Source organism: Cavia porcellus, unplaced genomic scaffold (genome assembly GCF_034190915.1).
Source record: "Cavia porcellus strain 051 isolate PalLab524CR breed Dunkin Hartley unplaced genomic scaffold, mCavPor4.1 scaffold_33, whole genome shotgun sequence".
In the NCBI taxonomy this organism is placed as follows: domain Eukaryota; kingdom Metazoa; phylum Chordata; class Mammalia; order Rodentia; family Caviidae; genus Cavia; species Cavia porcellus.
In genome coordinates, this window is record NW_026947516.1 from 115,647 (window position 1) to 180,006 (window position 64,360).

Consider the following 64,360-nt stretch of genomic DNA (forward strand, 5'->3'; position numbering starts at 1 on the left):
CATGATGTCCAAAGGGACAGGCTATCAATGCTTGTTGCCATTGATGTGACTGTGAGGGAGGCAGACAGGCACCTCTTGCTCTTAATTCCTTTCCTGTGTCTGTGAATCCTGAGTGAAAAGAAAGCCATAATGCTGCCTTTGCTCACTCCAATTGAAGGCCCATTTACTGGTGCCAGATGTGGCTGCTATCGACCTGGAACACAATGGACTCTACTGAAAACTGGCATAACAGCTTGAAACAAACTAAGAATAGATTATCTGAACTGAAGGACAGATTTTTAAGGTGGGAGCATGAAATGAAAAACTTCTTAACAATAACAAAGAAACAAACAGCAATAATACAAAGGCTAGAAGATGATAATAGGATCTACAACAGGAATTAAGAACATAAAAGAAGAGGTAGGGACAAAAACAAATGACTTACAAAAGCTATTCACAGAAATAATCCAAGAGAATTTCTCTAATTTAGCAAAAGGTAAAGATATTCAGATGTATGAGGCATACAGGACCCCAGCCACCTACAACCCAAACAGAGCTACACCCAGGCACATAATAATCAAAATTCCACAAATCCAATATAAGAACAAAATATTAAAAGCCACCAGAGACAAGAAACAGATGACTTACAAGGGAACACCCATCAGAATTACAGCAGACTTCTCAGAACAAGCTATCAAATCATGAAGAGCATGGGGGGAAATAATTCAAGCTTTGAAAGATAATAACCTCCAGCCAAGATTGATATATCCTACACAACTATCCCTAGAAATTGATGGAAATACAAGGTGCTTCCAGGATAAAGAGGAACTAGGGGAATTTGCAACCATCAGTTCAACTCTACAGAGAATACTACAGGATATTCTAAAACAGAAAAATACCAAGATTCCAGAAATAGTGGCAGAGAGGCCACAATGAATGAAGCAGAAAGTGAAATGAAGAAGACAAACTTACAACCAGTGACAGAAAAAGAGCTCACCAGAAATGAGGCAGAGAAGGGTGGATGGTAGGAATAGCTATTTTGGAGAAAACAAGACATCATAATAGTTAGTGCTGATTTAATATCATCTTGTTTTGAAGTCCCATCAAACTTTTGTTCTTCTGTCTCCATAGGTCTTAACATGTTGTATCTTACTGGATGTTATTATATGTGTAATATAAACAAAAACTTTTATAGGCAAGGAGATTATACAGAAGCCATTGTTCATTTTCTGTTAGTTGATTCTAAATACTCTGTAATACTGTCATTCTCCTGAACAGTTTTACATTGTTTTGATATGTTTGATGCTACAGTATATTAAGTTATACTCAAAGATTTCAAGGAAAGAGACACTATGGTAATTACTTTTATGTCCAGATTATCTTGTGGTGAAACACTATTTTGCTTAAATGGTTATGTTTTGACCTGCACTGTTTTGATGTTATGCCCTCTTTTATCTCAATCTCCATTTTATTATTTACTTTTTTATTTTTATCCTCTTAATTAAAGGAAAAATAAAAATAGCAGAATATATTATAGTAACCCACTTTAGTTTCCTATTAACTTGATTTGAAATCCTATATTGCTCTCACCATCTTGTTTTGACTGATTTGCCTCTATTCTGTTTTGCTTGATAGTGCCACGTTCAAAAGTATGGGCAATAACTGTGAAGACAATAAGATTCATTATGACGCCCATTCTGGTTGACTATTATCTTGCTTTGAAGGCCTGTAATGTCTGCAGTGCTTTGTTTTTCTTGGTTTTGTTCTTTATTGTTTTGTTCAATTTTATTATAACCGATGATATAGGCAATTCTTTTTAAGATAGCAAGAGGCATCATGGCAACCATTGTTGATCACCTTGTATTATGTTTTTACATTATATATTATGTCCATCCTTTTGATTTGACTGACTCTATTCTGTTATGTCACATTTGGTTTTACTCTCTTCAAAAAAAAGTAATAAGAACCATGGGAATAATAAAACCCAAAATGTGTTATTGTCATTGTATAAAAGGGAGGAAAACAAAGTGTTCTAAACAGTATAACTGCATGTATATTTAAGTGTATAAGATACATAACCATATTACTAAGTTTTGTTGGATCATTGAACAGAAATTTTTATAGTCTCCCTATTTGAATGTCCACTTTATATGCTTTAATTTTGTAACTTGAACAAATATTTCTAAGGTGATAATATGGAATCTATTAACTAGTGATTTCCTACTGTTTATTTTTTTCTGAAATTCTGTATAACTTTACCCTTTTTCTGCTTTTTTTCTTGTTCTCCTTAAATAAAATTTTAAAAAAAGAAAAAAAAATAGAACTACACCCAGACATATAATAATCACCATCCCAGAAATTCAACAAAGAATAGAATATTAAACCTGTCAGAGAGAAAAGACAGATTACCTATAAAGGAAAACCTATCAGAATCACAACAGACTTCTCAGCACAAACAATAAAGTCAAGGAGAGCATGGAGTGAAGTATTTCAGACCCTAAAGGAAAATGATTTCCAACCTAGACTGATGTACCCTGAAAAACTGTCCTTGAAAATGAATGGAGAAATAAATACTTCCATAACAAAGAACAGGTGAAGAACTTCATGACCGCCAAGCCAAGCCTGCAAAGAATACTGAAAGACAGTTTAGATACACTTAGGAAAAAACCACTAAACAAAGCAGACAATTAAGCAAAACAGAAAGATAAAGATGCAACAGCAGAAAAATAACATGTCAACAATAAACCAATATATAACAGTTATAACCATTAATGTAATGGTCTCAGTGCACCAATTAAAAGAAACAGACTGGCAGAATGGATCAAGAAACAGCATCCAACCATATGCTGTCTACAAGAAACCCATCTAACACTAAAGGCTACAGACAGAGTGAAAATCAAAGGATGGAAAACAATACTTCATGCAACAGGAGCCCAAAAAAAAAAAAAAAGCAAGTTAGCTATTCGCAGACAGCATCCAACCATATGCTGTCTACAAGAAACCCATCTAACACTAAAGGCTACAGACAGAGTGAAAATCAAAGGATGGAAAACAATACTTCATGCAACAGGAGCCCAAAAAAAAAAAAAAAAAAGCAAGATAGCTATTGGTAGACAATGTGAACTTAAAACCAATAATGATCAGAAGAGATAAAGAAGGTCACTACATACTGGTTAGGGGAATACTTCAAGAGGAAAAGATAACTATCTTAAATATATATGCACCAAATTCTAGAGCACCCAGTTATATAAAACAAGTATTAACAGAAATGAAAAACCAAATTAGCAGCAATACAATTATAACAGGAGATCTTAATGCACCGTTGACACCAATGGACAGATCAACCAGACAGAAAATTAGCAAAGAAATAAAGGAACTGAATCACACCTGTGAACAAATGGATTTGATAGACATATACAGAGTATTCCACCCAACAACAACAGAATACACATTCTTCTCAGCAGTACATGGGTCATTCTTGAAAATAGACCATAAATTAACTCACAGAACATCTTTAAATAAATGCAAAAGAGTTGAAATTATCCGTTGTATGTTATCAGATCATAGCGCTATGAAATTAGAAATTAATGATAAAAGATAAAATATAAGTGTTAAAAGATAAAATACTGCAAAAAAATCTCACAAACATATGGAAACTGAGTAAAACACTCTTGAGTAATCAGTGGGTCACAGAGGAAATTAAAGAAGAAATTAAACAATACCTACAAGGAAATGAAAATACAACTTACCAGAATCTGTGGGATGCAATGAAAGCTGTCCTCAGAGGAAAATTTATTGCACTGAGTTCCCAAATCAGGAAAACAGAATGAATACAAATAAATAACCTGATGTTACACCTCAAACATCTAGAAAAAGAAGAGCAAGTCAAGCCCAAAGCCAAAAGGAGAGAGCAAATTATAAAAGTCCGAGCAGAAATCAATGCAATAGAGACTAAGAAAACACTCCAAAAAAATTAATGAATCAAAGACTTGGTACTTTGAAAGAATAAATAAAATCAATAAGCCCCTAGCCAGCCTCCTTTAAAAAAGGGACAAAAAAGCTCAAGTTCATGCAATAAGGAATGAAAAAGGTGAAATCACTATAGACCCTGTAGAAATACAGATCATCAACACCTATTTCAAAAACCTCTACTCTCACAAGTTTGATAACACAGAAGAAATAGATTCCTAGAAGCATATGAAGTACCAAAGCTAGGCCAGGAAGATGTAAAACTGCTGAATAACCCAATTTCTATTAATGAAATTGAAAACGTAATTGAGTCCTTACCTACAAAGGAGAGCCCTGGCCCAGAAGGATTCACTGCAGAATTCTACAAGAAATACAAAGAAGACCTAATACCAAACACTCCTCAAACTCCTCAATGAAACTGAAAGGAAAGCAATCCTTGCTAACTTGTTTCTAGAAGCAAATATTACTCTAGTACCAAAACCTGAGAAGGACCCAACTGAAAAAGAGAACTACAGACCAATCTCCCTAGTGAACACAGATGCAAAAATCCTCAATAAAATATTGGCAAATAGGATGCAGCAAATCATCAAGATCATACACCATGACCAAGTGGGATTCATCCCAGGCATGCAGGGATGGTTCAATATATGTAAATCAGTAAATGAAATCCACCATATCAACAGAGCCAAAATGAAGAATCACATGATCATTTCTATAGATGCAGAAAAAGGTTTTTTTTTTTTTTAATTATTTTTTTTTTTAAAAAAGCCTACAGCACCCGGTATTCCCAGGCGGTCTCCCATCCAAGTACTAACCAGGCCCGACCCTGCTTAGCTTCCGAGATCAGACAAGATCGGGCGCGTTCAGTGTGGTATGGCCGTAGACTAGAAAAAGGTTTTGTTAAGGTCCAACATTCATTTATGATAAGAATCTTGCAGAAAATTGGAATAGATAGTCTTTACCTCAATATAATAAAGGCCGTCTATGACAAATGAACAGCCAGTATCACAGTAAATGGCCAAAAATTGAAGGCCTTTAACTTTAAAATCAGGCGCAAGACAAGGATGTCCCTTATCACTGCTCCTATTTAATATACTACTGGAAATACTAGCCAGAGTAATTAGACAAGAGAGAGAAATAAAAGGCATAAAGATAGGAAAAAAAGAAGTTAAATTATCATTATTTGCAGATGACATGATACTCTATATAGAAGAACCCCTAAACTCCATTGAAAGACTCCTAGATATAATAAATAAATTCAGCAGTGTGGCAGGATACAAATTCAATACTCAAAAATTAATAGCATTCGTATACACTAACAACAAAATCACAGCGAAATAAGACAAGCCACGCCCTTCACACTAGCAACCAAAAAAATGAAATATTTAGGAATTACTCTCAAGAAAGAAGTGAAAGACCTATACAGGGAAAAGTATAATACACAGAAAAATTAAATTTAAGATGATCTCAGAAAATGGAAAGACACCCCTTGCTCATGAATAGGAAGAGTAAATATTGTGAAAATGGCCATTCTCCCAAAACTCTTATACATATTCAATGCAATCCCAATAAAAATATCATCAACATACCTCATATCTCGAGAAATCACTCCTAAAATTATCTGGAGTGATAAGAGACCTAGAATAGCAAGGACAGTTCTAAGCAGCAAAGGCAAGGCAGCAGGCATCACAATCCCTGACTTGAAGTTATACTACAAAGCAACTGCAGTAAAACCAACATGGTACTGGAACCAAAACAGAGCCGAAGATCAGTGAAATAGATTAGAAGATACAACCACAGCTACAAACACACTCAACCACCTTCTCTTTGATAAAGGGACCAAACATGTTCACTGGAAGAACGACAGTCTCATTAATACATTGTGTTGGAAAAACTGGCTCTCCTTATGCCAAAAACTAAAACTAGACCCATGCCAATCACCATGTACTAAAATAAAATCTAAATGGATCAAAGATCTAAATACTAAAACAGAAACACTAAATCTATTGGAAGACAAATTGGGTAAAAGCCTTGAACACATAGGAGTAGGTACAAAATTTATGAACAGGACTCAAACCACACAAGAAATACTTCCCAGAGTAAATAACTGGCATCAGTTTCTGCACGTTAAAAGAAGTCTCCAGCATACTGAAAAGAAACCCACAAACTGGGAAAAAATCTTAGTGAACTGCCCCTCAGAGAAAGGACTTCCTTCAAAAACATATAAAGAATTAAAAAAAACCAGACTCCCAAAATTCAAAGACCCAATCCAAAAGTGGGCATCTGAGATGAATACACAATTCTCAGATGAAGAAATACAAACAGCAAATAAATACATGAAAAAATGTTCATCATCATTAATCATTAGAGAAATGCAAATTAAAATCACATGGAGATTTCATCTCCCTCCTGAAGGAATGGTGAGGATCAAGAAAACCAACAACAACAAATGCTGGAGAGGCTGTGGGGAAAAAGGAACTCTTCTGCACTGTTGGTGGGAGTGTAGACTAATACACCCATTGTGGAGGTCAGTCTGGAGTTTTCTCAGAAAGCTGGGATTGGAAGCCCCATTAACCCAACTATTTGACTAGGCATATTCCCAGAAGAACTGAAAGCATCATACCAGAGTGACATATATGCACCCATGTTGATAGCAGCACAATTTGTAATAGCCCGATCTTGGAAACAACCTAAGTGTCCATCAACTGAGGAACAGATAAAAAAAGTTGTATTTTTATACACTGGAGTACTACTCAGCTATAAAGAATGATCAATTGAGATATTTATAAATAAATGGATGCAGCTTGAGATCATACTCATAAGTGAAATAAATCAAACTCACATGTATAAATACTGAATAGTTTCCTGAGTGTAAAAATGATAAGAATACATAAAAGTATGTGGTAATCATGATTCCCAATCATATTGGTTTGAAGTCATATAATGTTTTCACTCATGAATTGAATGGTTTTAATTTGGGTTGTTCAATTTTATTGTCTGTGATAGTACGAATAGCTATTTTGAAGAAAACAAAACATCATAATAGCTAGTGCTGATTTAATATCATCTTGTTTTGAAGTCCCATCAAGCTGTTGTTCATCTGTTTCCATTGGTTTTAACATATTGTATCTTCTGATATTTTACTACATGCGATAGTATAAACAAAAATTTTTATTAGGAAAGAGATAATATAGAAACTGTTGTTCATTTTCTGTTAGATGGTTCTAAATAGCCTGTAATACTTTCATTCTCTTGAATGGCTTCACAATGTCTTGATATGTTTGATGCTATATTACACGAAGTTATACTCAAATATTTTAAGGAAAGAGACTGTGGTGACTACTATTATGTCAGGTTATCTGGTGGTGAAACACAAAGATGCTTAAATTGTTCAGTTCTGAGCTGTGTTGTTCTGTTGCTATATCCTCTTTTATCTCAATCTCCCCCCTTTTTCTCCTTTTTAAAAATTTTTTTTTCTTATTTTTTAAGGGAAAACTAAATTTTAAAAAGTGGGATATATTATAGTAATTTTTTGGTTTTCCTTTTAACCTGATTTGAACCCCTGTAATGCTCTCCCCATCTTGTTCTGACTGATTTTACTATATTCTGTTTAGTTTGATAGTATCAAGTTTGAGAGTATAGGCAACCACTTTGAAGGCAATAAGATTTACTATGATGCCTATTATGGTTTGACTATTATGTTCTTTTGAAATCCTGTAGGTCTCTAATGTAGGTTTTATTGGTCTTGTTCTATACTGTTTTGTTCAATTCTACTATACCTTATGATATAGGCAACTCTTTTTAAGATAGCAAGAGACATAATGGTAACAATTGTTGATCACCTGGTATTCTATTTTGCATCATGTACTATGTCCATCCTTCTGTTCTAACTGACTCTGTTTTACTTTGTCACATTTGGTATTTTTTCTCTTCAAAAAAAAAAGTTATAAGAATTGTGAGAGTAATAAAACTCAAAAAGTGTAATTGTTATTGTAAAAAAGAGAGGAAAGAAAGTGATCTAAAGGATATAACTGGATGTATATTTAAGTGTGTAGGATAGAAAACCATATTACTGAGTTTTTGTTGGATAATTGAACAGAACTGTCTGCAATCTCACTGTATGAATGTCCACTTTGTATGCTTTAATTTTGTAATTTGGACAGCTGTTTCTCAGAGGACAATATGTAATCTATTAACTAGTGATTTATTACTGTATAGTTTTTTCTTGAAATTCTGTAATTCTTGTACCCTTTTACTGCTTTGTTTTGTTTTGTTTTTTCTCTCTTTAAATTAAAAAAAAAGAAATTACCAGTTGTAGTCTTACTACACAGAGCTCAGGTAGTGTGCATGCCTGTAATCCCAGCACTTGGGAGACTGAGGCAAAAGGATCAGAAGAAGGTTGAGGCCAGCCTGGATTAAGCAAGACCATATCTCAAAAAAACAAATCCTACCACACAATTTACTGCTATTAACATTCCATCTGTTATTTGTATCAATTACACATTTAAATGAAAATGCGTCCTGCTGTCTATACTGTTTTATAACCTGCATTTTTCATATCATACAAAAACATATTTCTCAGTGTCATTAAATATTCTTTGACAACACGACTCTTGTGTGTAGTGGGGGTGGATCCCAGGCCACTCATACTGAGCTACATTGCCAGTGATTTATTTGTTTACATCTAAGTTTTGAGATAGGGTCTTGTAAGTTTCCCACTCTGGGTTTGAACTTGCTAACTCCTGATTTTGCCTCCTAGAGTGCTGGAAATACAGATGCGAGGTATGTGCCCTGGTGAAAATACCATTTTAAAGACTCCATAAGTTCCACTAATGAATGAGCCATTGTTTCTACATCCAATCTTTTGCTGTGTTTTTCTGCTTTTGAGATACTGGAGATTGAGACCAGCACTTTTATGTTTCCTTTGAGACAGGGTCTTGCTAAATTGCCATATTCAGCTTTCACTTGCATTCCTCCTGCCTCAGCCTCTCAAATAGCTTGCATTCAGGGGAGTGCCACCATGCCCCCCTTATTGGATATCCACATTGTTTACCTTTTTCCCTTACTATAAATACAGTTTCATATGAACAACCTTTGTACATATGTGATTATAGAAACAACTAGATCAGACATGTGTTTATTAAAAATGTATGATGAGAAGCTGGAGGTCTAGCTCAGTTGTAAAGCACTCATTTAGTATTTGTGAGGCCTTGAATTTGATCTCCAGCAGTTAAAAAAAATGTGACAAAATATTCAAACATGCAAAAAAATGCAGTAATACCTTGTTCACAAACTTAATTCTTTGTACAATTCTGTTCACAAACTGAATCCCACAAGGTCAACATTGAACCTAACTGTTGAATTTGACTCAGTTCTCATGCAATTCGCTTTGTGACAGGACTAGTAGAATTAAATCTGTGAACCACGGCCTCACTGTAGTTAAGTCAAGTCCAGTCACATTTCATCTATGCTCTCTCTCACCCACTTCTCCTGACAATGGATTTTTTATGTTGGGGAATGAGCCTGGGCTACATAGCGAGTTCAAGGCCAGCCTGCACTACTCAGCAAGACCATGTCTCAAAAAGTAAAAGCAAACAAGCAAACAAAGAATCTGTGATCTGTTTCTTGCTGGAGGAGCTCCTGTCCAGCAGTCTGTAGCATAAATGAGCCAACAGTGATATTCCACCTGTTTGTGGGACGAGGGCCTGTGGGAAGGCGCAGGTGAGTCATGGTCACAGTGAGGTTGGTTACCACAATAGCAATGCCTTGTGTGCACAAGGTTTTGTAAGTGGCTGCCCTCTTAACCAGAAGTTTGCAAAGGGTGATCTTAGGCCAAAAGCTTCCTTGGACTTTGGCCCCATTGTCCTCAGCAAACCAGCCAGCCACTTTACAAATGGTAATCCTACCCGGGGACTAGTTCTGGGCCACTGAAGGGTTGTAGTGGCCATGTCCTTTCTCCCTTTAAAATATCCCTAGCTCACTGTTTGTCCTTTGGTGGGTCAAATTTTAGCTTCACACATATGTGGCAGGGAATTTAATATTAGGGAGGATGCTGGGTTACCAGGCCCTTTGAAGCCTCTTGGGAGTAATGAGTATTTAGCCAGCACAATAGATGACAGATAAAGGAATTCACATGAATAAGATGCCATTAAGAAAGGGCCAGAAGATGCCATTAAGAAAGGCCTGGTCTGCTCACAGAGACTTAGAATTCAGATTTTATAGACCCTGCTCTTGCTGTTAACCCCCAAAAGCAGTCCAGTGGCACACTCTAGCTCTAGCTGTTCAACCACAGTGACTCCCATGGTGATGAAGAGAGAGAGAGAGAGAGTTGGTTTACATTGTGTGTCTTCCAAAATCTGCAGTTTAGAATGTGTCCAAGGCTGGATATATCCTTGCTTGTGCTGACACTTAAAGAAGGGTGTCAGCACCCACATCTGTGCTGGATGTCAGCACCACCAGACTTAGGGCATGCACACACCATTGCCATGACGTTCAAAGCCAGAGTAAGTCAGGCTCCACCTGGGATATTGTCATGGGAGTGTGGCTAACAGAAACTTGCCAGTATTTTGCAAAATAAAAAGAATATTTACCAGGTGAAATTATAGCCCATTTCATTGTTCCAGGGGTGGGGAAGCCTCAAATGCAGTTGCGTACATAGTGAGAGACCAAGTAATCTTGCTCCTTCTAGCATATGGGGCCTCTTGACCCCATACACTGGGTCACTAGGCCCCTCAAGTGACACCAGAGAGTTAAAGCTGGAAAAGAGAAAAGACAGGAAGGGCCAGGACCACACTCCCCGCCTCCCCGGCCCCTCCTTTCTCTCATGGTCCATGCCAGCTTCTCTGTTGTGCTCCTTAGTCTCTCTCTATGCTTTTTTTGTTTTTCTTTTTCTCTCTTTTTCAAGACACAGTATCACTATGAGGTTCAGGCTGGACTTGAGCTCACTTTGTAGCTCAGGCTGGTCTCAAACTTGTAATGATCCTCCTGCCTCAGCTTCCCAAGTGTTGGGATTACAGGCACAGGCCACCATGCCTGGCTTGTCTTTAGGCTTTTTATCACCTTGGCTTTTCAGCTCTCTCTCTCTCTCTCTCTCTCTCTCTCTCTCTCTCTCTCTCTCTCTCTCTCCCTCTGTTCCCCTTGCTCTCCTTGGCTATCTCTCTCTTATTACTTTAAGCAGGAAGTACAAAAACACTGAGAGCAGTTTATTTTATAGTTGGTTACCCAAGTTTTGTCACACATTGTTAGGGAGCTTCATTTCTGGTAGGCTTTTATCATACAGAAAGAAAATCAAGGGCTTGGGTAAGAGAGAGGCTGTATTGATATATGCAGTCTTATCTAGGGGAAAGCCAGTCATTGTCTTAGTTGAGCCAGTCTGTCCTTGGAAAAAGCCCTTGATCCAACTAACAGGAAGGACATACGTATGGTCTGGTGAGCACAAGCCATGCACTGAGGCCAGTCAGGCTGAGCTGTGTCAGGCTAGCTCTAGTTGCAGCTGGGTGGAGTCAGTCAAGGCTGGCTGAGTCTGTCTGTTTGGCTATGTGGCAGACAGGGGAACATACTATGCTTTCATGTAACATTTGATAGAACTGCGGGGGACCGGTGGCAGCTGAAAATATAAGTATGAAATATAAATGACTTTTATTTTGAGAATGCGGGGAGAGACACCCCCGACCCCCTGGGGTGTGGCACCCCCCCCCCCCGGGGTCTGGGATCTCTCCGTGGAACACGTGGAGTGAGGCACATAAGTAGCCTAGGTTTGGGGTGGAACCTAAGGAGGCATTAGGGGTGCACAGGTAGCCCACTGGTCTTTGTTTGGCACCATAGGTAAATTCCTAAGGGTGGGGGAGATGGAGCTCCTTGGTTCCTGCTATAGTGACCTGTCTGGGCCAAAATTCTTTCAACATTTAATCATTAGCTGTAGGGGCTGGGGATTTAGCTCAGTGGCATAAGCGCCTGGCTTGCAAGCAGGCAGTGGTGAGTTCGATCCCCGGTACTGATAAAAAGGAAAAAGACAAAAAAAAAAAAAAAATCATTAGCTGTTGATTTTTAAAATATTTTAGGAATGGAGATTTAGCCCAGTGGCGTAAATCCGGGCCTTGCAAGCACACAGTCGCCAGTTCAGTCCCTAGTATTGATAAAAAAAAAATTCATTACAATAAAATTTAAATATTACATTAATATTTAAAATATTACATTATATTGAGAGCAGAGCCACCTGCTCTCAATGGTTCCAATCATGCCTTCTTGAGGCAGCAGCTTTCAGTCAGTAACAGGAGACAGTCCGGTGTTGGGGGTAGCACGTGCTTCCTCCCTCCACCTAAGGAAGAGATTTGGCCTTCCTGGGAAAGTTCTCTAGTCTGAGAAGGTGGCAGAGTCTTCAAATTCAGGGTGCCGTGACTCTGATGAGAGACACTCGGCCTCTCTCCACTTTGTAGGTAAACTCAGTAAGTAAGGACTAATCCAAAGGCACAGGGAGCACTAAAAGCTCCCTGTGAAAATGGAGCTGGAACCACACGTTCCTCATCTCCTGGCAGGACTGAACTGTGTCTCCCTGTCATCTTGACCAGCATCCTACTGATACAGGGAACAAAACTCTCAACCTACGAGATCTCTGGTATGAATCTGTGTTCTCTAAAATTGAAGAATGAATTTTAGGAACAAGGGAGGTTATTGAGAGAAAGAAAGCTTTTGTCTGAAAGAGACACAAGAGGACCTGAGTGGGTTGCCAAAGATCCTGTCTTTTCTAGGGACTTTTAAAGTGTAAAACCACAAAGTTAGACAGGTCTAAGGTGGGGGTAAACATGGGAACTCACAAGGCAGGTGGGCATAAAGTGGGACAGAATTAATATCAAGCAGTAAGATTAATTGTTCAGGTAAAATTGAGGGAACAAATGGGGAAGTGAGTCATGTAGCAATCAGGCATGCATAATATGCAGTGACTTTTCCAATATACGGTTGGGTGTTGACTCCTGGCTTCCTTAGTGTGATAGAGAGATATTTATAATATCAATCCTTAGGATGTGGGTGTTTTTGCTTGATCTTTTGTCTTGAGATCTGGCACACAGTGGAGGTGTCTGTCTCCCCTACAGATGCAAAGGCCTTGTACTCTGGCTCCTTTAGGGCCGAGCCCTGTCTCACTGTGTATTGTAACTCAGTTGCCTGTAGCATGACCAAGCCCACCCTCATCCTACCAAGTCCATTCTCACACTACCATGTGCTCATGTGCCCCAGCAAAATTTGGAATTAAAAGTAAAATTCTCATTCCCTATTATCATAACTTTTTGAAGATCTATTGACTCAGATGTCTTGCAGATCAGCATTATCAAGTGAATCAGATAAAACATTTCAAAAGCTGTATTGATATATGCAGTCTTATCTAGGGGAAAGCCAGAGTACTAACCTGGACTGGACACCACAATTTATGGAGGGACTCTTGCCCTAGGCTCCCAGCTGAGCACATCAAACCAGTTTGGTCAATGAAGCTAAGTCTGCTAGGTGACGTTGTCTTTAGTCCTCGCCACACTTGCCACACCTTAAGCAGAACTCTGGCAAATCCCAAAATAAATAAGCCACATGTTAGGAGGGAAGGAGTGTCAGAAGGGATTCCATCTCTTCAGGACCTTGGGGAAGGACTCAAGCTGAGAAATGACTCAGGTCTGACAAATACCAGGCAGAACACTACTTGTTTGCAGTAAAACTGCAAAGAATGGTTCCCACAACTACTACTTCTGGAGAGATTCCAACATAACAGTACGTGGCACATATAGGTATACTTATTAATGCCCATTTAACAGATCAGGAAACTATGACTCAAAGAAAGTAATCAAGGATGTCACACACTTTGCTAATGGCAGAGCTGGGTTTAGAATCCAGATCTGGCTAATGCCCAAATTCAGATTTTTAACCAGTACACTACTCCACCTTTTTCTTATATGCAGTGGCCCAAAACTCCTCCAGAAAGGACAGAGACAAGGAAGGGTCAGCTGAAATCTTGATGGAAATATGGAAAGGTCAACAGCTCCCTAGTGAAAGTAAAGACTCCCAGATTCCTAACCTAGGAATCAAAGGACATGTCCAATAATAGCTCAGCCCAATAGAAGTCATCCCACTTCAGGTTTGTGCCTTTTCTGGGTATCAGAGGGGCTTGTAGGAGTCCAGGCCTGGGATGAGCTTCTTGGATGCAGTTTTTGTGCATGGTGTTTTGGTGGTAAGTTTGTGAACAGATCCTCCAGTATTCTACCCCAGTCCTCTCTGGAGGGAGTACAAACAGGTCCATTGATTCAGATGTCTTGCAGAGGGCCTCAGATGCTTACATCCCCTTTCTCCTCCTGAATGACCCCTTTCCTAGGAGGTTCCAAATGCCATAAATCTCTGTTCCTTGTAGGCTATGTGGTTTGTGCCTGTTTGAGGTTTCGGGGGAAGGGAAAAATAAGGAACATGGGGGACATTACTTCTCACTGTTTTGAGGTTCCCTGTAAGAGCACTTTTAAAATGTTCATATTTAGCAAACTTGTAGCCTGACTTTATATTAACCCAACATATGCTTATCCAGCCCAGTACATAGTTAAACTCCTAGACTCAGCTAGCGTTGACTGCATCCAGCTATTTTTTTAAAAAGTTTGTTCCAGGTTGACTTGGCAACATTTGGTGTGTTGTCTGTGTTCCTACCAAGATGCGTCCTGTTATTTGAGTCTGTCCAAGGACATTCCACCCAAGATAGACTGGTCCAGTCAAGAACATGCACAGAGATCCCCTGTTCATCCATCTACACTGTAGGAGTACTGAAGCTTGAGACTGATCACATGTGTGGGACTAAAGCAAGGCCAGTCCTAAAAACACAGAGAGCCCAAAACGAGCCACCTAAACAAGCTGTTCCTGCTTCAAGAAGGCAAGGGGCTCAGGCCAGCCAGGAAAACAATTTGCTAGGCAGTGGGGTTGAATAATATGAATATGATACAGTGGAGTTGTATAAATAAACATGATACAGTGGTGGGGCAGCTGTTTCCCTCTCATCAGGAGAGTAAGGCCTCCACCTGGCCCCAGCTTTCTCTCTTCTTTATTTTCTCATCCTTTCACAGTCTTCCACCCTAAGAACCTCAAGAGTCACCAGACCCCCTCCCTGAATTCCCTTGCCTTATGATAAAAAACCCCTTTAGCCCAGAGCAAGTCTGTCTGACAACACAGGACACTGCCCATGTAACTAATTTTGAATTAATCTTGCTACCTGCATCTGTACTTCCTCTTATTGGCTTGAATCACCTGAGTCCAAAGCTGACTCTGTGATGATGATTTGAAACTGATTTCCAATCAGCCCATTGGTGTGAACAGAGTTGCCTCCCAACTCCTCAGTACAAAATGTCTTCCTTATGGTTCAGCCAAGAGGGTCAGCAAGGGATGGGCAGGGCCCCTTCCACACCCTGCCAAAACAGTGCAACTATTTATATAAGCTCCATCATTCATTGTTTAAAGCATCAGATCTCTTGGCTAATTTCCATAAGTTTACCCATCCAGGTCCATTTTGGATTGGAAGAAGGGCACCAAGGCACAGGAGAGACATGACAGATTTGTAACTGTGCTTCTTGGTCCTGCCCTTGGTAAGGTGAACTAACCAGCCAGCCATACATGGTGCCTCAGCCTCTGTGTATGTTTGAATGTTCCTTGAAGTGCAAAGTCTAGAACCAGGGCTACGAAGTATTAGAAAGATCTTATCCCTAAGGTAGTACTTCCAAGCCAGATGTGTAGGTAGATGAGTAGATAAGGCAGTGTTTTGACTTGAAAAGGCCTGGTAGTCCACTTATAATTTTAATTGTTTAATTCATTGCATGGAATCTCTTCTATGTATCAGGCATTTTACTAGGCTCTGATCTAATCCTTCAAGTTTGCAGTGTACCCCATGTCTATAACTTAGGTACTCAAGAATCTAGTGAAGTGTCGGTGTCGCTCCCGGCCAGCAGGAAAAACACACGACAGATTCTGACGGTGTGCAACCTTGTCTTTATTTGTCTCCGCGTGGGCCCCGCGAGGCCTCTGCTCTGCCACCAGTCCTTTCTTACCGGTGGACTTTCTCTATCTCTCTCTGTGCTTCTCTCTCGTAGCGGGAGAGGCACTCACTTTTATAGGGTAACAGTGGCCAATCAGTTTAAAGCGCGCGATGCGGGCTGACTGGCTAACATCAGTTGTTGCTAGGCAGACTATTCTATTGCGCGGGCTGCTTACGTCGCCAGGGCAATCAGGGGGCAGGAAGCAGGCGCCAACTTGGCTCACTCGATGGGAGGGGTAACTTAGCTCAGGCTTTGCTCCTTCCTACAGGCCTCACGTCTGCCAAGTAAAGCGACCGGTGTCGGCCGCGGCTCCCAACATCTCCCCCTATTTTATTTATTTTGAATGAATGTATGCATCGCAGCCTGCCCTGGATTGAGTGCAGAGGCTTATGCCCTGTGTTGAGGCCCACCGTAGGCCCTTGGCTTGGACCCTGGTCGGCCGTCCCTGGGTCCGCCAAGGCCTTGAGACCCTCGTCCTTTTTCCAGGGCCAGGAGTGAACTGGACGGAACCTGGATGCACATAGGCATGCACTCATGCCCCTCCGTGTGATCCCCTCGGAGAGGCATCTAGATCTGGGCAGATTCTAGTAATCCAGCGGCTTTCGTGCAGTATGGGGTAGGGCCTGGCTTAGGTCGAGTCGTGCTGGGGAGGCACGCTCTTACCCGTCATTGACTCACCCACCCTGCTGTGTGGTGTCAATAGGGAAGGAATGCGGAAGACCCGCCACATCTAGACCCGGTCGTAGGCCAGTCGAGCGAGCCATGCGTAAGCCTGGGGGTCATTGTGCCCATCACGGGCTGCTGCCAGGGCCGATGGGCAACCAGGCGTACTTGACGCCGGGCCGCTGCAAGGCGCCCATTAATAAATGATGTGACCCATCGGAGCAAGCATGGTCCTATAAGCAGGAGCAAGAACAAGGAGCATAGAGGGCCTAACAAGGGTAGCACATAGGGGAGCAAGCCGTTCCAGGCCCCCAAAAAGGGATTGTCCTGCAGTTCTTTTAGGGCTCATCTTGTTGTTGGGTCTGCGGTTGGCCTCTGGTGGAACAGGCCTGATCTTCAGTCGAGGGACTTGTCGCGTCAACCTCTCTGGGACCCACAGTGGTTCTCGTCCCGGTTCCTGCGGAAAAACACAAACCGCGCCTCGGTTCCAGCTGATTACCAGATCCGGGCCCATCCATTGTCCTGTCAGGACGTCCTTCCATTTAACCCATCCTTTATTTTTTGGGGATGGGGTACAATGTGCCATAGCTGGGGAGCAATTTTCACTGTTTAAGTTTAACCGTGCCTTTGGGGGTAGGCCTTGGCTTACTCCCCCTTTTTGTTTTTTATTTTATTTATTTATTTATTTTTTTTTTTTTTTTTTTTTATCGGTACCAGGGATCGAACTCGCGATTGCCTGCTTACAAGGCAGGCACTTATGCCGCTGAGCTAAATCCCCAGCCCCTGTTTCCTCGACCGGCGTTTCTCTCAGCCTGCTCGGCAGAGAACTCTGTGTACCATGCTCGCCAATCAAGATAACTACCCGAAGGAAGGCATGCCTTGGCCAGCTGCATCCAATCACCCGGTGTAAGAGGCTGAGAGGCAAGATTCTCTAGCATAGCTATGGTATAAGGAGCTGTGGGCCCGAAGGTCGTGACAGCGCTTTTTAATTCTCTAATCTGTTTTATTTCAAACGGTTCCCAAACATTGCGCCCTTGGCCTGGGGCCATTTGCACAGGATATACTCCATAAGGACCGTAATCTATTCCTTGTATCGGTGGATCCCCTCTGGGCCATCGTCCACCCCTCCATAGCCGCCCATGAAAATACCATCTGCCCCATGGCGCGACGTCATAGGACGGCGGTCGCGACAGAGTGGAACGGGGCGTCACTTCCTGTGCCGGCTGAGAGAAGGGAGGGTCCCCTGTAGCGGCCTCTCGGCGGGGAACCACTTCTGGAAAAGAGCTCCAGGGCGGAGCGGATGGCTCTCTATCTCCTCCCCGCCAGGAGGCGCTCGGGGGTCCTTTCTCCTCTCTTTGCTTTTCTCGGGCGGCGCACGCACACAATTCGCGGCGCAACTCGGCATAGGGGTTTTGGGCCTCTCGGCTTCCTGCCCCACCTTCTAGTTCCTCCTCGCTATCTGAGTCGGAGGACTCCAGAGCTTGGGTGTCCTCTATCTTTCCCTGGATCTTCTCCCCCTGGACAGATCCCTCCCGAGAGCATTCCGACTTTGCCTGCTCAAAAGCCTTGCGTGCGTCCATGATTTCCGCGTCTCTAACTGCCGACGGGAACCCCTTCCCCTCCCCTTCAAGACACGCATGTATCATTTCCCACAGGGGGCGAATAGGTGGCGAAATATCGCCTCCCAATTCCGCCGAGGCGAGGTCCCCGCCTAACTTCTCCCATGACGGCAGGTTTAAATGCCCTGTGGGTAAAAACCAGGGAGCCACCCTATCTACCTCCGCTATGAATAGTTCCAGTGTTTTTTGACCTACCCTGAGGTCTCTAGCTTTTAAAAGCTTTTTAAGGGCCTTTACCAAGGGCCGTGCCTCCGTGCTCGGTAAATTACCCATCCTCAACCTCTGAGGGCTGTAACTCACCGCGTGTGACTTAGAGAACCCGTCACCTACGCGTGAGCCTGAGGGGAGTCTAAAAGCCCTGTAGGTGCGCGCCACCCAGAGCCCAGGCTTATCCCCCACTCACCTGTCCGGCAGCACCACGCTGGAGCGTTGCACACCACCGAGGGGAGTGATCAGTTCCCTGTACGGGCCACCAGATGTCGGTGTCGCTCCCGGCCGGCAGGAAAAACACACGACAGATTCTGACGGTGTGCAACCTTGTCTTTATTTGTCTCCGCGTGGGCCCCGCGAGGCCTCTGCTCTGCCACCAGTCCTTTCTTACCGGTGGACTTTCTCTATCTCTCTCTGTGCTTCTCTCTCGTAGCGGGAGAGGCACTCACTTTTATAGGGTAACAGTGGCCAATCAGTTTAAAGCGCGCGATGCGGGCTGACTGGCTAACATCAGTTGTTGCTAGGCAGACTATTCTATTGCGCGGGCTGCTTACGTCGCCAGGGCAATCAGGGGGCAGGAAGCAGGCGCCAACTTGGCTCACTCGATGGGAGGGGTAACTTAGCTCAGGCTTTGCTCCTTCCTACAGGCCTCACGTCCGCCAAGTAAAGCGACCGGTGTCGGCCGCGGCTCCCAACAGTGAAGTGACAGAATTGTACTCAAATATCCCCAATTGGCCAGCTGGGGATCTGGAGAGGCTTGGTGGGGGATACAATTGCTTAAACTGTCTTAAGCATAAAGCCCCATCCCATTCACCAGCCATCTTTTAACTTCTATTACTAATGCCCTGTGTGAGCTCATCAAATGATTAGGCAAACCTCGGTTTCTTCATCTTCAAAATGGGGCAATAATCTGTAGAGAGGGCCTTTGTGGGTCCTATATGTCCTATCTGTCACTTTGGTGCTATATTCAATTTCTGCCCCCATGTTAGAACATGTACACTAGTTTCCTCCACATACCATACAAAGTCATCACAGAACTGAAGAATATGGAAAACAGAGGTGATGGGAGTAGAAGGGAGATTCTGTTGCTGACAGTGAATTTGGCCTCCAAGAAAGATGAGGACAGAGGTCATTTAAAGAAAGACTAGGGTAGCAGTGGAGTTGAACTTACACGGTATTCTAATTTAAGCACTTTTATGTATTCGATCATCCTTCCAAAGCCCCTTTTCTTCCCCTGTCTTGAAGTGGGAGCTAAGCAGCATCGCTGCCCTCTTCCTCATGCAGTTTATCTGGAGGACAAAGCCACTGAGCAATGGACTGTCCTTAATGACCTGTATCCCTCAAAGTCTGGGATCACCGTCATATCGCTCAGGGGAAAACTGACCCAAGTGTTTGCCTGCACTTCTTTATTAAAGTCCCAACTGTGGTACACCTTTGGGGAGAGGTTACCAGCTGCATTAAGTTTTGTCCTTGATGAATAAAGAAGGACTTCATTTTACTTATCCTAACCTATCCCTTAGGGATTCCCAGTGAGCTGTGCTGCCTCTCTCTTTCCCTGCTCCCTCCTTCTGGTCCAACTAACTGTGGTTACTTTCTGGGGCTGGGCTGAACTCCAAATATCTGGATGTGTTTGGTGGTAATTCGTGCACACTACCAGGGTGCACCATTTCTTAGTTCTCAGGATATTAATATTAGGGAGTGGGGAGTGAGCTGACAGGTCATTTGAATCCAAAATGGAGTTGCTTTAGCCCTGTGCTTTGACAGAAAAAAACCAAGCCTATTTCTCAGACACCCATAATTGCTCTTGTGATAGCTCGGACCCCAGAATAAAACCCAAGGAAGCAAGAAATTAAAATTTGGGGAGCAAAGGCTTTATTTTAGGCCAGGCCTGGCGTCACAGTCTCCAGGAGCCAATTTGGAGACTGCGCATCTCACAGCTAAAGGCAGTGACTTATAAAGCAGAAAACCACAGGAATGCTGTTACTATTGACACAGTTAGATTGCAGCTGGCAGCTGGACCTTACAGAACTTTCTGTAATTTCCTGAGGTTAATCATTTCTTAAAGAACAACAGGCACTGCTTTTGTAAAGAACAGCACAATTAGCACAATTAGCGCAATTTATGATGGGCCACCAGGTAGGGAAGGGGTTTACCAGGAACTGATACCTCAGACCTTTTTTATGGCCTTTCAGGAAATTGAAACTTAACCTAGTTAGATGTGAAGGGGGAAGGGGGAAGGGAGCAGCACGGCGCTTACAAAACAGGCAACGCGGCGCAATCAGTTAGGGCTTAAGTTATAACAGCTCTCAGTGCAAGCTTGCACTACCTCAAGCAGTTTTTGAATTTTGCATCTACGCCAAAGTTTTTCCTATCAGTTCATATTTTGTGCTCATTAAGAGACAAGCAATATACTGGTGCTACACAACAACGCCTCCTCTCCAGCCCTCCAGGCCTGGTTGTGACACAGAGCCCCTCCTCCCAAAGGAGCTGGCCCGCGCAGGCGCATTGAAGCAGACGGGGCGACGCCGGGCACTGACGTCATCAGAAGAGGCCGGGAGGCCTGTAAATTGAGAGGGAGCAAGTACCTTTGTTGTGACCTTAGCAAAGCTTACTAGTTGGCGCTGTGTCCTTTCTCTCCTCGGTGTTTTTGAAGCCAGCAAATTATTTCTGGTGGCCTTTTGAGAGCGCTGATGCGAAGCTTTTACCTAAGAGCTCATCCTGAGGAGAATGGAGAAGGTAACTGCAAGTCCGGGCGACCCCGGATCTCTGACCGCGACCGTTCGCCCTCAGCTGGCCTGGGGGTGTAGGGCCGTAGCTTTCCGACCGGGTGAGGAGCAGCTCTTCTCTGCTTACTTCTCCTCTTTAGATTCTCTTTAATAAATATAATAGATGTTTATGGTAGGTCTTCTATGTTATACCCTCACTGCGGCTGTTTATTATGTCTAGAACCTCTCGGCAGATGCTATATAATTGTTTCCACAATCGCTAAGGTGATAGACTCATATTTGAACCATATTGTTTAGTTCATCTTCCTTAAAATCACTGTCCTTTGAAAGGTTCTGTATCATTTGGGGTATTACTTCCCTTGCCTGTTTACTTATATATTCTGTGATGCGATCTCTTGGGATTCACTTGCCGCTGTCTTGTGGAGTAGTGATTTTTCATTTTTCTATATTCTTTGACTATTAGTAAGTTCTTTTTCCTAGTTGCAGTACCACTAGATAATTGTTTTAAAGGATGGACAAATAGTACTGGGAAAAATTGATAACAATGATGATAAAAATTGTCAAATACAAAATAAAAGGAGTCATCTATATCTTGATAAAGGCATCTACAAGAAAACCTAAAACCAACATCGTATCCATAAGATAAGAAAGCAAGAAAATTTGCTCTTACTACTCACAAACTATATTGCACTGGAGGTTTTGACCAGTGCAATAAGAAAACCAAAGTGGAAAACAAGAAATATAACTGCGCCTATTTTCAACCTGTGTATGTAAACAATCTCTTAGCACTTGCCAAAGGAGCTTCTACAAATAATAAATAATTGGGGCATAAGATACAGGGTATACCATAAAAATAAATTATATTTACTGAAGACAATCTAAAGAGGACAAATAAGCAGAGAAGAAATGTTCATTAATCAGTATGAAGGCTCTGATGTGATACCGCAATACCAGCTAAGGAAGAAAGGTCTCAGGCAGAGAACAAGGATCACCTGGGCCTCAGGCTTACCTTCTTTATTTTGCTCAGAATGAACTATTCGGTGAAAGTTTTGGCATCAGCTCTTGTTAAAAGTCCACCATACAAGATAGCTTCCTTGGACAGCACTATGGAGAGAAGGTACCCACAGTCACCTACAAAACTTTGCTGTGGTCCCAAAGAAGTCACCTGTTAATTGCAAGTTCTCAGGTCTTGTATGTATTTCCTGTAGACACCATCTGATGATGTTAGTGTGATCTGTGCTGTTTTAGCTCCAGTGCACCTGAGCATGCCAGCTCCCATAGGTAAGACTGTTGAAGAATCACAGCCACTCCTGGAGTGCTGGAGGGAAAGCATCACTGCTGTCTGCAGATTTAGGCTTTCAGTGGTGCTAGCATTCCACATATGTCTTTTTTTTTTTTTTTTTTTTTTTTTTTGTCTTTTTCGTTTTTATTGGTACCAGGGATCAAACTCACGACTGCACACTTGCAAGGCAGGCGTTTATGCCGCTGAGCTAAATCCCCAACCCCCACATATGTCTTAATCAATGCCAAATATGAGGTGATAGGAAAAAAACTGGCATAGACATAAAACTCAAATGTTACTTGAGGTGGTACAAACCTGCAATGCCAGAAATTGTGTGCCTCAGTGAGAAATAGATTTTGTCTTTTCTTTCAAAGCAACAGGCCAAAGGAACTCCATTTTGGATTTAGATTACCTTGCCATGTACTCACAACCCAACCCCTAATGTTAATATCCTGAGCTCCAAGAAATGGTGACTGTTGCAGTTACTTTTCTCTCATTGTTGAGACAAAATACCTGATTCCCCAAAAGAAGGAAGGAAAGGTTTATTTAGCTTACAATTTGTGTAGGTTTCAGTCCATACTCAGGTGGCTCCAATGCAGGGTAGTACAGTTGAGGGACAAATTTTTATGCTGGCCACAAGTGACAAGAGCAAAAGGGCGCCTCTCTCTCCCTCGTATTGCATTCTGGCTACCCACCACAAGGCGGTGCAACCCCACCAACCCCAGCACTAGGAAATGAAGCAATTTCAAATGTAAGATTCAGCTGCTGTTCAAAAGCCCACCCCCTGTGACTGCATAGGGCTTTGATGGGACATCCAGACACAAACCATAGCATTCTGCCCCTGACTTCCTAAAGACTCAAGCACATCCCTTAATTGGAAAGGAATTTAGTCCATCTGCACGAGTTACCAAAGTCCTAACAGTTTCAGCATTGCTGAAAAGTCCAAGTCCAAAATCTCATCCGAGATGTGAGACAGTCTCTTAGCTGTGAGCCTCTTTATAAGTGAAAACAAATTTAAACACTTCCAATATACAATGACACAAGATAAACTTTACAATTTAAAAATGTACAAACAGATGCAAAGGATTAAAATCAAAATAAGTTCAAACTCCAACAGGCCAAACATTAAGTGCTGTAGTTCTATATGGAACATCTGAAGCTATTTGTGGTAACTTGTAAGCTCCAAAAAGCTTGTGTATCTTCACCCATTGTGCACATCCAGTGGCAGTAGCTCCCAGGGCTTCTGCCTTAAGCCTGCTCTTCTCAATCCTTGCAGCTTTCCTTCGATGACCCATGATCCTGGCTTTTCCAGACTTTTGGGTTTTCCACGGCACCTTTGTCTTAATACACCTTGACACACTGCCCTCTCAGGGCACACTCCCTGGCCTCCCAGCCTTCTGAAATTGGGGTGAGAAGCCTTTTAATCTCAGAACGTGTGCATTCTCCATGCACCTAAAATCAGCATGAAGATGATGATGCCAAGGTCTGCTGCCAGGAAAGCCAGGCTTTTCTCTTGCATCCCTGTAAGGGTTGAGTACCTAGATTTCTGGGCACTCTGCCCATGATTTTGAGGAACAAATTCTCTGAGTTATTGCCATTCTGGAATCTGGTGTAGCAGCCACCCTTAGAACTTGTGTAGTTGCTGCCACAATTCTGGAATATCACACTCTGGCTGTCTACTCAAAGCAAAACCTTTCATCTTTGCAGTTTTGAGGTTGCAAATGGTGAAATTTTGTTGCTTCTTGTGATGCTCTCAAGACTCCTTTTCATTCTCCTATTCCTTCTCAATAGAGATCTCAGCTCCATCTTTACAGTCCACAGCTTTACTGAAGATTTTTTCCTGGCCAAACTCACAATGTTTTAAATTATCCTACTGGGCCCTTTGCTTTTGATTTGCAACATAAATCTATCTAAAAGCCTCCCACAGTAGCCATGCCAGTGCCTCAACATTTGACTATCTTGAAATTTCTTCTCCCTTATTAGTTAGTCTGTTGCCCTTACTCCCAGTCTCAGGCAAAGTCTCTGGACCTGAGCAAAATACAGATACTTTTTGCCAAGCAATAACATACACTGTCTAGAGCCTTACAACTAATGCAGTCTTTTCCAGCAGAAATCTTGCAAGCCTCATCTCTACTAGCAGGATTTCTATCAGCTTTCTGGTCTTCTGAGTTCTGACCAGAATCTCTCATAGAGAACAGCCTAAAGTGTTCCAGTGCTACTCTTTCAGGTGACATCTCCAAACTTTCCCAGTGTTTCCCACAATCCATCTCTGAAGGTCTTGACCCACATGGTCAGATATAGTCACAGCAATGACATCACTCTTACTACCAGATTCTGTGGTAGTTACTTTTCTCTCATTGCTGAGACAAAATACCTGACACCCAGTATGAAAGAAAAAATATTTATTTAGCCTATAACTGGAGGTTATAGCTGGCTCCAAGGCAGGGTGGTGTGACTGAGGGGCCATCTTTCATGACAGCCACAAGTGACACAAGAAAAAGGGAGAAAAGATGCAGAGCACAACTCTCTTCTTTCCTTACGTTGCATTCCAGCTACCCACTCCAGGGCAGGTGCAGCACTCACATCACCAAACCCAGCGTGATACAATGAATCAGTCACAAATGCTAGATTCAGCCAACTTCAAAAGGTCACTCCCCATGACTGCATGAGTCTTTGTGGGACATCCAGACAAAAACCATTACAGTGACTGTACTTTTTAGCAGAACACAGCTAGTTTCCAAGATAAGATCCAAGGTCTTTCCACTCCAAACTCCAATCCTCTTTGTCTATCTGATCCAACAATTTAACCCCCAATCCTTGCACCACCAATTTACCAACTTCCAAAGACTCTAAGCCTCTGAAATCAGTCACTAAAATTAAGGGTAGTTGCTTTCCACATGTTAGGGCTTAAAACTCCAGTTCCCCCAATGTTCATGGTATCTGCTACCTCATTACTGGGATATGCTTGCAATCTTTTGCAAACAACAAAACAAAACAAATCACAATGCTTTGTCAAAATTCCTGGATGTCATCATGCCTTATCACCTCATCATGTGCATTGACATATTCAGTCTGGGTACTGATTTCCAACAGGTTGAAGCCAAAGAAGTATAAGTTTGAGTCTAGCCTGTATTATAAACACACACACACACACACACACACACACAAAGAACAGCAGTGAACCTCAACTACCTCAACTAAATTAGGCAGTTGAGGAGGCTGGGTGGGCATAGGTCAGTGGTAAGTACTTACCTACCATATGCAAGGCTTGCCTTTAATTTCTGGTGCTGCAAAACCAAAAACAAAAGATATGAGTTTCAGAGACTGCAGTCTGAATTTGACTTTATCCAATGCACTGACATCATGGTAAGCACATGTGAAGAAAATGGGTATCTACTATAGGAGAGACAGGAATGAGAGAATGCAGAAGGGATGCAGACAAAACAAAACAAACAAACAAAAACCAGGGGCCCGGAGCCACATTTGGTGATTCATGCTAGTGTGGCTCAACTAGACACCCAGAAATGTGCTTTACAATTATCCTATACATCTCTCTGGGCTAACAATTGCAAAGAAGAGAATCACAGCACTCCATATAATTTGCTTTAGTAATATTAATATTCAAAGAAGGAGGACTTTAACCTTTGAGGAGGAAACTTCTGTAGAACTACAGTTTGAAGTCCTGGTATATGTCTGCCTCATCACTGCATTGACCAGAGGTCCAAGGCTGTGACTTCATTTGAGCAATTATTTCAGTTCTCATAGCTGGTAATTAGCTTGTTGTCAATATTCAGAGATTTTTTTTTTTGATCCTGTAAAAAATACAAATCTTGTCTAATGGAATTGCAAATTTGATTTCCTTTCCTCTTTACTCTTTTGCAGAATATAGCTATCATTTACTTTTAGTTTTCTATCAGCAAAGTAACTGTTTTCCTTGCAAGGAGTGAGGTATATTCACTTTATTGAATAAAAGGAAATAGCTTAAGACTGTGAAAATCTTGACAATGAAACCAGCTGTCTCATTTCCAAACATTACTGTAAAAAGGACAGTCCTCCTTCCATTCCATTCTGTCCTGTCCTGTCCTGCACTGATGATGTTCTCTTGCGTCATGGCACAGATTCTTCCATAAGACACTGGCCATGGAATCTCCTGAGCACATGAGTGACTATTTCAGGAAGAGCACACTAACTCCATTAAGAAAACAGGGCAGATCCAGAAAGCTAGGAGTAAGTAAACTGCTTAAATCCAGTTATTCTTAGGCGAGGTGAGGTTGATATTGTGAGAAACAGCATTATCCAGAAGTTCCTGGATGTCAAATTATCACTTGCGCTCTAGCCAAGCAGGCAAGAGTTTACTTTTCCCTTACTCTACACAGAGGAAGAGCAATAAATCAGGAGCCAGTCTGCAATGAACAAGCCGGCTGTATGAAAACAATCAGGTGAGCCATTGTGGCCAGCGACTCCGGTGTCATGACTCCCTGTCCAGATACAGTGCCCAGAGTTCCTCGGTTCATTAGATTGCCCTCTGGGACTTCTGCCGCTGCAGGCCGCGTGGGAAGGACTCGGGGACACCGGGAAGCCGCGCAGTGGTGATGGTGCGGGACGGAAGCCGGGGAAGGGATGGGGTCGGGCTGAGGTCTGAGAGGAGGCGGCCGGAACCGGCTCTGGGAGCCGCAGCCTCCCGCCGAGCTCCGGACCCCGAGGTCCTCCGGGCTCTGGGGCTTTTGCCACTGTTCCCTCGGCGGGGTCCGGGTCACCGCCGTGTCCGTGAGCCCGTCCCCACCGTGACACTGCCCGCCCACGGTGCCGTCCGGTGTGGCCCGGCAGCGCCTCGGCGGTGTGGGGAGAGCGGGGCTCGGGGCGGTCTGGTTCAGGGCGGCCTGGAGCTGGTGCGGCTGCGGGCGCTGGGTCCCTGGTCTCGGTGCTTTCAGTAGCAGAGCTGGGGATGTGATGGTTATAAATGTCTGCGAGGGGGTCTCAGACCCACACCTCCTCTCAGACCTCTGCCTTTTTCTATTCACACTGAAGCCCAGAGTTTCCAGTGTTTCCCCAGATTGCCAGCCTCATAGGAGATGTTGACAAGAGCCATGAGAATGTAAGAAAGGCTTAACATTGCAGGTGACTTGGGAGGATCATTCATTGCATACTCAGCAGTCCAAAAAATTATCACCCTAGTTACATCTGTCAGACCCCCTACTGACAATGATAAAGAACAGAGCCTGTGGTTTCAGGCATTGTGGGTTAGAGTTAGGCTTCAAAGTAGGATGTTAATGTTCCCTCTGGTGGCTCTGGGTTGTGGGTGTCCAAACTCTCTTGCTGGGCTTTTCTCTGACATGAGAAGAGGAAGACAAATAGAAGACCAATGCCAATCAAAACTGTATTGCAAGAAGCAATGCAGACACTTCAGGAGAGGAGCTGAGTCACAACGCAGGGGTAGTTTACCGTTTTGGGGTGTGGGTGCCCTATCTTCACCCCTTCGGAGGGTCACTTTGTGACTGGTTATGGCACTGATTGCTAGGGATCTGACTTGATGGGCTACAGGAGAATTTCCCAGAAACTAGTTTCCCAACTCATTTTGGGGAAATTACCTACTGAAGAGGGAGCTTACAGAAGCAGGACATGGCTGACACAGACACAAGAAGAATGAAATCGCAGGCTGTCAGCACGAGTGTTTACTGTGTCACAGGCCACATCTCCTCTCCTTTCTTCAGAGCTCAGTCCCTTATGTAACCCACCCACTAGGCCTCACCTTTCGCTACATTAGGAGAGTTTTCACTGTAAATAAGAATACCACCCTGATTCTTGGAATCATCCTGAGTGGGTGGCCAAGTGGCTGCTCAATCCAGAGCTAATTGGAGACATCCAGCTCACAGTAATTACTCGGTTTAATGCCCACCTCTCACAGGTGACTCTGTGTATGTAAAATGACCACTTGAAACTCAGGCAGTCAAACATATTTTCCTCCTGTGTAAGGTTTAGAGGAAACTTAGATTTTAGAGGAAGAGTTATTTTGCCCTTGCAGTTCCTGGAAACTGGGGAGCTCAGCAGGGAGTGGATGCAGCTCCTAGTAGGGAAAGCTGCATTCCGTGTTTCCTTGGGAATTCAGTCTTGTTCTATCTATAGTTCACTGCATCCTCTTACTTTATTTCTCATTATTATGGCTTATTTCTCAACTCTATGTCAGGCATCCCCCCCTAGCCATGTGCCTTATGCTTAAGGTAGCTAAATAAAGTATTCTTTATAAACAATGTTTAAATGAGGCCTTCCAGTGAGGTTAGAATGCTCAGAAAAATGGTGGGAATGTTAGTGTATTGTGAATGTGGAAATGGGCAGTCTTTTCTGAAAAAGGAAATAAATAAGTCCACTTTATAGCAACCCTTATTCATGGAAACCCTTTTGTTATAATACGTACGTACACTTGTTTCACAATGGTTTGAAAACTTGGTACACAGGGCTATGAGCCTGCCCACCTGCCATAAAACTTTCATCTATGGGCTTTCCAGACCCAGAATGCAGTCTGCACGGCCGCCATGACCTCATCAAAGTACCGAATTTTGTTAGATCACAAGGTCCACCCCCACCGATGGTGTGATGACAGTGTGCTTCAGGGATAAAATGCGGCCAGCTCAGCTTGGTTGCTTGGCGTTGTCTGGCTGCACTCTCTTCTGCATAAGGAAAGTTTAATTCAATGATTATTATTGCATGAAGGACAACTGATAACTTGTGCACAACCTTTATATTAATTACTTCTCACAATACTATTTGCCACATGAAATAAACCAAAATGACTATAGTTTTTCCACATAATAAACACTGATGTGAATTTCTTCCCAGTGTGAGTCCTTTCATGTATTTGCCAGTGATGTTTTCTGCTGAAACCTTTCCCACATTGCTTATGTACATATGGTTTCTCCACAGTGTGAGTCTGTTCCTGATTTTGGCAAACACCACTTGTTCTCAAAGCTTTGCCACACTGCATACATGCATAGGCTTTCTCCCCATGTATTTGACAATGATGTTCACTTCTGAAAGCTTCCCCGAATTGCTTACATACACAGAGCTTCTCCCCATTGCTAGTTCTTTTATGATTATCCATGGAATTGTTAGTGAAAGATTTTCTATAGTATTTATCTACATGGGTTTTATCTCCAGAGTGAGCTGTTTCATCTGTCTGAATATCATAGTGAGTGTTAAAATCTTTTCCCCATGGTACACATGTGTACATACTCACTTTTCTATGATGTCTTTTCCCAATTTGATCATCACTGAGTATAATGAATGATTTGACATCTGGCTTCTCCAAAATGGTAATATTTTTAGTGTAATTAGAGCAATAATTTGCACATGGCATATATTCATGGAGTTTCTCCTCAAGAGTCACCTTTGCATATTTCTGAAAAGACTTGAGTTTCGTGAGTGACTTGCCATATTCATCATAGTTAGACTGCTTCTCTTGAAATTCCTGCTGCTCATACAGTTTCAGTACAGTGTTATCCATGAAGGGTCCATCTGCTGATGAATGACCAAACAGGGGCCTTCTGGAGAAGCATTCACCTGGGTGTATTGAAACTACTGCCATAAGCACATTTGTATCTGGAGTCTGAGAAACCATATTGCCATGTTGATACCATAACTTATATTGACAGGATTGTTCTACCTCTTCGCTTCTGTAAAAAGACAGAGCACCAAAACAATAAGTCACATTTAATAGTGTCTTTTAGCAATGATTCACAATGAGGAGATCTGCTTTGGTGCCCTTAAAAATATTTAGTCTAGGGGCTGGGGATTTAGCTCAGCGGCATAAGCGCCTGCCTTGCAAGCAGGCAGTCATGAGTTCGATCCCTGGTACCGATAAAAAAAGAAAAAAAAATATTTAGTCTTCCACTTATTGTATACTTTGCATGATTGCTTGGACACAGCTTTTACCCCAACAGCAGGATTCACTTGGGAGTCTGTAATCAACCCGTTTGCAATACACAATACTTAATTTAATTTTGAGAAAACTCATCTTAATGAAATATGTTCCATCTACTGATGATTTCTGACAACTTTTCCTTCATGACTCCATCCCCTCTCCTTCCACTGAGCCTGTTTGCCAATTCCAAAATGTCTACCTCTGCCTTTCCCTCCATCTCTCCTCTATTTACTCCTTAATTAATGTTGTGGGATTCTCATACAAAATGCATCTTGTGATACTGAAATTTCTGTCTGGTTTATTTAATCTAATATTGTAGGTTCTAGATACATCCATATTTCATCAAATGCCATCACTTCATTCTTTTGTGGATGAATATTATGGGCACACATCATAGGATTTTTAGGCTGGAAATTGAACTCAGGGTTTTAGCACTAAAATACATGCATGGGTTTTACTATATTTGTTTTGAAATGGTCGCATCAATCATTAGGATGCCAGGGAGAGCACGAATACACGATCTTCCTGCTTCAGCTTCCTAGAATACTAGGATTACAAGCATGTCATTTATGCCCAGGCCATTCCATTTTTCTTTAATCAACTCATGTGTAAATTGACATTTAAGCTTATTCCAGAGGTTAGCTTTTCTACATTGTGCAGCTACAAATATGTGGGGGTTTTTTTTGTGGGGGGGTGATATCAGAGATTGAACTCATGACCTCATGCTTGCCAGGTAGGTGCTTATGCCACTGAGCTAAATCCCTGGCCCTACAAATGTGCTTTTAATATGTTTACATTAACATCTTGAGGAATGTATGTAGTAAAACTATAGTGGGAATGGCTGGGTGTGGTGGTGTATGGCTGTAATCCAGCACTCAGGAGATTGAAGCAGGAGGATCACTGTGAGTTTGAGGCCAACCTAGGCTACCCTGTGAGATCCTGTCTCAAAAAGAAGTAGAGATGGATAAAATAAAATGTCTATTTTGGCATGAGTACCACTTATATTTCAGATATTGAAATACTTCAAATACTCAATTGTTAACATCAGACATATTCAATCGGTATATCCACTGACTGGATATACCGATTAAAGAAGTTTGAACATGGTCTTTTTTGTGTGTAATGTGCTTGGATTTACTATTCTGACATCTGAGGGAATTTCTTCTCTGAATACAAATTACCATAGATGTTTCTTGCAATTTTTGTATTCGCCTTCAATTTGCTGGTCATCTGACATCCCTCCTAAGGTGCAGAAACAGAAAAATGATGACTTACTACACTTAGATCAGTCGAATCTAATTCCATTCACACTACAATGTGACTATGCCTGGAAGATGCTTTCTACTGTTTCCATTTTCCCATTAAGCAAACCACACTGGTGAGCACCAGCCAATGTTCTCCAACTGCATGAATGACAAAATTATATCCTCCTTACCTATGGTAGCCAGGTTCCTAAAGGTTTCCAGCATCATATCTCTGTAGAGCTTCTTTTGGGATGGATCCAGCAAAGCCCACTCCTCCCTGGTGAAGTTCACAGCCACATCACTGAAGGTCACTGCTTCCTATATCATCAAAAAATATTTTCAAGAAGAGTAAGATACAAGCATGAACATTTTCAGCTCTACTCATAAAGCAAATATACAGTTTTCCAAATATTTTCTTATGTCTTGCTCATCAAACTGTTACTCTCTATCCATTTGCACTTGTCATACAGGAAATTTGATGCAACACTGGAATTTAGTGCTAACCCAACAGTTGAAAGGGAGCACTGCTTCTCTTGCTGGTTAAACTAGGATATACTTGTATAAAGGCACTAAAGCATGGTTATGGAAGGATCCTATAAATCAGAATCCAAGTGCAAAAATAGAACACTATCTGATGAATTACGCTAAAGGAGTAAATAAAATACAAAAGAAAATATCTTTTTTTTCAGCTTGTTATTTGGGGGATTGATTGTTTTCTTCTCTAATTTTATTTAAACAACATTTTAAAACTTCAAGCTGCTTTCATTGACAAAGGCTTAGATACTAAGCAGATGTATGAATTCTAATTTGGAGAGAGAATGAAAACAATTACCCTTTTTATTGGAGAGCATCTGAGAACTGTGAACTTAGACTAAGGAAGCCTTTTTATCCTATGGCTCAGTGACCTGAAAAGTGGCCTAAGAGGGGAAAATGGGAGATGGATATGATAAAAATAAACATGAAATATACTGACTACCAACACTTTGAAAACTTAACATGCACTAATAATAAATGACATAATCAAAGAAAAAATCTTTTCAGTACCAAACATACATGCAATGTGAACAACTTCTTTAAGATAAAGAGTTTCAAAATCCATTTTGAAGGATACTACTTATTTGAAAGAATGACAGACTAAAAATCTTCAATGGGCTGACATGTATGATAGAATATATCTTAGTTAACTTTTTTGTCACTGCTAAAATACTCACCACTTAAAATTAAGGTAGGTAAGGGTTATCTGGGTTCATGTTTACAGAAATTTCAGTGCCTGACAGGCTCCAACATAGGATGGCGTGGCACAGAGGGCATCACAGAGGAGAAAGAGCCCATGGCAGACAGAAGGCTGCATAAGTAGTAAGCAGTATGAAACAAACGACAGCAACCTCTTTCTGTCCTTACATTTTACCCACAGTAGCAGGACTCACAGCTTTAATCTAGCACTGTGTATCAAAGGCCAGCATCACACCGTAGATCCTGCCAAGTCCGAAATTCCCCAGCTGAGAGTGCATGAAGCTTTGGCAGAACATGTAGATACAGGACATAAGGCAATACTGACTCATTATAGAGCTCTTGTGTCACAAAGGAGCACAAATCACAGTATGTGTAATGTAGCAGACAGGGAGAAACAATTTCATCTTCATATCCCTTGTACAATACCTGATTTACCTCTTGAAAAGGGAAAGATAAACTGAGAATTCAGAGAAATGTCTTTTTGAAATCTCAGGTTTATGAATGTCAGTCATTTAAGGCTGGTGGGTGCATTGCTCTTCCTGGGATACAGTCAGAGTCAACAAGTCTGGGACAGTAGAACCAAGTCTGAGGGAGGCTTGTCACATCCTAGGAGAAGTACAGGGCACTCAAGCACGCACAGGAACCCATGTTTGACAAACTGCCATCAATCCCACAGGATCTGCTTTGGCAGAGTTCTTTCCAGTGGAGATTTCAGTGGGTAACTTCAGTAACTTTAGACATATTTACTGGCTCCTTGCCTCCTTCTTTGAAGTCAGCCAGGAAAGCAGTGAATACTGATCTAGGCTTCATCCTTTGTCACATTGCACAAAGTTGGAGAAGGAGTTTTCATCCAGACATCACAGTGGCAGGGTCTTTTGACTTCAGCCAGGCTTGAAGCCATCTAAAATAGGTAATATTCCGAGTACTAAACAGGCAGAAGGAATTGCTGAAAGCAGAGCAGGAGACTGTGGTGCAGGAGACAGAGCTGGTGGTGGTGTTACAGCCGGCCGACAGCTTGGGGTGATGAATGCAAGCAGGAGGAAGGTCTATTGGCAATACAAGATAAAAACTTTCTGGTTGGTTCTGAATCTGAGAGCCTCTCAGTCAGCTTTGTGGGCTTCTTTTGACGAGTACAATGGCTTTACTGTTGTGCAGGACACAGGTATAGAGCCAAGGTAGGAGAGTTTTAATCCTTTATGGCAATTGAGTCTAACAGAGCTGGCCTTTTATCTCAGGATTTTCCAAGGCGCTTATGGGAGCAAGTCACAAGCAGAGGAAAGCATCTTATAATTCTACAACATCCTAAAAGGGTGTATAGGTCAGGAACTGGGGTCTAAGGTGATGGATGCATTGTTCAGGAATGGAAATTTGCACAAGGTGATTAAGTTTATCATACTGAAGCATAGTTAGAGTCCAGTTATTGTTCCCATGACATCTGACAGCAATGGGGATAATAGTGAGGTGACATGGCTGATGGCAAGGCATGGTCGTGAGTCTTCAGTTCCTATCTCTGTGGGGAGAGTTTTCACAACTTCAGGGTTATAGTTATCTGCCTCAGGCTAATGCAGGCACTATCTATTCTTGCGAAACAATTCAAAGTTGAAAGTGCAGGGTTAAATGAGAGGGAGGCTGACTAGCTTGGTGCAAAGGATACATCCTCCCAGCTTCAAGTTTGTGCCAGGCAGAAGGGGCAAGAAGCAAGAGCCCAGTTACTCCAGTGACGGATGCTTTCTGACAGAGGAACCTTTAAAGACGGAGAGTTCTGTCCCACTGTCTACCAGGAAACTCACTAGTTTCCCCTCACCTTTTGGAATGACTATGGGTTTTCTGGGACCCAATTTGATAGAGTTCAGTATATTCTATCTATTTAGGCTTGATAAGGAGCAACTCATTTGTCAGGGCTGACAGTCTTATTTCCCTCAGTCAAAATGTGTAACACAGAAGGAATTGTTAAGAGTCGCCTTGGATGGCTGTTAGATGATGCCATCTGACCAGGCTAGGCATGTCTCCAGGGAACCTGTGTGGCAAAATGCAGTCAGTAAACTGGAACTGGTTCGGTTGGCTGGAAGTAGATAACTTTTGAGCAGGGTATCCAACTGCAGTGGCTTGCAAGGGTGCCAATGTGGAGTTCTCAGGAAGAATGGGCTATTATCAATTTTTTTCTTTGAGATTCAAGTAGCAGGTTGGTTTTATTTTTAACTCCATAAAAGCCCTGTGTCTTGCAATGAGAGACTGTGAGTTTTAACTAATTAGTTGCCATTCCATCTCCCTATGGTGTATGTTGTGTATCTTTGAATGATATTGCAGCAGGCTAAGGGTGGTTGCCCCTCTGAGAGACCATTCAGATGTCTGCCAGACCATGCCTCTCACGGAGACTTAGTGCAACTCAACTTAGGGGGCTGTGAGCTCACTGTTAAGCCATATGTCAATCACCACAGAACCACAGGTGGGGGTCCAATCAGCCTCTGCAATCAGTGTTCCCCAATCTTAGTGCACAGACAGAGCAATCTATGGCTCATACTATAGAGCAGCCTATTGCTTACACTTCCATTCCACTCACATGATCATTCAGCAGGTGCTCAGAGGTTACATATTCCTACCCACCTTCCCTTGAGGGTGGCCTTACTAAAGGGAGTTAATCAAGCTGTTCTTCTGCTTAAACTGAGCGAGAGTGACTTACAGACTAACTGGGGGTAGTATCAGAATCAAGCAGGCAGGCGGTCAGAGAGACAGACTGACAGACAGGCAGATTGTGTCCTCCTCCCTTTGGGGTCTGATGTGAGCCATTTGAGTGGAGAGCCAAGAATCCTTCTCCAGATCTGAGAGGACTCCAGAAGTCTTGAGTGTGCACCTTTCCATCAAGACCTGGAATGTCCTTGCTCCATCCACAGCATGACTGGTCTTCCCAGCTACTGCACCAGATGCAACCATAGGCAGAAATACCAAAACAACCCCCAGGATTTGTAGGTAGATTTATTTATGTGACAGGCACTGACAAATATCAGTTCCAAAATATCAGGCCCTGATCTCTGGTGGCCTCTTGAATATATGACAGAATCAAGTAGGAAGTACAGAGGCAGAATGTCTTGTCAATTGGGGATCATAGTGCATCACTGGGGACCAATGTGCACCATAGTGACCAGCTATGAATCTCAGTGACCAGACATTTCCAAGAGACGGAAACAGGATCTGGAATAGAAACTATTAATTTGGCAACTGGGAGGAACAATTTCTGCTGTAATACAATGATTTTCTATGTAATTACTATAGAACTCATTTACTGACTATTGCAAAGTGGTAAAAATAAAATTAAACTGTTAGTGACACTTAAAGTGCCAACTACACATTTAGTGAATCCATAAGCAATGGCACAGTAAAGATTACAGTATTTTCCATTGGGAAGACAAAGATGAGCCTAACAAGATCTACAGTGGATGCTCTTAACACTGCCCAAAGCTCAGTTGTAAAACATTCTGAAGGTTCCCATGATAAATAAATTGGTATGATTGTTAAACTCACCATAGTTTTTTTTTGAGAATAATTTTAATTGAAAAATATATAAACATTAAATTACCACATGAAGAAATTTATCCTTGCTTTGATACTTTCTAACATGGGAAAATGAGAGGTAATTTACAGTCTGAGCACAGCTAACAAAGCAGTACATTTGCAAATGTGAGATCTGCAGACACCCAGCAAGCAGCAAGCAGTGCACAAGCTGCACAATGGACACCAGGAGGAGGTTAGAATAAAACATCAGAGAAGGACAAGGCAGATATTAAACTAATGAATGAATAAACTTCTTACTTGTGCTGCAATATCCTATGTGTCCTTGAGAGAAGTGACTTTCATGGTCACACATGTGAATTAGGTTGCAGAAAACTATGAAGAACATTACTCACTCACCTGAGGATTCTAGTAGATTAGGGTAGGACTCTCAATCATGTGTAAAGTGTACTGAGTGAAAGAAGCTATGGAGAGCCCTTCCCAGACCTCATCACAGTTCAGGGAGTTTATATTTCTAACCCGATGGAAAAGTTACTAGAATTCTAGTAATTTAATTCCAATCTACCACTTCCAATGTAACCATGAGGAGAACAAAGACACTGAAGTACACTGTATTTGTGGGGGGCCCAGGGAGTCCTAATTCCAGCTAGTATGATCTTTAACCTGAACAAAGTCTTGATCCAAGGCCAAAACCAGGTTTTTACCAATTCTGGCAAAAGGGGGTGACTCGGGGATGAAAGACTGAGAGTGGCTGGAAGTACATGAGCACCATGAGCTGGGCACGGTGAGAGGCCTGAGATCACCTCTGCAGTAAGCAGAGAGAGGGACAAGCAGGCAGAGTCATCTGCATAACACAATCTGAAGTGGTATCTAGTATTTTGGGGACATTCTTCAGCTGTGATGTGTAACTTTTATGCCCTAGAAGATCAGAGCCTCTTACTTTGAGGCTCAGTTCCAGTCAGACACATGGAAGGGGGTCTCCCTCCTGCCTGGCTCATATGTGTTTTAGAGGAATTACACCATGGGGGAAATGACCTGTCAACTTGCTTCAAAGACTACACAAAAACATTACTTCAGAAAGACTGATTTGTATTATTTAAAGTCAACCGAGAGTATGAGGAAAAGTTCTAGCCAGCTCTTCTATATCAGTACACGGATACAGGGCCAGGTGTAGCCAAAATGGAGACAAATACTCCTGTTTCAAGAGTCCTCCATGTGGTCCTCCACAGGAGCTGGCCTGAGAGGTTGCAGAATAGTAGAAAACTCACTCTACAAGCAGAGTTTTAGACTGTCAAAATACCTGTCAGGCCCAAAGTTTTGAGCACCTAGATTTCTGATCAGATCATACTCAAGTGGGACACAAAGGAATGAGTGTTGAAGGTTAAATATTTGTTACTAGAAATCAAAAAGTGAACTTACGCATTTCTACTTTCTAGCTCACCTGAAAAGACAAAGAAGGAATGCTTCATTCTCAATAGCAAACAGCAAGATGAATTAAAATCCACAATCCTTACAGGCTACTATAACACAAAGAGGAAACCTACAGAGGTGTAAATTGCTGTTAAGTAACTCATGGATAGGATAAAGATTGAAATATATGACATGTCCCAGTGAATAAGGATACGAGGAGTTTGAGAGGTAAAATCTCCTGGACCAGGTCATCCATGTTTTAAAATTTGGTGTTTTACATCCACCAGGTCTGGTGGGCTCTCTGATAATCAGAGAAAATTTGTTTCCTACTTCTTAGAAGAGTGGGCAGAACAAAGCCATTTTGAAAAATTGCATGTTTAAAAAGCATCAGACAAGTGTCAGTTGTCCACCTCCTCCCTGAGCGTTAGTGCTTCTATCATCTCAGTTGGATAGAGTCCCTGTCTGCTCTGTGCCTACTGACTGACATGAGAAGTTCCTCCGGTTCACAAGATAGAACTGTGATATGTCTGCACCTTACTGAGTCTGAGATGCATTACTCCCTTGAAGCACTGCTAACTGACACATGATGGCATTTGATATGTGCACAAGGAATATACTTTTTGTGGCTATTCTCAGTGGCCCGTCACACACAGGAACAATGAGAACACACATGAAATACTGTGCTGGACCATACCTAAGATTATGTCCCAAGAGCTTCTAAGTCTCTTTAAATACAAACATATACATACATACAGGCTGTACATAATGTAACTTGGAGCATGAAAATGTGCACATAGTGTACTGATCCCACAGCCATGAAGAGGGGTTGAGTGCAGCAAAAATTGAAGAATAGGTGATTATGTGTCACACATGTCATACGGCAATGCAGGTACGGCAGGGAGAAAATGTTTGATTGCAACACTGAGCATAAATTTAGAGATGGAGAAAGCAGACAGCAGGTACATGGATGTGTGTGGTAGGAATTCACTCCAGAAAGCGTCCTCGTTAGACTCCCCAGTGCTGTAACAGTACAGCAGCAGGTGCAATAGGAAGGCTAGCTAGCAAGCCAAAGAGAACACACTGGGGTCAGGTGCCACCGTTCTGAACAGGTGTGGCTCTTGTGCCTGCTGGAATCCAAACCAGGAGACACAATGGTGAACCTTACGCTGTGGCACAGCTCAAATGGCAACTTAATTGTGTGCTACTGAGCAATTGGCTAGATCTTACATCTTTGACATCCTCCATAATATATTAAAAGATCTAAAAATGAAACAAAATTAGGATTAAATTTTACCCTTTAGATACATACATGATTACAAACACAGAGATTTTCAAATCAGGTTCTGAAAGAAGGGGAAGACTGGAAAAGTCAAAGACATCATCAAACAATTATAGTATCAGTTCAAAACTTCATATATTCATCTCGCAAAGAGTTTCCAAGTAGTTCCTGGAAACTATTAATATATTGCTCAAGATTCCATTTTACGCAATCTGCAATGTGTATCTGCCAACTCCCATGATGTCTGTATTTGTTATATTTTATTATATTAAATTTTATATATTTTATATTTAATTATTATATTTTAAAAGATCACAATAAAGGTAAGACATATTCATGGTCTCAGATGTATGTTAATCAAGAAAAAAAAGTTTAGAAAATGCTAGTTTATCATATTTATCCAATATTGTTTTTGTCTTTTTCCTTTTTATCGGTACCGGGGATCAAACTCACGACTGCCTGCTTGCAAGGCAGGTGCTTATGCCACTGAGCTAAAACCCCAGCCCCAGATTTATCCAATATTGAACTCAGATGTGGTGTGTGTAAGGAAAGGGAATTATAGACACACTTCACCTAGACAGTTAGATTTTCACTATACAACAAATCATTACCTATTCAAATAGCAGTTGGCAATAGAGAATTATTTCTCTTGCTTGCAGGTAGTCAACTTATGACATGGGTGCCTAGGCTGTCATATGCCAGGGTTAATCTATAGTAATACACACACACACACACAAACTACATTACAGGAAGGTGGTATTTATCTGATCAAATGGTGTCTCAATATAAGAAACCTATTATAAAATGCATCACAAAAATCATTAAAAACCTCATCTGATTATTTCAATCTTGGCATAAACAGATTTTCTAAAATTCAATTAACATTCATTGTGTCTTAAAAGTTTCCAAAGAAGAAAAATATTAAATGAAATTTCATACCTAGATAAAACACATGGAGCACACAACTATTCATGTGTCCCTGAAGGCACTGTGTAGATATTATGTTAAAATTAGAAATAGAAATGTTCGCTCTCTCCACTATGCAGTAATGTGAGGTAAAAACTAATGGTGTTATAAGATAATAAACAAAAATTAATGACATGAGCATTGAAGTGAAGGAGAAAATCAATTTTCATAGATGATTTAAGAATCAAGATGTATTATTTTAGGAAAATAACAAGAGAATCATGCTGCCAAACATAAGATCAACTGGAAAAAAGCCACTTTGTTTCTCATGGTCTTAGAATCACTAAAACCATGTTCAGTAAGACAGTAAGTTATTCTCATCAAAAAAAAATTTTTTTTGAAGGAATCACTCTAAATCATTTAGATCTCAACCTTAATTCACAAAAATCACAGAGACTTCCTGATCATTTTAAAATCCGTATAAGCATATCAGCATTCATTGAAATACTAAGAAAACATCCATTTTGCTGAGAAAGTGCTAGCAAGAACAGACAGGACACTGTGTAATTCACTGATACAGCAAGAGAATATCAACACACTGTCAAATCCACCGTAAGCTCTGCGTGGACTCAGGCTCGCTGCTGCTGCAGACCTGTGACCCTGCACGCTACTGACTGCGTGTGGGGAGGGTTTGGTTGCAGTTCTTTGTCCTCAATATTTGTGCTACTGCAGATTTTGGTATATGTCAGAGAAAGTTCAGTATCACGGACTTTCCCCTTGGGCAAAGATGTCAATTACTTGAATATCTTTCCAGGTGACATGTAAATGTGCTTCAACTGAAGCTTCCGAGATTCTCATTTGCAGCGAATGGACAGAGTCACTCAGTTTCTCGGCTCCTCCTCACTTTCTATTTTGCATAGCTTCACAGGCTTCACTTTTCACGTTTGACTGCTAAGAACTGTGTTACTGAAACCCCCAAAGACGCTTCCCTTCTCATTTTAAAGTGAATACAAACTTTGGTGCCTAAACAGAGAGATGCAGGGTGTCCTAGTAAGCAATTTGGCTAGAAATTTTTATGAAAGTCAACAATGCCACAACTTATTTCAGCAACAGTAGCAGGAATAAGACCTAATTGGCTTTAATTATGCAGTGACTGTTTAAAGTTTGATATCATGTCCCTGAAACTTAATGATTATATATAACAGAAAAGGAATTCTACTTTTTTATCAAGCACACTTGACAAAATAACCTAGAATATATTTAAAATGCAAGCTGAGAGACTTAGAGTTTTGTTGTTAGGCGTTGGCAGGTCCTAACGTAACACTCAGAACTCACGATTTACTGGAGCTACTCCTGGGTGTGTCCGGCCTCAGGTGCTCAGGACAGAGTCTGTGATATGGGCAGAAGGGGTTGTGGTCTTTGAGGAAGAGGGAGAAGCTGTCCTAACTACATCTGACCCACTTTTGAGAGCTGCTGCTGCTCTACCACATAGGAATTCTATAGTCTCAAACCTCCCTTGTACAACTCACTACGTAACCTAGGCTCACCTTGAACTCCTGACAGTCCTCCTGCCTCCACCTCTAACGTGCTGGGCTTAGCAGCGTGTGCCACTGTGTATGGCTCACAATTTTAAATTGTGAAACTAGTTTCCCTGAAGACATTATGTTTACAGTAAAGTAAAACACCCTGGGTCACTGAGGATCATATACATCATATTCGTACATTTAAAAATACTTGCAACTTCTCATTTTCATTTTGAACGGGTCACTGTTGAATACACTCATAGCTCTTGCATGTTTTCTGACATCACAGGGCCCATGTGACAGAGGCAGCCTCAGGGCTTACATCTGTACTGTGGGCAGCTGACAAGGTTAGCCACGGGCAGGACTGGGGGTCAGCGTCGTTCCAGAAGACCAGCATCATGACATGGGCAGCACAAACCCAACACCAGTGGAAAGAGGACGGGGGTGAATGGGAACTCACTCACCCACATGCTCCCCAACTTGCGCCTCCCCAGAGCTGCTGGGCAGGTTCTCTTGGCCCCATCCTGTCCCACACACTGTGAGGATGGGGAGGCTGGGTCTGCACACTCATCCAATGGAGTGATTATATTGCTTTCAAATGGGAAACACAGGAAAGGAGTGCAAAGCATTACTTTCCTTCAATATCAAATGATCAACTAACACATTACGCATTCCAGTTAGATGGAATGGTGAACAAACCATTGTTACCTTCTAAATGGCAAAAATGGCAACAAACTGACATCCAAAGTCCTTCAAGATGAAATCCGTTCATTGTTTCCAAACTGAAAAAAAGAGGATGCGGATTGACAGAAGTGAAATTTCCTTTGACAGGAAACCAAGAGCAGAAGAAAGGCAGGCAAACTGTCAGAGTCCCGATGAACAGGAATGAGGGGAGTTTAAGAAGGAAACTCCCCAGAGGCTACTGTGGAAGATCTGAAAATGACTCAGTGTTACCACATGAAACACTGCCTGTTCAGATAATGAGTATCAGAAAAAAAGTTTCATTATTTGAGAATAAAGAGTCATATTTAAAATTCTGTTGATTAAATAAGTTCTGACTGGAAAAAAATATATTTTGCAAAGCCTGAACCCCTGGGATGTTTCTACACACAAAGGCTTTCCAGGAAGAGAACCGTCCAATTCCAGCAACTTCACTCTTACTTTCTAAACACTAATCAAGGACGCTATGATTTTGACGTTTGCCTCACGAGACTAATGAGGTATTCACTCATGAGCCATATGCAACAGCAAGAAATCCACAAATGAGAGGAAAATATGGCTCAGGATGGAGTCAAACATATGTAGCAAAATAGTTCTGAAAAAACAGTGAGCAATTACATAAAGACAACCAGGCAACTATGTTAGTTATGCAGAAACTGGTGGGGGCAACCGGAGACCAAGAACATTAAGGCAACAAAATTGTATTTGTAGAAAGCACCAGTAAAGATTTAGACATTAAAAATAACGCAGAAGTTATACAAGTGGAGAGAATAATAAATGACATGAATGTATTCCTATAGATTCTTTTTATAATCAAGAAATTAAATTCAAACTGACAACAATAGCAATCTAGATTGTTAGAATTACTGATCAAGAACACGAGTGGCGGGGCAGGGGATTTAGCTCTGTGGCATAAGCACCTGCCTTGCAAGCAGGCAGTCGTGAGTTCGATCCCTGATACCGATAAAAAAGAAAAAGACAAAAAAATAAATAAATAAAGAACACGAGTGGCATGAATCGTGCACAGGAGAGGAAACACTGTGACTGTCATACGGTGCAGGACTGAGTCTGAACAATAGCACACTTCAAACTGGGGCCTAAGTGAGTTGTAAATACATATGATTTACACTGCAAAATTAGACAATACTTGAATGCAATTCTCCTGAGCATCTTAGGAGATAATAGAAAACAGAACCATAGAAAATGAAATGGAAACAAAGAGGGGAAAAATCAGAACTATAGATAGTATTAGAAAGTCAACAAAGAAAATAGAAAATGAAATAAATGAATGAAACTTCTATAAAGACTCAACTATACTTAAAAATATGGTGGAAATTTAAAGTAATATGCTGGTTTTACCATCTAAAATTATAAATGTTCCAAAGATTCAAGTTTCAAAATATAAATACATTGACCTTCAATTTGTAAGTGAAAATATGAAAAAATTTTCAAATGTAACAATTATAAGACATATAAATGAAAATAAAGCTTACCTGGAATTTTATTTACAAAGATAAACTAGTCCACAATCGATTCTGATGCTGACCCAAATGTCACTGTTCACTTGCCTGCCTCCCCCACAGCTTCAGAGAACCCCATTTCCTCCATCAGTCCCCAGCAACAAACTACGCTTCCTGTCCCCTCTCTTTCCAGATTCTGTGATAGGTTGTTTTGTACAATTTTCTTTCTATTTAAAATAAAAAGAAACACATTTAAGCAATCTCATTGCTTATGACTGCTTTTTCATATTGAAAATTGAACAAAACCTGCAACTTCTTAGAGTAAAACAAATGCCATATTTATAGTTATAAATTCATGCTTGGCATCAGTCACGAGGCAAATGTTTTGTTATATCACAATAAAATGTCACTAATGGACTACAGCCTGTTCCTAACAACTGTTGCTGAGGTTGTGTAGAGTTACTGAAAGTCATAGTTACTGAAATTACCTAGAGGCTTAAACTCAGTCTGGCTCTGCATCCTGCATCCATTTAGAGAGACACAGAGGCTGGGAAATAGCAACTATGCCTAGATTCAAAAATTACCCATCAGTACTTCAGCTAGCCCTCCTTACATTGCTTAGAGTCAACTGAAGGGAAAAGGAAATAGATTAGCTAACTCTGTATATATCAGTACATGGAAACAGAGCCAGGTTTAGCCAAAGTGAAGCTAACTGCCCTTTATTCAAGGAGAGTCATCAGTTGATGCTCTATAGTGATTAACATGATTAACGAGAAAGCATATTTACCAGAAAATGAGCAAATGTCACAAACAATGAGATTGTTTATGAATTGTTTTAAAATTAGAGCTAAGTTAAGGATATTCATCATCTCCACTGTGCTGTCATTTAAAACAAAAATTCATGTGTTACCACAGAACACAGGCAAGATAAAGATAGACAAAAAGTGACAAAAAGATTGAAATTAAAGAGATAAACTCTTTGCATAAATATAGAAGAATCAAGATGCGAATCTTAAGAACAATAATATGGAGACTGTTGTCAAATGCAAGATCAACTGGAAAAAAGAAATAATGTTTCTCACAGTTTTAATACTCACTGAAACTATGCCATTACAGTGAAGTTACACGATACACAATCAGACTACTAAGTATAAGTAAAGGTGGCTCCCAAGCAATTTATCTCAGGGTCAGTACACAAAAAACTAAAATGCTGGTATTTAAGAACCACTGTTGGGGTGATTGTCAGTGAAAATAGCAAAAAATATTTTATTAATAGAACTGAAAACACAAGAAGGTCCCTATGCCAAACGGATATAATGAACATTTTAGAGACAAACTACATCACCAAAAATATATCTCATTATAAGACTGAACTTGCTTAAAATTTTTACAAACACTTCTGAAATCTGCCTTGAAAGGACTCAGCTGGGTCCTCCCACCTGGTGTTTCACTCAGTCTCTGCCAGTATGTTGTCTAGGTCATGAAAACACCTCCTCACTCGTCACTGTAAATCAAGGACCGTATTGCCACCTAGAAATGATCTCACAGGCCACTCAGCTTAAGAATTACTTGTAAAATTATTGTATACTATTACCAAAAAATCTTCAAAATCCAAACTTTTAAACATGTGCAACATATGCAAAGAGAAAAGACAGAAACAAAATTGGAGAAGATGATCTATCAGGAGAATCATGTACAGACTCTGATGTGATGATGCAGTATGCTAGCAAATGTTAAACTGCATGCTAATACAACAGTACAATAGAAGTAAAGCAATGCTAAATTTAACAACAACTACTAGAATTCCTTCAGAAAAACAAAGGACACACTACAGGCAGTAACTATTTCCTTTTAATGAAGTAATAGAATTAATAGCACAGTTACCTTAGCGCGCGCGCATACACACACGCATGCATATATATATATATTCTTTTCCCTTCCTTGTTTTCTCCCTTCCCTTACCCAGTTGTTCTTTCCTTTCACAATATCTACTGTACCTTTTGAATTGTATTTACTCTCAATTTCTAACACTAAGGAGACAATACAGCGTTCACACATGAGTCTGGTGAGTCTGATTTACTTTAGTTATGAGCATGGTCCCCAGTTGCATCCATTTACCTATAAAAACTTGAAGTTTATGTTTCCTTAATTTGAGCAACTACTTTGAATAACAATATACAATTTAATATCCATTGTTAATTTCCTATCCTCTTGATTTGAAGTTCTGTACTTTTTATTCTCTTAAAAAAATAAAGGACACAGTTTTATACTCAAATCTCAAGTGTAAGGAAACAAAAGTATTCTTTCCTACTATTTGCAACATGCGCTGCCCTTGGAATTACTTATGCCTGAAACACAGACAAAATGTACACACAGTAAATTCCTAAGAATTACCACAGAATACACTTGTTTTAAAAATACTGAAGTTTGATGCATTGGCAGTATAAATCAAATGTACAATTCATTCCTTAATGGTGGTAAATTGTTCATTGATTTGTCAAGTGAATGTGATTTCTGCATCAAAAATATTTTAATGTGCACTCTAGGGAGGCTCAGAAAGTATGTAAAATATGAAAGTAAAACCTGTTTAAAAAAAAAAAAGTACTGTATAAGAAACTGTAGATGTGGGGCTGGGAATTTAGTTCAGCAGCATAAGCGCCTGCCTGGCAAGCACAAGGTCATGAATTCAACCCCCAGTACCAAAAAAGAAAGAAAGAAAGAAAGAAAGAAACTATAGAAGTGATGATATCCTCAAAAATCAAATTGTAAAGCCACAAATGTTAAGGTGACTTTGAAGACACAAAAAGCAACTTAGGATTTTGGCTCAGGAAAGTAAATTTTTATGAAAATGACATGTGGCTGGACAAATTATGAGAAGGTATATTGATCCTTTACAACTTACAATAAAATACCAAGAAGAAAAAGATTTTATCAAAAAAATTCTTTATTATAAATATGAAAATATGATCAAAGCAGTTATTTTACAGAAGGGCTTACACTGAAAATGAAAAAAGAATGCAAAAATTGAGGCATAATTTTAAAAATTAAAACACATAATTAAATTTTTCAATAAATACATGAAACATCAAATCAGAAAATCCTAATGTTGATTGGATATGAGAAATAGGAAGTACAGCCCACAGGTGGAAGGATGCATGAGCCCATTAAGATTTTAACTGGATACAGACTCTGTGCACCAGCAAAGAGCTCTGAGCTTCTATGGCATCTTCTCACATCTGCTTCTAGGGCAGCAAAGAGTGTGCTTGCAACATTTTCAGCAGTGGAAAGAACCAGACAAGCCTGCTTTCCCAGAACTGTGGAAAACCAAATAAGTTGTTGCAGAGACAGAGTGGAGACCCTGTTGAGAATTACACATACAGTGAAGGATGTAAATCTAGAAAATAATATTGAGTGAATTAATAACACACAAGATGAACTCTCTAACATACAACATGGATGTACATGAGCTGGATGTGCAGCGCAGTGGTAGAGCACATGTATGGTACCCGTCATTCTCTAGGGTCTATAGACAGCATGAACACAGCACATGAAGCCATGGTGTAGAACAGAGTCATGGTGAGCAGAGTCACAAGTGTGGAAAGGAGACACCTACAGGGAGAGCACTAGTGATATTTATGGCCTGTTTTAGTCAGCGTTTACAAGGGAAACAAGACAATATAATTTTATAGTATTATTTACATTGGTCACCCAAGGAGTCAAATACAAAGGAAGTGGAGGAAATCTGTCCATATGCTAAAGACTCAGAAAAATCTAGCCAAGGACCTGGATCCATGGCAATAACCTACATGAGTCCAGCTGAAAACCTAGAGTCCATGACAGTGACTCATGCAAGTCCTTTGCATGGATCTGCACTGGGAAAGCCCCAAGGTTGGCAGTAGAAGCTAGAAAAGTCTATGCCAGCAGAGTGAAGGATCTGTGTTAAAGGTTCTGCACTGTGGCCAAGAAGCAATGCTCAAAATTAGGACCAGGGCTTGAAAAGTACCACAGCCATCCTCAGTGACAGTGAGGTCCCAAGCTCCTACAATCATGAGAACAGCTGAGTATTTATCAGGAAACCAGCACGACAAGCTTCTCCTGGAGATTAAACAGCACACATCTTCCCTCCAGAGCCAGGAAGTGATACTCAAAGTAAGAACCAGCTCTCCCAAAGTGAACTGCAGCCATTCTCAGTGACAAGGTCCCAGTTCCTCTGATGATATCTGCCAAGTTCTTATCCAGGAAGCCGGAATGACAAGTTGGTTCCAGGAGAACCAACAGCTCCAAACAACACCACCCTTATGAGAGCACACAACACTACTCTTCTTCTGCAGGTCTCCTTTTTACACTGGCAACAGCCCTCAAGTGGACCATCTACACTAAGCACTAGGCTGACTCATTTTAGCTGGTGTTTAAGTTGACCACTGGTTTTTACTCCACAGGGCCAATATTTTATTCTTTTATGGGCTGTCCTATGTGTTACGTGACGTTGTCAACATCCTTGACCTCTATCCTTGCTGTAAGCTCCCTCATGCTCTACATCATGAGTAGTGAATTGCAACACACGCATAAGTTTTCTGATATTCACAATAAGCAACATCTAAAAATCACCAATTTAATAGGTGCAGTAGACACATAAATTCCTGAATAACAAGGTACCTAAAATGGGCAGACCACAAGACTTGCCAAGTTTCTCCTCATCCCCAGCCTGAGCATTATGTGAGAGGAAGTGGGGTTAAAGCAATGAGCAACCTAGTACAGAAAGGCAGACTTTGTTCGAAGATTAAAACAGCTGCAAGGGTTTCCAGAATCAGCATAAACTGGAGCTAGGAACTGAAGTCTTCCCTACAGCCCTGCACATCCTAGTGTCACTGGTTACACGGCTGAGCCTGTGTGTTTAGTGAAAATTTCTATTCTATTCCTTCTTTTCTTCTTTCTTACCTTTTTTTTTTTTTTTTGTCTCTTTGAGACACAGTTTCACTGTGTAATTCATGCTGGGTTTAAGCTTACTTTGGAGCCTCGGCTGGCCTCAAACTCACACCAACTGTTCTGCCTCAGCCTCACCAGTGCTGCAGTTATAGGTGTGTGCCACCATACCCAGATCTATTACCTTTTTGTGGTAAGTCACAGAATATGATCAACGTGAGAGCTCTCAGTATAATACCAAATAAAAACAAAGTCAAAGCAAAACAAACACACCTCCAAAACAAAAATCGCCAGAGTATTGTTCCATTTTCCAAATAGTACTCACACTATTCTCCTGGCTGGGCTGCTCTGGCAAAAAGATCAATACAACACTCGAAACCTGAAACAATCTGATGAAAGCCATCTTCTAAAAAGGACTCTACTCAGAGTTTAAGAAATGCGTCTACAGATGCTGAGTTAGCAAACAAAAATATTGTGATCAATCCAAAGAAATTTGAAAATAAACCATATTGAAAATGCACAGAATACCCTGATTAATCAAACATAACTGCCAACCTGCTCAATACATATTCATCTATATTTGAGGATATTTATGTAACACATAAACAAATTCATAATAAAGTACTAAATATCTCATGAAGATTATGGAGCACAGTGCACTGTAACCACTGTCTATTCACCCTGGGTGTCAGCTGCTGACACAGCAGTGACTCATGACCGCTGACCACCATCAGGAGCAGATGCTAATGTAACATATACTACTAGTGAGACAAGTAAATAAATTACAAAACTGCACAATTCCATTAGAATTATTTTAGTTTTCTTTAGTACTAAAAATTTAACTAAGGGAGTCATGTAAATTATACTGAAGGAACATCATAAAATATTTACTCCACATTGAAACAGGCTCTTATTCAACTGTCCATGCTGGGTGTGGTGTTACAATATTCCTGCCTCAGTCCTCCCAGAAGCTGAAGTTAAAGTTGTGTATTATGAGGCCTCGCTCATGTTTAGTCTCCTTGGGCACTGAAATCTTAGTAAATCATGGTGATTACAGATCCCCAACATTGCTAACTGTCACATATCTGTCTTCTAAGTAATGAATGAGGTTGACACAGTATCAAAACTTCTCCCCACTTGGACAACTGAGCAACACTAGGCTGCAAAAACTAAGAAAGATACATGGATGCTATGTAGCTCAGAGAAAAATTCCTGCATTCAGTCATCAAACAAAAAAAAACTTCAAACACATCTTGTAGTCTTTATATTCAAGACAAACCACTTCCCATTCTACTTCAATGCTGATGTTATGATCTACTATAGATGATGTAGGTCTATTATCAGACCTACAAGCCAAGTTTCCTAATTTCAATTTTGCCTCACAAATGATTAGGTGAAATGATCAGTACAAACATAAAACACATCAAGAGTATCTGTTATAAGCTTTCCGTACTCTCTTTAGGCCTATGGCCTCTAACCCTTGCAGGGCAAGGCAGCACACAATCCTTCAGTTATTGTCACAGAACAATCTGATCTCAGGAGAAAGAGGTCACTATCGTCATTGCTGATTTAAACTCTCTCTTGTAAGTAATGGCCTCTCATACTTTTTCTCCCTCCACTTTGCTACTCTTATTTAAAAATTCAATTTCTCCCATTCATTATTAAGCCTGTAGATGCTCACTTTGGGGATTTAATTCTGCTTCAGTGCTTGTTTATTACAGAGCCCATCTCAACTGATATTTCAAATTTAAATCAGTACGTAGAAACAGTGCAAAGACAGCAATCATTTCAGGGATGACAGCCCCTGCCCTTCCCTCCACCCCAGGATCGCATGTAGCATGCCCATGCAGATGTCCCAGTTGAATGTGTTTCTTAGTTTGGGTTTTAATACACAGCACTTTTAGAAAGTTGTCGTTAGCAAGAACTCTCCCCTCCCTTGATAATGGACAGGAATTCTATGGTGTCACAAACACGCAAAAGAAGTAAACTTTCAAAAATGTCTTGATGAGGCGAATTTTTCTCCAGCAGAAGACAGTACACTCAGGAAATGCCAAAAAAGTAAGCTGAACAGGCTGCATTTTATCCTTGATGCACACTGCCATTGAGGGGATCTAAACCAATCAGCTACATTGATCAAGTCATAGTTTCTAGGCAGAGCCAAATGTGTGACCTGGAAAGTACTTGGTTCCAAAGTTTTATGGCAGGTCAACAACCAAGTAGCCCTTTGTCTCAAGTTTTCCAGGAAGTCTGACTCAAGCACATGTTCATTTTATTAAAAAATAGTATTGCAAAAGTAAAAATGGTTATAAGATAGTGTTTTTTTATTTCCTTTGACAGAAAAGACTACCTCTTTCCACATGGTAATACATTAATATCCCCACTATTTTCCCAGAGTTCTAAACTCTCTGGAAGGCTTCATTTAAATAGCATGATGTAAAGAGTTGTTTTGCAACCTTACCAATAGGGGCTGGGGATTTAGCTCAGCGGCATAAGTGCCTGCCTTGCAAGCAGGCAGTTGTGAGTTCAATCCCTGGTACCGAAAAAGACAAAAAAAAAAAAAAAAAAAAAAAAAAGAAAAAGAAAAGAGAAGCAACCGTACCAATAAAGCATCTAGCTACAGATAATGACCTGAGAAGGTAGAGTTATGTATGCAGTCATATTGGTAACAATTAAAGTAAGAAGAGGTAGCCAACTATAGACAGAGACCAAGAGCAAACTTTCTTCAGGAAACAAGGAATGCAGCTTTCCCTACTGTGAGGACTTGCAGCCACTCTCTACCAAGCTCTCCAGTTTCCAGGAACGTCAACTGCAAAATACCCACTTTTTCTCTAAAATCTCAATTTCCTTTGAACTTTACATGGTAACAAAACTGGTCTGAGAACCCGAGTTTCAAATGATCATTTTCAATACACACAGTCACCTGTGAGAGGTGGCCATTAAATAACTGGGCAATTACTGTGCTCTGGTTATCTCTAATGAGCTCTGGATTGAGCAGCCACCTGGCCATTCACTCAGGCTGATTCCAAGTTTCAGAAAGCTATTGTTCGTATTTCCAATGAAAACTCTCCTAATGTAGGGACAACTCAGACTCATACGTAGGGTTAGAGCATGTGGTGAGCTCCCTAACAAGTAGAGATACAGCCTCTGTGTCACAGCAATCATACTAATGGCCTGCCATTTCACACATGTGTCTGTGAGGCTAGTCTGTTCCTTTAACCTCCCCTTCAACAAGGTCACTTCCCCAGAGGGAGCTGCTAAACTAGTTGGAAAATTTTCCTATACTCCACAAACAAAACAAAACAAAACAAAACAAAACCAACCCTAGAATCCAGTCAGCACAGTGACCGTGAGAGGGGGCGCGGATGTTATCTCTGCCACGCAAAATGGTACTACACCCAGATTTGTTGGTGACTCAACTCTGAAGGTCCCCACTCGTCTCCCTGAGAGACTTTCTACTGCTTCTTACAATACCTGCAATACAGTGTTTCTTAGTGCTGGTCTTCTTTTCTACGTTAGAGATAGACAAGCCCAATGTGGGCGCGTCTGGAGACCTAAGACCCTGAGGCACCCGCGGTAACATTAACAGGTGACCTGACCCCGCCGAGGGAAAAGCCATGAGGACCTCGGGGTCTGGAGCTGGGCGGGAGGCTGCAGCTCCCAGAGCTCGTTCTGCCGCCTCCTCTCAGACCTCAGCCCGACCCCATCCCTTCCCCGGCTCCCGTCCCACAATATCACCACTGTGTGTCTTTCCGGTCTCCAAGAGTCCTTCCATAAGGCCTGTAGGCCGTAGAAGTCTCAGTAAGCAGTCTAGAGAGGACAGAAATTCTCGGCACTACATTGTGGTGAGGGCAGCCATGACACCGGAAGTCCACACCCACCTCGACTCACCTGATTGGACAGTTCTTGCAGCCCCTCTTCGTCACTGATTGGCTCCTGCTCTGCTGCCTTCAATCTGTCAAAAGTGTGGAAGAAAACTGCCTGCCTATTAAGGGCCCATGTGGTAGACTGTCACCCAGGAATTTCCAGACAACGCTCTTCTTATGTGACTCTCACTTAATCAAACAATAATTTCATTTAAGCAGGGTACCCTCGCTTGTCGGAGCTGCTGCTGTTTTCTTAATGGACTTAATATGCTCATCCTGAAATGGGGTTTCTTGGTTGCTCAGAAGATTCCAAGGTCAGTGTCCTGTGGAAGAATCAGTCCCCTGATGTAATAGAACATCATGAATGCAGGACAGGACAGGACTAAATGAAATAGGAGGAGGGCTGGCCGTTTCACAGGTGAATATTTGGAAATGAGGCAGCAGGCTTCAGTGTCAAGATTTCCACACTGCCTCAATCCACTGACTTTCATTCAATACAATGAGTATATGCCTGCAAAAAGGAATACATTTATTATGCAGGTGGAGAAATGAGAGTTAAATGATAGCTATATTCTGCAAAATAGTAAAGATAACATGAAAGCAAACATTCCAGTTCCCTTAGACAAGATTCATATCTCATCTGGATATACAAACAGTCCCAGATGCTGAAGCTTAACATACTACCAGAAGGGAGGGTAAGAATAGTTGCTTACGTGGATCCCACTATTGATCCTCTGGTCACTTGTTGGTGAAGAGGAAGAGTTGTATAAAGACCTCAGAGTGCAGCTATGCGTGCCCAGCAGTTTCTTCCTCATATTCTGAAATTCTCCACACTTCATCACTAGTATGCCTAGAAGAAAAATGTTACATTTAATCATATGATACTCTTGGTATAACTAGATGGGCCTGGGTAATGTACAGGATACTTGTAAAGCACACTTCTAGATGTCTGGGAAAGTTATGCTAATGTCACCTATGGACAAAACTGGCCCCTGGACGCTTTGAAGGTACATCCTGAGCATAGTTCTTGGCCCTTATAAAGTGATTGTGCTTTCCTTCCCTTATATTTGCTATGATGTTTCTTCATTATAAGAAATCAAACCAAGGGCTGGGGATTTAGCTCAGTGGCATAAGCAGCTGCCTTGCAAGCATGCAGTTGTGAGTTCAATCCCCAGTACCAGTAAAAAAAAAAAAAATCAAACCAACACTGCAATCTTTGACACAATGAGACATTGTTTTTGCTTCTGTGGCACTGCAGATCAAAGGCAAGGCCTTTTCTATGATGGGTAAGTGCTACACTGCTGAACCATTTTTTGTTTTTGCCAGTGTTTTGATGCCGTTTTTGTGTGTGTGTATGTTCTTACTGATCAGATCTCATTATAATGTCTAGACTAGCCTCAAATTCACTCTCTTATTGTTGCAATCTGTTGAAAATAAGTTCCTGAATTTTTTGGTGTAAGTTGCTCAATTTTTTGGTGTAACATGCAGGCATGAAGGACTCTCAGCAAGGCTTTTTTCTTTTGCTAACGGGTGGAAGCACAGCCCATCAGTGAGGTAGCAGACACACAGACTAGATGGAAAATCAGGAGTTCTGAGGCCTAAGGCATGGCAAGTAGCTACCTTTAAATCCACTAACTGAGTTCAAAGGCTTGCAAGATATTATGATTTGTAACTCAGTTGTACAAGAAAGGAAGTTAACTGTTGCTAGGTTAGTTAGAGATAGAGGACAGTGATTGAAAGGGAAAATACTCAGTTCTTATCTGGGAAACCAGTGTGTTCTGGGAAAAAATACACAGTGACATGCCAGTAGGCACTTAAATAAAAGTGTGCTTGATAAATCCAGATGCCCACATTGGCCGATTCACAACCCTGCACCCAGGAGTATGGGTCTTCTCTGACGTGTTATGTTTGAAAGATGAGAGAATGCCAAGTCATATTACATAAACAACAATATACACTACATTCACATAACCAATTTTAGCATCATTTTGACCAACTGAATACTTCTTAAAAATTGCTTCCTGATACAAAAACAAGCTTATTTTAATTATTTCACAGCTTGAATATCACAAAATAATTGTTATGGTTGATACATCATATCAACTTGAGAAGTTCAGAGATTTAACTAAAAGACTCAGCAGGGAGCCAGGATCTTAACTTCCTAAATATCCTCAACCTGTACAAGAGGAGGACATAAGATAGTATGATTGCTACATCCACCCTGGGGTGATGGGTAGTAATGTGCTTACAATATAAGGACAAAAAAGAAGCTTGCTCTCCCTTCTTTTGCTCTTGTTGCTTTTTGGTCTTCTGCCTCTTGAAATGTTGCCCCGGTGCCATGCCATCTACCTTGGAGCCAGCTGTTTAGGGAATGAAACCTCCACAGACTGTACCCTAAGTAATAAACCTTTCCTTCCTTAACCTTGGGTGTTGGATATTTTGTCCCTGCAGTGAAAAAAAAGTAACCAAGACAACAATATTAACAATCCTGAAGAGCTAGTATTAATTCTCTCAATATTATGTCACATTAGAACCATTACATTTTGCCCTTGCAGCTGAAACAAGCAGCTCTGTTCCTTTTATCTCCCTGTTTGGGCCAACCTCTAGGCTCAGTGAAGCTCTTTGGTTCCCTTCCCTGCCTGGGGACCTTTGACAGTTGGTGAGAGGAGTGCAGAACTGCAGTTTCTCCCTGTTAAGTAACACTTTTTAAGTCTGTAGAGCTTCAGACAGATTTGTGCTGGCTTGTTTTTTCCCTAGACTTGCTCTAGGCTGCTTTCCCACTTCCTCCCAAGTGTGTAAATTTACAATACAGACAAACAAAATCAAGGAATTTAGCAAGCTACGCAGTGTTAATAGTTGTACCATCATCAAGGCACTCCCTGATCCAATTCCACAACAAAAAGGTAGGTGTGGAATCTATAATACAACAAACATTTCCATAAACATTGGTGGTTATTGAAAATCTATTTGCCCCATGTTTGACATCTGATAAAATCAATGTGCCTCTCCCCATTTTATTTCTTATGAGCGCATTTTTCTCTTTGGCCCTAGAGAATTCGTTTTTCTCTTTGGCTGTAGTGAGTCTGTTTTTTCTTTCTTTCTTTGGTTTTACACCTAATGAAATCAATAATGCTTTTCCTCTTTTTGCACTCATAAAAGTGTCCCCTCACCCACTGGTTTCTTCTTACCCAAATGGCTTTTATAGACAGGGTCTCACTAGGCATTTCCAGTTGCCTTGCACTCTGTACCCTCAGGCTGGCTTCAAACTTGTGGCCATCCTCCTGCCTCAGTCTCCCAAGTGCTGGAACTAAGGGCATGCACCAGCACAATGGGTTAATTTTATTCTTTTTTTTTTATCCATCACCTTTATGCTAGCTGGGCATGGTGGCTTACGTTTGTAATTCCAGCACTCAGGAGGCTAACACAGGAGGATTGCTATGAGTTCAAGGCAGCCTGGTGTACACAGTGATTGTGAGGCCAGCCCAGACTGCATAGCAAAAAGGAAAAAGAAACAAGCAAACAAGAAACTGTGATCTGTTTCTCCATGGAGGAGCCCCATCCACCAGTCTGTAGCATAAATGGGTGGAGGGTGATACTGAATGGTTGTTTGTGGATGCGGGCCTGAAGGAAGGAATGAAAGTCATAGTAACAGAAAGGTTGACTGTGATGCTATTAATGGCTTGTGCACACAAGGTGTTTGGTAAGTGGCTAGACTCTTCATCAGAACATTAAGAAGGGTGACATGAAGGCCAAAAGCCTTCCTTAGACTTTGGTCCCCTTGCTCTGCACAAATGAGACTGTCATTTCTCAAATGATAATCCCACCATGATGACCCCTTTGTCCTGGGCTATCTACTGAAGATTTGTAGCTACCATGTCTCTTTGTCCACTAAAACATCCCTGCTTCACTGTTTGTCTTTTCTTGGGACCCAAATTTAAGCTTCAAATGTAAGGGAAGGGGAGAAATATAAGATTAGAGAGAATGCTGGATTTTTAAGTCCTTTCAAGCCTCTTGTGAATAATGAGTATTTAGCCATCACAGTAGGATGACAGGCAAATATATTCACATGAAAAATGCCAATAAGAAAGGACCAGGATCCCCAGGGAATACCTGATCTGCTCACAAGGACATAGAATCTCTACTTAGAGATCCTGCCTTTTCTGTCCACCTCCAAGCATTCCAGTGGCATGCCCTAGCCCTAGTTGTCCAACCCCAGTAACTTCCATGGTGAGGCCCTGAGAAAGAGAGAGAAAGAGACAGAGACAGACAGAGACAGACAGAAAGCATGATCCCGGAGGTCAGTGCCAGGGAAAACCTTTCAATGACTCTGGGCCATACTCACTATGTGGGTGGCCAGCTCCCATGCTTGTGCAGCATAAAGATGGGATACTGACTTCATTTGCTCCTGTGCGCTCACTTCCAGAGAGAGAAAGCAGGCAGAGAATATTTTCATCAAATTGGTAGCACTTTAGAAACTTATAGCCAATTCCCAGTAATCAGCACCAACGTGGGTCCAGCAGTAAGACGTGCAATTAGGTAAAGAGAAATAGCAAACTTTACAATCTGTGGTGGATTCATAACTGGTGGTACCAGCTGGACAGAATCATCTTGGTGTGGAGCATGGATGGCCCACCTGCGGATTGTCATCAGTATAAGAAGCATACCTGGAGAGGAAGACAAATGTTGTTGTTGTTGTTGTTGTTGTTTGAAGCAGTTGGCTCTTTTGAAACTATTGGCTTTCCTGCAGGAGCTTGTCTTGCTGGCTTCCCTGGTATGAACTTGGCTGTTATCATCAGAGGAGCTTAGGACATTGTTGCTGAGAGCAGCTGTGTTTCACTTTGGGGGAGCTCTTGTCTTTACTTCAAGCATTGTTTCCTGACTCCATGTGGGAAGATATGTGCTATTTAAACTCCTGGAGAAGCTATTCATGCTGGCTTCCTGATATGAACTTGGCAGTTATCGTTGTAGGAGCTTGGGACCTCATTGTCACTGAGGATGGCTGTGGTACATTTGGGGAAGCCCTGGTCCTTATTCTGTGTGTTGCATCTTGGCTCCAGTGCAGACCCCTCAGCCTGCTGACACAAATCCTTCACTCAACTGGCATAGATTTTCTAGCTTCCACTATTGACCTTTGGACCTTGCCAGTGCAGATCCGTGAAACAAACTTGCAAAAGTCACTGTGGGCTCTTGGCCTCCAGCTGGACTCATGGGAGGCATTGCCTTGGGCTCCAGATCTTCAGCAGACTCATGTAGGTTATTGCCATGGGACCCAGGCCCTTGGCTGGCTTTTCTAGGTCTTTAGTGTGTGGACAGATTTCCTGAACTTTCTTTGTATTTGACTCCTTGGGTGACCATTTAAATTAGACAATAAATTATGTGTCCTTTTATAATTGCTTTCCTTTCAGTCCCTGACTACAGCATGATACAATTTGTTTTAAAGTGACACATTTAACTCTATAATTAGTAACTAGTTCAGGTTCTAGCCAAAGAAAGCAAGTTTTTTCTATAGCCCTTCTGCTCATAATAATCCCTCCACTTGCCTGCCCCTAATTCCGCTGGACCCCAAAGCACTCCTTCCCTTCAAGGCCTTGCTCAAATCCTATTGACACCAAAAAGACTTCTTCTTCCTCTATATTCCTTCTAGAATGAATATAGTCCCTTCCATAATCAGGTCTGACTGACTGACTGACTGTCTGTCTGTCTGTATGTCTGTCTGTCTGTGTATCTATGAGAAAACTCTTCATTTAGAACAAAAGCTTCCCAGCAGAACCTAGCACAGTACCGGGTGCAGCAGTCAAAGCCTCATTTGTTGCTGCCCAGTGGAGTGGAATGGGCCTACCCAGGGTCCCAAGTCCCAGTGAAATTGAGGGGTACTCTAACCATTCTAGATCCAAGTGCCCTGGGGAAGGACCCTGGTGGGTAATGCAAACTTGCCAGTATTTTTCAAGTTAAAAGGACTATTTATCAGGGCCAGTAGAGCCCATTTCATTGTCCCAGCAGTGGGAACCCTCAAATGCAGTCACATGGACAAAGTGAAAAAGTCACTCATCTAGCTCCTGCTAGCAGACGGGGATTCTGACTGCACCCCTTGGGTTGTTGGGTCCCCCAAATGACACTAGAGAGTTGAAGCTGGGGCGGAGAAGGGACCTGGGCCACACTTCCCTCCTCCTGCTCTTCCTTTCTCTCATGGTCCACGACGGCGTCTCTCTCGAGCTCTTGGTCTACTAGGCTCTCTATAGGCTTTTTATCACTTGGATTTTTCAGCTTTATCTCCCTTTCTTTCTCTCCCTACCTCAGAGGAAGGACTTATATCTAGACCATACAAAGAATTGAAAAATGTCAGGCCCCCCAAATTCAAAGACCCAATCCAAAAATGGGCATCTGAGATAAATACACACTTCTCAGATGAAGAAATACAAATGGCAAATAAATACATAAAAATGTTCAACATCACTGGTCATTCAAGAAATGCAAGTTAAAACAACACTGAGATTTCATCTCACTCTGGAAAGAATAGCTTCATCAAGAAATCAACTGATAATGGATCTTAGTGGGGTAGTGGGGAAAAAGGAACACTTTTCCACTGTTGGGGGGGGGTAGTGGACTGTTACAGCTCTGGTGGAAATAAGTATGGAGATTCCTCAACAAACTAGGATTGGAAAACCTATTCAACCCAGGTATTCATCTTATGGGTATTTTCCCAGAAAAATTGAAAATGACATGGTACAGCAGTATATGTTCACCCATTTTGTAGCAGTACAATTTGTAATAGCTAAAACTTGGAAACAACCCAAATGTCCATCGACTGTGGACTAGATAAGAAATATGTCATATTTTTATGCACTGGAATGTTACTGATCTATAAAGAAGGACAATCTTGGGGATTTTATATGTAAATGGAGGCAACTGGAGACCATACTCATAAGTGAAATAAATCAAACTCACATTTTAAAATATTGTATTGCTTCCCTAGTGTAAAAAGAAATTTGAAAAAGTAATAATATCCAAAATGTACACTAGATATTATTAAAATGAAAAGGAAAGGCTCAAAAGGAAAGAATAACTGGGATAGCGGAAAGGAAAAAAGGAAAGATTATATATATATAGGTACACACACACACACACACATGTAACAAAATAGATAGCTAGCTGTACTACTTATCTGTTAGTTCATCCAAAAGAAAAGTTTGTGCTTTCATTGTTTGATCATTTTTTGTTCTTAAACCTTGTAACCTGAACAACTACTTCTAAGATGATAATATGCAATACATGGCTTAGTGTTATGGGTTAAAAACTGGTGATCAGCTTAATCCCAGCAGAATTAAATTGCCATGCTGCTGAGCATAGATGTTTCACCTGAGGATTGTTGCCAGCATAGATAGAGACTGGAGAAAGAGAAGGAGGGCCGCTATTGTGTTGAGGTGTGGAGGTATCGTGGGTTCTCCAACGTGTTGCCATTTGAGCCGTTGGTTCTCCTGGAGAAGTGCTGGTCATCATATGAGCAGTGCTTTCTGGCTCCGGAGGGGAAGATGTGTGCCACTTGATCTCCAGGATGAACTTGTCATGCTGGCTTCCTGGCATGTACTCGACTGCTTATCGTTGGAGGAGCTTGGGCCCTCCGTGTCACTGAGGATGGCTGTGGTGCCTTTCAGGACAGCCCTGCTCTTTGTTGAGTGTGACTTCTCTGCTCCAGTGAAGAACCCTCAACCCATGAGCACAGCTCCTTCACCCTGCTGGCGTGGACTTTCTGCCTTCCATCGCTGACATTTGGGCCTTCCTGGCACAGATCCGTAAAAGAGACTGGCATGAGTCCTTCTTATGGGCTCTGGACCTCCAGTTGGACTCGTGGGAGGCATTGTCATGAGCTCTGGGTCTTCATCTGAAATCATGTGGGACATTGCTGTGGGATTTAGGCCTTTGACTAAATATTCTGTCTGTCATGTTGCAGATAGATGTCCTGCAGTTTCTTGTGTTAACTGTGACTGTGACCACCATAAAAATGATAGTGTAAACTCCATGTCCTAATTCTAGTTGCTCTTGATAGAATTGTGGCGCAGCTGAAAAGATAAGAAGTATGAAATATAAATGACCTTATTTTAAGAATGTGGGGAGAGACCCCCGACCCACCAGGGTCCAGCATAGTCCCCGGGGGCTGGCAGTCTCTCCCCTGGGTTGGTGATCTCGCTGTTGGACACGGGGAGTGGGGGCATACCTGTAGCTTAGGTCTGGGATGGTGCCTGAGGGGCGTTAGTGATGCACAGGTGGCCCATTGGTATCCATTTCGCACCAGAGGCAGATTCCTAGGGGCGGGGAAGATGAAGCTCCTTGGTTTGGCCTCCAAGGCTTTACTGGCTACTGTGTCCGGACTAGGGCAAGATTCTTCCAGTCCTCTGCAAAACCCCTGACTACAACACTTAATATTAATTTCCCACTATTTTATTAAACTCTCTATCATTTCTACCCTTTTTTCTGTATTGCTTTTTTTTAAAGTAAACGAAGAATACATATACTATTGTCATTGTTTGACCACTTTGTAGATCTTTAATAGGTGCCCTTGTTCAAAAGTTTCCTTCAACTCTTATATTTCTTTGTTACATTTTGTCTAGTTTATCTGTCCACTTGTGGCAGTGGGTTATTGAAGTTCCCCACTAAAATTATATTTGTATTTGATTTGATAATATTTATTTAGCAAGGTTGGCTCACTGGCATTTGGTACATCAATGTTTCTAATTGTTATCTTTTACTATTCAACTCTATGCTTACCTAATGTAGTGAATTTCTTTATGTCTTCTAAATAGTTTTGGCTTGAGGTTGATTTTATCTGAAATTAGCATATCTATCTCTGCTCTCTCTCTTCCAGTTTCCTGTTGCATGAAATATGTTTTTTTTAGTTCTTTGATTTTGAATCTTTAAATTTCATTTTGAAGCAAATGTGCTTCTTGCATGTCACATATGTTCCCATTTTGTTTCTTAATCTGTTCTGTTAATCCATTTCTTTTCACTGGGTAATTGAGCCTCTGTATTGAGAGTGATTACTGAATGGTATGGAATTTTCCCTGTCATTACACTGGCTTTATGCTTTTCTTTTCCTTAGTTATTTCTTTATATTCTTCCTATTTATTTATTGTCCTTATTGGCGTCACTGTTTCTTTATAGTATATTCTTGAAATTTTGTCTATTTGAGACAGTGTCTTGCTCCATAGTCCAGGCTGGCCTTGAGCTCACTTTGTAGCCGAGGCTGGTCTCGAACTTGCAGCGATCCCCCTGCCTCAGCCTTTCCAGTGCTGGGATTGCAGGAGTGCATGATAATACTTTTGTAATGGTGTTACAAGGTGATGAGTTCTTCAGGGTGGTCCTGGTTGTAGTGTAATAGAAAACTCGTAGAATAGCAAGCTTTTAGAAATTTTATAGCAGAAATTTAAAAATCAATTTATAGTCTGTTGCTGTGTTGAGATAAGATATACTCGTGCTGCTTGTGTCATAAGTTAGACTTCTAAACTCAGTTGGCCTTGACTGTCTGCATCCAGCTGCTTCTCACGAATATTCCACCAGGACAAGCTGGCCACATCCAGGTTTGATGTTCTGTTTTTATACCTAGAAATATATATCTAGTTTCACTACATGTCCCAAGGGCTTTCTACCTAGGACAGACTGATTCAGTCAATGGCACATTTAAATCTACCTTCTCCACTCAACTCTCCCCTCCACAAAATACTCCTGCTTTATGATAAACAATTCCTTTAAAGTAGACCTGCCTAAAACTAGTCTGCTTGATAACATATGACATGATTCAAGCAGCCAATTTTACGGTAACCTGATATCAGATTTTGTACTTCCTACTTACCAACCTTTGTTTGTAAACTAAACTGAAAATTGATTGGACGCTGGTTGTTTGGATTCCATGCCCCCAGCCTGCCAGCACTTGCCTTCCAACTCCTAGGTGTGAAGCATTTTCCTTTGGATTCAGTACTAGGATTTCATAATAATAAAAATACTACTTCTTCATCAACTGATTTGGAAGATTTTTCGGGATACATAACTTGGATTTGGAATTGTTCTCTGATAAGCTGTGAAATGCTTCTTTTGTTTGTTTGTTTGCAGCATCTTGTCCTTCATGGTTTGTGTTGAGAAGTGCAATGTAATTCTAGTGGGTTGACATTTACACGGAACTTGTTGCTTTCATTAACAGTGTTAAGATTTTGTCTCTGTGATGAACATCTGGGAGTCTAAGTACTATGTGATGTGGAGAAGTTCTCTTTTGAATTATAGCTACTTGGTTTCCTGTATGACATTCTTTTCTGTGTGTATATTTCTTTCCTTGTAGTTGGGAAGTTTTCTGCCTTGAGTTTTTGAACAGCTTTCTTTATGCCATCCATGCTGTCTTCTCATTTTTTAATTATATCAGTTGCTTTTTGTCTTTTGCATCATCTAGCAGCTGGTGGATCCAACTTCATGTCCTCTTGTTGCTTTAATGGTGTCTGAGTAGTTGTTCTTTGCAGGCATATTTTATTCTATTTCTGAAATTATGCCCTCACACTGATCACATTTGTAGCCCTTGCATTTGAAATACTTTATTTCATACCAGGAATCAAGCTCAGGAGTCATACTTGCTAGGCAGGCACTGTGCTGCTGAGCTATATCCCTGACCCTCAAAATCATTGCTAGTCTCTTGAATTTATATTTGAAACTTTTTCATGCACACCAATACTTTGATAAATAGTCACTTGTATTTGAATCATATTGTTTTGTTCATCTTCCTTAAAATCACTGTCTTCTTAAAGGCTCTATATAATTTTGGATATTACTCCCTTGCCTGTTTGGTTATGTATTCTGTTATGGGGTTTTCTCTGGGATTCACATGCTGATGTCTTTGTGGTGCAATGATTCTTCTTTTTTCTATATTCTTTGACAATTGGTAAATTATTTTTCTCACATGCAGTACCACCTCTACGTATAACATAATTGCACACCATTTTCCCAAATCTAGAAATAGAAGAAATAGATAATTCCCACAAAGGATGGAGAATTAGCATTAGGAAAAATTGACAACAATGATGATGGAAATCATCAAATATAAACTAAAAGAAACCATCCATAACCTGACAAGGGCATCTACAAAAAACCAAAAAGCAAAATCACATGAAATGGCAAAAATTTGAGTGTTTCTTCATAAGACAAGAAAGCAAGAAAATCTGCTCTCTCCATTCATTCCCTGTATTGCACTGGAGATTTTCACCAGTGCAATAAGAAAACCAAAACGGAAGTCAAGAAATAAAACTCAGCCTGTCTCCAACCTGTGTATGTAAACAATTTCTTAGGACCTGCCAAGAGAACTTCTACAGATAATAAATGGCCTTAATTAGGGTATACAATACCGAACCTACAATGAAAATCAACTATATTTATTGAAGTAAATCTAAAGGTGAGAAATACACAGAGAACAAACAGCTCATTAGCCAGTAGGGAAGCTCTGGCTTGATGCTGCCTTTCCAAATAGGACAAAATGCCTCAGCCAGGGGTTGCTGGGCTTTGGGCTTCACTTCTCAGTTCTTCGCAGGATAAGCTATTTGGTAAAAACTTTGACAGAGCTCTTGGGAAAGTTCACCACAGATGGTACGATTCCTTGAAGGTCACCATGGAGAGAAGGAATCCACATTCACCTTAAAATCTTTGCTGGGGTCACACAAAGGCACTTGTTCACTACCAGTTTTCAAGTCTTTTTAAAATTTTTTTATTTTAAAGAGATTAAGACAAAAGAGAACATAACAGAACAGATCAGAACAGAACAATTTAAGCAACACTGTATTTTACCACAAGACAACTGGATATAACAGTATCTACCATAATGTCTCTTTCCTTGAAATACTTGAGCATATCTTCACATACAA

At 41.2% G+C, this 64,360-nt stretch overlaps 1 protein-coding gene and 1 non-coding gene across 2 annotated transcripts; both read right to left on the reverse strand.

The window, feature by feature from the left end:
- Positions 1–4,714: 4,714 nt before the first annotated feature.
- On the reverse strand, positions 4,715–4,833 carry LOC111755291 (5S ribosomal RNA). Its single transcript, XR_002789862.1, has one exon. It is a non-coding gene; the product is annotated as a 5S ribosomal RNA (ribosomal RNA).
- A 15,497-nt stretch (positions 4,834–20,330) lies between these two features.
- On the reverse strand, positions 20,331–60,682 carry LOC100723209 (zinc finger protein 124-like). The gene is made up of 7 exons (XM_023562603.2): positions 60,600–60,682; positions 52,498–52,591; positions 31,840–31,966; positions 31,586–31,646; positions 29,721–30,156; positions 26,132–29,154; positions 20,331–25,776 (listed from the first exon to the last, which is right to left on the reverse strand). Coding segments are annotated over exons 1-5 (366 nt in total). The 3' UTR covers positions 20,331–25,776; positions 26,132–29,154; positions 29,721–30,155.
- Between the last annotated feature and the right edge of the window lie 3,678 nt (positions 60,683–64,360).

Coding starts and splice junctions, on each gene's coding strand:
- LOC100723209 (XM_023562603.2), bottom strand. CDS start 60,682: ATGCCCCCACTCCCCGTGTCCAACAGCGAGATCACCAACCCAGGGGAG. Junction 31,967..52,497: donor TGCAAGAACTGTCCAATCAG/GTGAGTCGAGGT, acceptor TTGATGATATAG/GAAGCAGTGACCTTCAGTGA. Junction 31,647..31,839: donor TAGGAACCTGGCTACCATAG/GTAAGGAGGATA, acceptor TCTGCACCTTAG/GAGGGATGTCAGATGACCAG.